The sequence below is a fragment of the Alligator mississippiensis genome, chromosome 8 (assembly GCF_030867095.1).
Source record: "Alligator mississippiensis isolate rAllMis1 chromosome 8, rAllMis1, whole genome shotgun sequence".
NCBI lineage: Eukaryota > Metazoa > Chordata > Crocodylia > Alligatoridae > Alligator > Alligator mississippiensis.
The window spans coordinates 26,205,162-26,276,848 of record NC_081831.1 but is presented as its reverse complement, the minus strand read 5'-3'; the positions used below and the strand labels follow the sequence as shown (position 1 = coordinate 26,276,848).

The 71,687-nt window shown below is 50.9% G+C and overlaps 2 pseudogenes; both read right to left on the bottom strand.

The window, feature by feature from the left end:
* Positions 1–18,811: 18,811 nt before the first annotated feature.
* LOC132252120 (olfactory receptor 10T2-like) lies at positions 18,812–33,789 on the bottom strand (annotated as a pseudogene).
* A 9,066-nt stretch (positions 33,790–42,855) lies between these two features.
* LOC102559693 (olfactory receptor 10R2-like) lies at positions 42,856–59,526 on the bottom strand (annotated as a pseudogene).
* Between the last annotated feature and the right edge of the window lie 12,161 nt (positions 59,527–71,687).

The window sequence follows — 71,687 nt, the reverse complement described above, 5'->3', positions numbered from 1 at the left end:
TTACTCCAGCCCCACTGACCTCAGCCCTACAAGTACATCTCACTCCCCAAAAGCAGTACCCTGCTCCCACCCTCCCTGCTGGTGCCCCTTACTCCCAGCCCACAGCCCCCTGGTGCTGCCAGTGCCCCGCACACCCAACCCACAGTCACTCCCCCGCCCCCGCCCTCAATCCTGATCTGCAGCCCCTTCCCCCACTCCCAGCCCTGCTGGTGCCCTTACTCCTGACCCACAGCGCCCTGCCCCCAGCCCTGCAAGTCCCCTCACCCCCAACCCTCTGTGCCCCGCTCCCCACCGCCTCCGACTGCCCTCCCCTTGCTCCCACCAGCAAACGCAGCTCTCGATCACGCATGCGCCGTGCTAGGCATTCTGGGACCTATAGCTTCGCCTAGCAGCGGCCATGTTCAAAACGGACGGGGGAGGAAATCCCGGACGTTTGGACTGCATTTGAAAAACCTGCCCAGCTGCGGCACTGGGGGCCAAAAAAGAGGACATGGCCAGGAAAACCTGGACGTATGGTAACACTACTTAAGAGGCCCCACGACAGGCGGGTTCAGACTGCCCTTCCTGCAGGTGGCTCGTATCATGGCTGTGTTTCAGGCCTTGCAGCCCCCTGCGCCCATTCTCTCCTAATCCCACAAACCTCTGGTCTGGCCAAGCCCTCACAATTCCTGAGCCCAGCAACCGTGGGGAGCTCTGGAGTGAGCTGAATGGGCCAGGGCCCCCGGTCAGATCAGCACGGGTGCAGGGGGTGTTCTTTGCTGGGGGGGGGGTCTGTCTTCTATCTGCCTGGGGGCTGCTGAGCACATTTGAACCAGTTCCTCCTGCGCCTTGGCTGGGGGGTTCAGACAGGACTGATCCTGACCTGGGCAGGGGCTGGACTAGACGAGCCCTCCTGAGGGCCCTGCCAGCCCGGCTCTGCTAGGACTGTCTGATCTGCATGGCATCCCGCCCCAGCCTGCTGCAGACCCTGAAACGCCATGCCCATGGCTCCTTGTGCCCATCCAAGCCTTCAGCCAGTGACTGTCCATGGAGAGGAGAAGGACCCGCTTGGTGTTAATCGTTTGGGGCAGAATCAGATCGTGCTTGGACACCTGAGGCCCAGTGAGAGGCCTTTTGTAGTCGGGGGAGGAGGAAGGGGAGGCAGGATGTGGCCCAGGGTCCCTGCCCGACTGCCATGTACAGGGCCTGGCACAAGCTGCTTTGTGATGTAGCTCCCATGTCACTCCATCGCCACAGAGACCAGGGATGGGCAGGGAATAAATCCTAGCCCCCAGTGCTTTCTGGTCAGTCTCAGCGCAACCCGAGAGACTCAGCTAAGGTATAGGGAGAAGTTTGTTTGAGAGAGTTTAGAGTTAGGTGATTAGATTAGATTAGATTAGATTAGATTAGTAGCCAGTAGAGAGTAATAGAATAGGTAATAGATCTTAGTGATGGTAGGTAGGGAAGAGCTCGGGTCCCCATGGCCTCGGGGTCTCAGCACTTGGGAACTCACTCCCATCACTCTCCCATTTCCAACCAGCTGCTCTGGCCCAGGCGGCAGGGAGAGACGGCCAAGGGACTGCCCAGTGCGGGTAAGGAGCCAGCAACACCTTGGGAGTTTGCAAGGAGGTGTGAGGCCGGCATGGGCCCTCTGCATACCCAGGCACGGGTTGAGCAGAGCTCTCCTGCTAGCAGTGATGCCGCTGGCTCTTGCCAGGTGTGCTGGGGCTGCCTCTTGGTGATGGGGTGGGTGGGAGCTCTGGGAATAGGGCGCTGGGTCAGCACAAGCTTGGAAGGGCCTGAAAGGTTCCCCGTGGGTGCAGGGAGTGGCTTGCAGGCTGGTGGGGGGAAGAGATGCCAAGGGGGCTTCTGCTGAGCAGCTCTTCTCCTCCGCCAGCTGCCCCGACTGCAGATACCAGAAGCTTCTGGGGTGCAGCTGACCCCACAGCCTCCTCTTGGCACACTGAGGCCAACAAACAGACCGGTCTGGGTGCAGGCCCCCCTGCTGGTGCATCCACCGTGCCAACGGGAAGAGGGGGAAGACGTGGGGACCAGTGATGTGCGCAGGGGCAAGACCCAGGTGAGTGACTATGAGGTACTGGTAGAGCCATACCTTGCACCTTGGACAGGGTGGTGGTCATTTGCTGGGCCCTTCCTGCCCCCACCTGCTCCCTGACCACGGCCCAGCCACAGCTTCGGTCTGCAGTCCTGGGAGGAGACAGCACCCTGCACCGTGCCACGTGCAAACACCTGCCCTGGCCATGGGGACCAAACCAGTCCTGGCCCAGCCTTGCCTGTGCCCTGCCCTGGTTGAGCAGTCTGAAATCCTCTCCCCAAAGAGCCCTGCATGCCCAGGTGCCCTGAGAGGCCAGGCTGGGGGTCCTCTGGCTCCTGCCTCTGAGAATCTCCTAGTACGACCTCTGGTATCTGTCTGATAGAGAAGGGGAAATGGAGGCACAGACTATGGAGGGCTTTGCCTACAGGCCCAGGGTTTGCACAGATGTGTGTGCTTGCAGGGTGGCAGCATGGGCATGTCCATGTGCCCTGGGGAGGCGTCTAGAGGTGCCGAGGTGTCCATCAGGTGGGATGTGTGTGTCTTGTGGGGTGGAGTGAGTACATGTACGTGTGAGCTCATGCTGGTGGCTGGCCTGTGTGTGTGCATGCATATGAGGCCGTGTACCTAGCAGGCACTCGCTGCTCCTCACAATAACTCTCCCATTCCTCCCTTAGACAGCTGCTGCGCCCTGAGACCCTGCGGCACAGACAGAAGCTGCCCACACTGGCTGTGCAGGGAGTGGTAGGTCCCCCGACTGGCAGTGCCCCAGGGCAGGGGTGGGCCAAATCCAGGGGCTGGGGCTCCAGGTGGGTCCCCTGCCAGGCTCCCTCCATTAGGGGGCCCACCGATGTGAGGGGCTTGGACCCTCAGTGTCAGTGGAGGGCACTGCTGCACAGTGACTGTCTCCTCTCCTTCTCTCCTAGGGCCTGGACAGAAGCCCTAAGAGCAGGGTCACGGTGGATGTGCCACAGAAGAGAGCTGTGGCCCAGAGTGACCCAGCGCCCTGTGCACCCCAGCAAGGAATGCGAAGACGGACACATTGGCCACCTGCTCCATCCTAGTGTTACCAGATTTGCCCATTACTTTGGGGCGTGCTCATTTATATGGGGTACATTTCTAGGGTCTTGGTAAATCTATCAATGTGCTGCTTGTGTTACTTGTGTTTCTATACGGAGCTGTATATCTCCCTGCTACAAATCCTTACCCCCAATGGAGCTATTTTGCAGGACTCAGTTCTAATGGGGCTCGGTTCCTCCAGTCACCAAATCAGTCATACACACAAACACACAGATTAACGTGACACACCTGGCCCGGCCGGGTTAATCAGCATGGACAGGCTGACACCCTCATACACCAAGAATCAGTTCATCAGAGCAACAATACACTGCAGTCAGACACAAGCACACAGGTAAACAGAATCCCTCTGAATCCGGCTGGGTGTCCAGCTGACACCCTCATGGGTCAGCATTCAGTTTATTAGGGCACGTCTGAGCCAAACTGGGTCAATCAGCCTGCACAAGCTGATCCCCTTATGTGTTTCAAACTCAGCACGTCTCAATCTTTAGCCTCTTGATGAGCAGACCCCACAGTATTTTGGGGCTTCACAGGGATCTTTAGCTTAGGTAAAAGAAGCGTTGCTGCAGAGCAAGTGGGGAAGGAGAAGTAGAGAAGGAAATATATACCCAGTTACTGCCAGTTTGACTATAAAAGTTATTTATTGCTAAGTATATGAAATCTATAATGGTACTAGTAGTAATAGACATGCAAAGGAAAACAAACACAAACAATTACACTACTACCCTGGTTTTACTAAGTATTTGGGGAAACTTAGCTCAAGCTTAACTAATACAGTTCAGGTTCAGAAATCTATGCCTAGAGAAAAAAGAGAGAGAGCGGGAGCTGGGATCTCTCCAGTCCAAGGCACTCGGGTTGCAATGCTGACAGGTAGAGTTCTTAGCACAATCCTTGAAGGGAGACGATCTGTTTCTTCCAGCCTCTCGAGAACAACAGCGGATGGTGTCAGAGAGACTTCTCTTCTTGAAGCACACACACACTTTGCTGCTTTTTTTTTTTTTTTTACAGATTTTTATACCCTCAGTTCAGCATCTCCAAAGCATTTTTAATAGTGTAAATAATTGCCTTTTCTATTGACAAGGGGTTATCTGGTTTGGAGGATCTCAAGAAACTGATTGATAATCAGGAAAACATAAGGTTAAGGAGTAACCAGACACTTAGGAGCCAGCTTGAAATTCCTATGGATAGCAGATATACTGATGGGATATCTCATGGTTTCTTCACAAACAATAGATAGCTTGCAGCATCAGGGTTTGGGATTTTTACTTGTTGTGAACAAGCCTCAGCTTAGCATGACTTTTCCAGATCTTACTATAGTCTTTTAACAGACTTAAGGCAATTATTGGAGTGTTTATAACCTTTGGTGGGGAGGACTTCCACCAGTCATCCCGGGAAAAGTATGACAACACTTGTGGTCAGGGCGCCAACGGTCTGGACGCTGTGATGAACCCTTTACCTTTGTTCAAGTGTTGCCCATACCCCCTCTGACTTGGTCTCTTTGCCTCAGCATTCCCTAACCCGGCAACCGAGTTTTTGTCAATCAAGTTTAAATAGACCTGCCATAGTGGGACTGGGGAGTGTACGGCCCGAGATGCCTATTAAACTTTACTTCTGCTTAGAGGGGTATGTGTGTGTTGGGAGGGAAAGTTCTTTGTACATCCAGATTAGAATTGGTCTGATAAATGCTGAGCTGGGTGTGTGTAAATGTGGGTTGATTAGCATTTGGAGCACAGATTCCCCATCATGCAGTGCTCCTCTGCTTCTCTGATCCCAGAATTCACTGCAGTTTCTGCTTTGGGCTTTCTGTTCTCCATCTCCCATGTAAATGAATGGTCATCTGGTTTCATCTCAGATGCAAATGAGACCTAGGGCAGTTGGTCCCTTAACTGGAGGGCTTTAGGTATGTCTCCCACTGCATCTTAATCAGTTTTGTTTAGGTAGAAGAGGGTGGGGGGGAATTCTTTGTGAGTCAGACAAGCGGCGTCCTGTGCCAAGGCCCCCCAACAACATGGAGCTGAGAGGTAACACTAGAGCCTGTCATAAAATCCTGCATGGCCAGCAGATGATGGGGTCAAGGGACTGGGGAGCATTGTGGCGGCACCATGGAGGTCCTGCTGGCCTCTCTCCTCCCAGGCCTGGAGCACTCTGCTCAGCCTGGAGCGCTGCCCCTGCCAGCGCCAAGCAGGAGACACGGGAAGGAAGAGTTGCGAGTTCAGCCCCAAGCCACCTGTGATGCAGCTGAGGGACAAGTGGAGGAAATACCCGAATCACCTGCCCCTCCATGTCCAGCACACGACGCCAGAACTGGAAGGAGTCGATGACAAGAGCAATCGCCGGCTCCTTCCTGCCGCAAGCAATGGCCCCAGCTCCTGGTACTTGTCAGGCTCTGCCCCATCCCCTGCCCTCCACAGAGCGGTGCCACATCCACCCTGCCCACATGGGAGCCATGTTGGCCTCTCATCCCGTTGCTGGTTCACGGTTAATCTGCACTGTGGGAACAGCAACATCACCTTCCACTTCCACCTGCGCTGTGATGAGAACGGCCCGTGGTCACGTGAGACACGGAGCAGGGTGGGAGCTGCTGGAAGAGGAGGAGCGGGACGACCCCGTGCCCTTCCAGCCGGGCGCCTGCCTCATGATGATGGCGGGCGTCCAGAGTCAGTGCTACAAGTTCCAGGTGCAGGGGAGCCTGCCTGTCCCTTCCTGGACAGAGCGCAACCCTGCCAGGCCATTTCCCACCACAGCCCGATGAACGGTCGGACTTGCTCTTCAAGGACACGGCCCTGCTCTGCCAGAAACTGTCTTCACCACGGCCCTGGCGAACTGCATCTGTCCTCACACGCACTAACTCTGCTGTTCCAGGACGTTCCCTCACCACGGCCACGACAGACAACCCCTGCGTCCCCCTCATTGACATAGCCCCGCTCGGCCAGGCTCATCCCCCCATGGCCTTCACTGAGTGCCCATCGGTCCTTCAACAGACACAGCTGTGCTGGGAGACCCTGCCCCAACACGGCCCTGACCAACTGCCGGCTGTCCCGCCTGTTCCCGCACAGCTCAGTAATCGATCGATCGATCGATCAATCAAATCAAATTGGCACTGTCCTTTCTTTTCAGAGCATGGTGTATGTGTCTATGAATTCTGTTATGGCCGCCGAATCCCATGCACGAGTGACAGTCCTGCCCACAGGTAGGGCGCAGCCATGCACTGGAAATGCTCTGAATCTGAGCAGCAGATTTTTTTCCTCCTCTGACACTGGTCATCACAAAATTCGATCCAGTCCACCTTGCATCACCTCACTGCATCTGCAAGCTGACTCTGCCAACCAGAGCGGCCATCCATACTCCTTTCTCAATCCTCCACAGCAATTTCAAAGGATGCTAAGTCATCTTTGCAAGCTTCCCGATATCTACATAGCTATTTGCCTCTCTTTCGAGACCCTTCGTGAGCTTCAGAGGACAGCATATTCTTTGGGATCCTGTTGTTGTCCCCAAAAGACAGTGAGTTCGTGCCCGGTGCGCTTGTGCCAATAAACACACAGGGGTGAAGGATCCAACTTAAACTTTATTTCTGCGCAGAAAGCAGTGCTTGGCAATTGTTCGCAAAGCAAGCACACCCACCCAAGTGGGCATCAGCCTTATATAGCCTCTTCTAGTCTTACACGCTGTACAGTTACTATAGGTTGCCCCTTTTGGTCCATGCACACTTCGCCCTAGCTACAGACTACCCCCCAGCCAGCTTGAACCTGTCTTCGTGACAGTTAATTTGCTGATGTGGTACCTGTTATTCAGCAAGCTCAGCAAGTAACCCCCCTTTCCAACTCCACCCGGGACCTCGCTGATATAGCCTTTCCTTCTAGCAAGGCCAGCAATTAAGCAACTAGGCAACAAGCGATCTCCCCCAGCCTAAACAACATACTCTATGCCCTTGGTTAGATAAAATACTTTTTCAAAACATACAAAGCTGTTCCCAAAGTATAAAAAAACATAAAAGTTTCAAGGGTACTCATCACTATGATCTGAAATTTACTTGACATGACCTGTGTCTTTTCTTACTAATCCATGTTCCCATGGATGACATACCAGCAGTATTTAAAATGTCCTCATTTGTCACCCTGTCTTGCCTTCTCATTTGAAGAATTTTGCACAGGCATCCGATACGAAAGCTGTTTAGTCTTTTGGTATGTTTGGTGTACATCATCCATGTTTTTGAGCCATATAGAAGAGTGGATACAACACTTGCCTCATATATATGTGTTTTCATTATAGTTCAGGGTTTGTTAATGGTCCAGGCTCAGTCTCACAAAAATCTAAAGTTCCTGGCTGCTTTGCCGATTCTACTAGTGAGCTCAGCATCAAGATCTACATTGCTGGGAACAGTCGAGTCAAGGTAGAAAAACTGGTCAATGACATCCAGACGAGTACCATCTAGGATGACATCTGGAACTGGTTCTTCAGAGACTTGGTGCATTACAGCAGTCTTCTTCAAACTTATTGCTAGCCCAAAGGTTTTGCATGAGACAGAGGACTTGGTAATGAGATGTTGTAAGGCATCAACAGTGTTAGCCACAAGCACTGCAACATCTGCAAACAACAGGTCCCTTCTGATGATCGATCTCCTTCACCTCCATCTAGCTCTGAACCTTGCAATGTTAAACAGTCCTCCATCACGTCTAGTGTTGAGATAGACACCCTCTCAAGCATCACAGAACACATGTGAAGCAGGAATAAGAAGCAAATGTTAAACAATGTGGGGGCCAGTGCACAGCCCCGCTTTACTCCATTGTTGCTGTTGAATGAGTCAGACTCTTAGTTTTCATACATTACAGTTGCCCTTATGCCATCATGTAAGGATTTCACAAGGTTTAGCACTACAGGTAGACAACCAAGCTTCTTCAGAACAGTGTAAAGCTCTGAACAACTAACCATGTCAAAGGCTTTTCTTAAATCTATAGAAGCCATGTATAGTGGTATATGCTTCTCTTTTCACTTTCCCTGCAGTTGTCTTACAGAGAAGACCATATCTCTGGTGGACCTTTCACAGCAGAAGCCACAGTGGGTCTCAGCTAATGTATGGCAGCAGTGCTTCCAAATGGTCTGCAAACTAGCCAACAGTTTTTAGTACAATTTTCAAAACTCTTGATTGCCACATTGTACATGCCTGTCTTCAGGACTTTCCATGCATCTGATGCAGTCCCATTCATTTTGACTGACTTTGCTACTTCTTCAATGAAAAACCATTTCTTGATAGAATCATTGATTTGATACAACTCAATACAAGGTTGTCCAACAGTTTTATTGTGGTGGATCTTCTTAGCTTGAAATTACACTTTGCAGCAGATAAGGGAGCAGTCTGTACTGCAGTCTGTGCTTTGACAGGATGATGTATACAGAATATCTTTCAAGTGTGCATGTCATGTCAGTAACAAGTCCAGCTGATGCTAGTGCTTGGACCTCGGATGTCTCCACAGTGTTCTTCTTCTGATGTTAATAGCAAAGAAGGTGTTGGTCACTGATAAGCCTCAACTGGCACAGAGCTCAAGAAATCTCTGACCATTGTCATTCATATGTCCAATGCCATGCCTACCCAGAATTCCAGGTCAGATCTCAGAGTTGGACCCAATCTTGCATTGGAGTCTCCAAGTACTAGGATGCGTTCCTTTGGTGGCATCCTGCTGATCAGTTCTTCCAGCTGTTGATAGAAGCTGTTCTTCTCGTTGCTAGCCTGCAGAGTGGGAGCATAGACACTGACGATGTTGATGAATCCCTTCTGTCATTTAATGAAAAGTGTCATGGTACATAATGGACTCTGAAATCAATGTATGAACACTTCACATGATGACCTAAGTTCATTTCTGATCCCAAACCTACACCATGTTTTCCCCTTACTCCATCAGATTTGCCATGCCAGGAAATGGTGTAGTCCTTCTCCTTTATGAAGCCTGGTCTCAGAGCCAAGTTTCCAAAAGAGCTGTAATATAAATTCTGAAACGTGCCAGCTCATTACTCCAGACAGCCACTTTCCTCAGATCTGAATCCAGATCCAGTTCATATCCAGGAGTCAGAGTCCAAATATTCCAACAAGCAATTCTGTTTATAAAATCAGCTGAGCCAGTATATAAGCGGTGAGTCAAGCCTTGTTTGACCCACCTTTTGGAAGGCCACCCTCATGCAAGGCAAGCAGGCCATCCCTAACCAGGGCTGCTTGGAAACCTTGGTAGCTGCTTCAAGGCCCTCATGCCTCTCTCCAGTCCCTATGACCATCTTGCCAAGACCTTCAGCACATAGGCCGAGGCAGAGTTATGGACCTGTCATCCCCACTTTAGATTACAGCCCAAATCCAAAGGCCAGAACGAGTCTAGACATTCAGTGTCAGAAGTGGTAGCTGTTGCCAGAGAGCAATCTGAATAGAGTTGCTAAATGCCTGTTGCTTCAGCACGAGCACCTTCTCTGTTGGGGTGAGGTCCCTTCTCCTTTCTTCATCAAGAATTGCCCACAAGGCAGCAGAGGATGCAGTTCAACGTCATGCCCAGGACAAATGGCATGTCAGGGCAGAGGGCCACCAGGCCACAGACAAACTGCCAGGGAGTCAGAGAAGGGCCCTGTCTGTGTGGGCAGAAATGGCAGTCAGGGCTGCACCGGTTTGTATATCTGGTGTTGTACTGTCCTGGGAACCGCTGATTGTCTCTGTCATGGTTTACAAGCAACAGGTCTATACGACCATCACACCAAGACCATCAGCGCATGCACCTAGGGAAGAGGATGGAGGAGTGAAGGCTGCCGTAGACCTACCATCCTGGCTTTAGATCATCGAGACCGAGTCCAAAGGCCAGACCGAGTCCAGACATTCAGTGCCTCCATGGTTGTAGCTTCTGCCAGAGAGCAACAGATAGAGCTGCTGCTGACTGCTAGACACCTCTGCGAGGGCGCATTTCTCTCAGGATGATGTCCCTTAGTCTGTGTCCAGCCAAGGAGTACCCATAAAGAGGCAGGGGTTTTTTTTGTTCTGTATATCTGTATAGAATAGAAACCTTTAATATTTAAAAGGAAATATACGGCAGACTGTTAATGATATCACCTGAGTCATTACTGCTGTCATGTGATTAAATGTTGTCACCTGTCCCTACAAGAGCTATAAACACCTGCCAGTAACACATATCTCAGGACAGGAGGGTCCCGTTGTAAGGGCTCTCCCATACAAAACATGGCTTTTCTTGCTGTCTCCTCACTGTTTCTTGGGGAGAGGGGTGGCACGGGGATGGGCTGGTTCGGAGGGTGGGGAATAGGGCAGGGCTGTCCCTTCTAGAGGGCACCAGCAATGATCTGCCTCAGGCAGGGGCACTGGGTGACTGCAGGGCAAGGAAAGGGCCGAGGGGCCTTTCCACACCCAGAGCTATTGATGGAGCAGCTCCCCATCCTGTAGATACAAAGTTCCCTTTCCTCTCTCCCCCACAGCAAGTTCAGGTTTTGTTCCATTTGCAGGGAATGAGCTGCTTTCCCATTGAGCTGAGCTGCCGGGAAGGGCCTGATTGTCATGAGTGTAAGATGCAGGAACCTAGCCTGAGAACTCCAACATTGAAAGACCTGAAATCTCGGTGTAACCTACCTGCACTATATATGGGGGTGTGTTAACTCCTCTAGCTTGAAGAGGGTTCAGTGAGACTTTTGTGGGCATGTTGGGAAGGGAAATAGACTGGTAAGACGGCTGGCAGCCCTTTTCGGGGAAGGGGTAAACTCTGTCCTAGCAGCCCGGTTTGAGAGCATGCAGCAGCTGGGCACAGAGGGGATTGTCATGAGGAAAGTCTCTGTGAAGAGGCAAAGCCTGGTTGACCGTTATGGACTGTCCTTTTGCAAACACTGACTGAGTAGGGCTGGGTGAGCCCTGGCTTTTGCTGGCAGGGAGGTAGTTAATCTGTCCAGTGTCCCAGGAACTGAAGCAGGTTGAGGAGAAATTTCAATGACTTCTCTCGCAGCCAGAGAAATGTGCGTCCTGTTCTGAGTGCCTGCTGGGAAAAGAGGCAACACGAGTACGTTGGATCCACCCAGAAGCTCCAGAAAGCATGGATTCATTCTAGGCTAAACTGACCCAGAACATAAGGAGCTTAAAGGATGGTGAAGCTGGTTAGCAGCTTACTTATCATTGAGAAGCAATTGGGGTGTATGTGAGTATGTAGTGGCTTGTAATTGTAGTAAAAAGCTGGCTCATGTGAGTGACAGTGATGGACACAGCCAGCTCCAAAAATAGGTCTCTTAATAAACACTCTCAACTAACAAAATAGACAATGTAGGCTGGGGCCGTGGGGAGGGGGGGCACATGCAACCCCTCGAGGTCTGGGGCATCCTGGGCAGTATGTGGAGACCCTCAGAGCCTCAGGGCTGGCTTCACAAAGGCCTTACACTCCTCCAACTGCACACAGAATTTCTCAGGGAGGCCACTGGCTCTGAAAATAGAAAAAAAAATGGTAAGTGCCTTGGACCACTACCGTGGAGTAGGACAGGGTACAGCTTCGTTCTGGCTCGGTGATGTAGCCAAAGGGCATCACATTTGCTACTGCAAATGAAGTACCCTTTCAGAAAACAGCTAAATAGGGAGAGCTCTTAGGTTTGCCAGGGTAACCCTTCTGCCAGGCACTGAATGGCAGCAGTACGGGCCAAGCTTGAATGTAGACATTTAACAAAAGCTCGAGCCCCCACCCAAAAATCTGGGAAAACAAATGCTGCCGGGTGGTTCCAGTGTGAAGACACCTCCTGCTCGCAAGCAATAGCAAACTGTAACAGGGTCTTGTAAAGGTGGAGCTCAGAAGCAATCAGTAATGGAGTTAGTCAGTAGCATCGCCAAATGGCTTTTTCATGACACTGACTGTACAGCAGCTCATTACTACTGCACAGTAGCATCACATCATGCTTCCTGCCACAGGACAGTACTGTGCAGTAGTAACAAGTGAATGCACCATCAGTATCTTGTGTAGATGTGGCCACAGGTATCCCAGTTGGCAGGACCAGATTTCTCCCCTAGTCCCATGCAGGAAGCACTTGGTAGCCAGTGGAAACAAGGGAGCTGCTGGCCCCAGCCTTTCCCCTCTCCTTTCTGCTTAGTGTAACTGGAAGTCTGACACAGGACACTGCTCAGCTCTTGCTACTGCCACTCCTCACCACAGCTCAGGGGCTCTGCTCCCCTGGGGCTGCTCCTGGCACCGCTCCTTGTCACCAGTGGGGATGGCCGCTCCTCTCCCTGTTGCTGATACCACACAGCTCTTTTACTCCTTGGGCAAGCTGGTGGATTTCCCCTCTTCTAGGATCTAGTACGTACAGGCCTCACCAAGATCCAGCCTGGGGAAATGTACCCAGAGATTCTTCAAGGACTTCAGCTCTTTTCAAAACCAAGTGGAGAACAAGTCTCAGAGTCCTGCTGTAGGGCTTTGCACAGCACAAGTCTTCTTCCCAGTGAAGCTTGGTGGCAAACTGGAGTGCCATCCTGGGGGCAGCTCCATGCAGGGTTCCCCCTAAGCCTCTTCTGTCACTATGAACAAACAGTGAACACAGAGCAAAACAAATGACTGAGAAAAGAAGAGCAGGGCCCTGGCAGGACAGTGTCCATGGGGAGTGTGAAGGACAGGGACAGTCTAGAAAGGGGCCCAGGCTTCCCCAACTCAGGTCTATTGACAGAACCCACGTGCTGCGCTGGGCTAAAATCCACATTCCTCTGGCTCCTCTCTTCTGTCGTTCAGCTTTTCATCTATGTCTCAGGTCAGCTGCACTGAGTGACACAGCATGAAGAGAGGAGGCCCATTCAGCTTGGCTCAGGTCAGCAATGGAGGGGGCCTGACCAGACCAGACCAGACCTGCTAGGAAACAACCTGGACCCAGAAATATGCCAGAGTTCAGAGCAGCTGCTGCTGTGGGCACCTGCCAGTCACACGCTGCTGCCTGGGACCACCCCACCACCCCACACCCTTCTAACAGCCCAAGCTGAGCTACCCCAAACCCTTCTACCAGCCTGAGTTGAGATACCCTGGAATCTACACCTGTTCCCCCAACCTGTTTGTCTGAGGCAGGGAGAGTGTGGTGGATTCACAGTTCAGCGTCAAGCTGCAGGAGCCATCCCTCCCTCCCCAGCAACAGTAGTCGCAATTGGGAAGCTCCAGCCATTCTCCACAGGGGCCTGGAGAAGCTTTGGTTGTTTGTCCCCATGTCATCACCTGGTGTTGTTCATGGTGCTCCGTGTCACGTCACTCCAGCCCAGCACCTCCTAACCAGGCCCCTTGGCATCGCAGTCTGGGTATCAGGCGGGCTGGCGTTGCATGTTCACCCTAGCTCTCCAGGCCCATTTCTGTGTGGGCAGGCAGGACAAGGGCCAAGGTCTTCCTGGTCACCCTGCTTGCACTGCACATAGCTGACAGAGTGGGGCAAATAACAGGACTGCTGGGGACTGGCTGTGCTTAGGGCAGCAGTGGCACTGTTCCTGTGGGCAGCATTGATCTGTGAGGTCCTGGCTTCCTTTTCCTGGACCCTGCCAGCTCACCCGCTCTGTGCAGCCTGTGGCCTGCCTGGCACAGGTGATGGACGCTGGTCGCAGGTTGCCCTGGAATGCTGCAAGATGATCCTTTACTGCGACATTTTCTGCGCAGCCTCACCTCCCCCCTACCTGCCACTGCCCCCCCTCCACTGCCATCCCTGTGCTCTCCCACTACACAGGTATTACCTGTTGCCCCAGGCACCTCCTGCCAGCCGGGCTCTGCAAATCACTCTGCATCAAGTCCCAGATGGGCACAATGAGCAGGATCAGGAAGAGCCGGGCCCCCAGGACGGAGCCCAACATGATTCCCACCCATGTGGCACCTGCAGGCAAGAAGCACACATCACCCTTTCCCACAGGCCATGTAGGGAGCACATGGCTGCCGCCCATGCACTCTGCAGTGCCCTGTCTGCTGAGTCCATACACACCCAGGCACAGGGCAGGACTCACATCACCCAACCCAGAGCCCCCCTGCTCCAGGTGGAGCGGTCCCTCCTGGGTAGCCCATGATCCTGACCCCTCTGGTGTAACCCTGGGACTAGCTTTGGCTATGGCCTTCCAGCACAGGACAGAGCATGCAGGGAGCCCAGGCCTGTCTGCGGCTGGGGGGATGTGGACTTTGTGACAGCTGGTCATGGGACTCAGGCCCCACGTTGGGGTGGCAGGGAGGAGGCGTCTTCCTTGTCCTCAGTGAGAAATGCTGTGCTGAGCTCAGGGTCTGGCCCCTCTGCCCCTTGCTCAGGTGCTGCTGGGTTATCACATGCCCTTAGGGCTCAGTGGCACCTGGTCCCTCCTGCTTCCAGCACAGTCTGGAATCAGCTCTCATGCAAAGGGCTCCCACCACATGCTTGGCACAGGTGCAAATGCAGTCCCATCCTGGCTCTGAGTCCTCAGTACAGCCCCCCCCAACCCTGGCACCCCCACACCCTACCCAAATCAATGGACATAGTCATGTGGCACTGGGAATAGCCTGCCCTGTTTGCCATGTGGCATTGGTAGGTCCTGGCTTGCTGCTGTGACTGGTCTGGATGTACAGGTCCCCAAGGGAATGCCAGGTGAGGAGAGACATGGCCTGAGTGCAAGTCTGAGGATCTCTCTTGCCTGGGGCTGCAGCTTCCCTGTCTCCTGGGAAACCCCTGAGCACTTCAGGCCAATGTCGCTACCCACAGCCTGCTCCCGCCCTGTCCAGCACTATGGGGCGGCCGGCTTCTGTGCAAAGCACAAACAGACCACATCAGCCCAGGAAGTCCAGCTGGGCTCACAGATGGACAGACCTGGGCTTGCAGACACACAGACAAAGCATGTTCTGGGAGGCAGTGTTCCCTCAAAAGTCCGGCAGGGGTCAGGCATTGTAGGGTCGCCCCTCACTGCCTCTCAGATGGGGCTGGGTCTGCACTAGGTCTGTGCTTCCAACATTAGGTAGCAATGGATGTTGAAGTCATTATACTGAGAATTTAGCTCATCTGCTGTGGACCAGAACCCCAGCTGACTTAGCTCTGACACAGCTTGTGCACCAGATGCACAGCTAAGGCACAGCTAATGCACACCAGCCCCAGAGCAGTCACCAGGGTCAAATATCCAGATGGTGCAAGTGCACTAGCCAAGGGTCTAGCCTCTAGGATCTTTGAAATAATCTGCTGCTCCTATTGTAGGTAATAATGGAAACAAATGCTGCCCTCTGACACTCTGAGCTTCCCCCTTCCCCCCAGCTTCCCAGATAAACAGCTCTGGAAGGATAAGAGAATGGGAAACAGAACTCGTGTGCCTTAGTTTCATAGATTTCATAGACATTAGGGCTGGAAGGGACCTCGGAAGATCATCGAGTCCAGCCCCCTGCCCAAAGGGCAGGAAGTCAGCTGGGGTCATAGGATCCCAGCAAGATAAGCATCCAGTTTCATCTTGAAGGTGTTCAAAGTAGGCGCTTGAACCACCTCCGGTGGCAGGCTGTTCCAGATCTTGGGGGCTCGGACAGTAAAGAAATTCTTCCTTATGTCCAGCCTGAAACGATCTTGTAGTAGTTTGTGACCATTCAACCTCGTCATCCCTTGGGGTGCTCTGGTGAACAAACGTTCCCCCAGATACTGGTGGTCACCCCTGATAAACTTATAGGTGACCATCAGATCACCCCTGAGCCTGTGCTTTTCCAGGCTAAAGAGCCCCAGGGCTCTCAGCCTGTCATTGTAGGGTCTGCTTCCCTGACCTCTGATCATGCGCGTGGCTCTTCTCTGGACTCTCTCAAGCTTCTCCACATCCTTTTTGAATTGTGGAGCCCAAAACTGGACGCAGTACTCCAGCTGCGGCCTCACTAAGGCCGAGTACAGGGGGAGAATGACGTCCCGGGATTTGCTTGAGAAGCATCTATGGATGCAAGCCAGCGTTTTGGTCGCTTTACTAGCCGCAGCATCGCACTGCAGGCTCATGTTCATCTTGTGGTCAATCATGACACCCAAGTCTCTTTCTTCCATAGTGCTAGCCAACATAGCACTGCCGAGCCTATAAGGATGCTGCGGGTTTTTTTCCCCAAGGTGGAGAACCTTGCATTTATCGGCGTTGAACACCATCAGATTCTCGTCCGCCCACTTGCTGAGCCTGTCCAGGTCAGCCTGGATCACCCGCCTGTCTTCTGGTGTGGATGCTTTGCCCCTAAGTTTGGTGTCATCGGTGAACTTGGCCAGTCCACTTCTGACTCCAGTGTCCACATCATTAATGAAGATGTTAAACAGTATGGGTCCAAGGACAGAGCCTTGGGGGACCCCACTGGTCACAGGACACCACGATGAGTGACTTCCATCAATCACTACCCTCTGGGTCCGACCCCGGAGCCAATTTTCCAGCCAGTGGATCGTGGAGGACCCAAGGTGACAATTGGCCAGTTTCTCCAAGAGGCGATCATGGGACACCAGATTGAAGGCTTTTTTGAAGTCAAGATATATGACATCAATCTCTTCTCCCTTGTCCAGGTGATAGGTCACCTGGTCATAGAAGGAAATGAGATTGGTCAAGCAAGACCTACCCGCAACAAACCCGTGCTGGCTATCCCTTAAGATGTTGGCGTCGGCCAGTCCATTTAGGATGGCCTCTTTAATAAACTTTTCTAAGATCTTCCCCAGGATAGAAGTCAGGCTGATGGGCCTATAGTTAGCCGGATCCACTTTCCTCCCTTTCTTGAAGATAGGCACCACATTGGCCTTCTTCCAGTCTTCGGGCACTACGCCAGAGCGCCAAGAGTTTTCAAAGATCCGCGCTAGAGGCTGGGCTATGATGCTCGCCAGCTCCTTGAGTACCCTGGGGTGAAGATTATCAGGGCCGGCTGACTTAAAGGTATCCAGCTTCTCAAGATGTTCCTTCACGAGGTCAGCATTAATGGAGGGCAGGGGATCACCCTCACCCGGACTTCCCGGCCCTGTAACGGGCATGGGCGTCCCATGGGGCTGATGAAAGACTGACGCAAAGTACCCATTTAATAGGTTGGCTTTTTCCTGGGCGTCAGTTGTCAGTTGCCCCATCTGGTTCAGCAGGGGTCCAATGTTGCCCCTGCTTTTCCTCCGGCTCCCCACATATCTGAAAAAGGACTTTTTATTGTCCTTGATGCTCAAAGATAGCTGGAGTTCAGTTGCAGCCTTGGCTTTCCTGGTCTGCTCCCTACAGGACCGGACCAGTGCAGAAGTTTATTGTTCTGAAATTCACTCATCACCCTGAACTGGAGATACACTTCCTCATTCTCTTCCTGCCAATTGTCCACTCACCTGGTGGGCAACCTTGGCTTGACTGTGTGGATCAATACACATTTTGTCCTGCAGGCCCCCAGGCACCTCTTTCTCAGTGATCTCTCCCTCAATCATGTTTGTACATCCTTTGTTGTCATCCCAGAATGCTGCCCGGTTTCCTTGTGGAAGTTAAGGTGATTTCTCACACTGCGCATGCCACACAGATGTGGTTCTTTACCTTCTACAGTACTGTCAAGTGTTACATCCTGGTAGTGATGACATATGATCACTGTTACCATCTTCAACCCCCACCTCTATACAGTCATCATGACCAAGAAATGCTGTGTGCAGCTTGTGGCTGGCTCCTGTCTCCTGGCCTTCATGAATGCCCTTGCCCAAAGTGGCTCCACTTCTAGACTGTCATCCTGTGGTCCCCAGAGAAGTCAGCTTGTACTGTGACATCCCTCAGTTGCTGCATCTCTCTTGCTCAGATTCCTTCCTTGCTTAAGCGGTGGTTGTTGTCCTCTTCTCCTGTGCTGTGGTAGGAACTGATGTAACAGTTCCCATCCTGTGGTGGACTTACCGATGCAGCCGAGCTCGAACAGGCTCAGAAAATCTTTTCCATTGGTAGAGCCTGTCCACCAATCAGGTAAGGGCTGGGTGGGGCCAGGCCCTCACACAGAGGTGGGGCAAAGAGCCTCCCGGACCTGATTGAAGCCTGCGTTCTGCGGGTCCAGCACGCCTTTGGAGGTAAAACCTCCGGAGTGAATAAAAGGAGCTGCGTGCCCAGCATGTAACAGATGCATCGAGGGACAAAGAAGCAGGCAGGTCTAAGAAGAGCTAGGGAGAGCTGCCCAGCGGGCAGAAACGGAAGCCCAGAAGAACCCTGAAAGACCCCCTCGGTGGGACCAGAGCAGCAAGCAGCTTCAGCTACAGCCCCAGTGGTGCACAGAGTAGTGCATGAGACAGACCCTGGGAGCAGCAGGAGGCAGCTTGGGTTCCTGGACACCCAGTGCACATGGTGGTGCATGGAGCCACCAGACCCTGGCAGTCGCATGTGGTAGCTTGGGTCTGCTACCCTCGGTGTGAGGCCAAGGACTCGGTGCACACAGTGGTGCACAGTGTCCCAAATCTTGGGAGCGGCACCAGGATGCTCATCTTTGCAACCCCTCCCCGGCATAAGGTTGTGGCTCTGGGAGGCACCAGCAGGGTAGTGGTCCAGGTTTCAGGGCTCATGTGAGGCAGCCCCAGCCCCAACGGAAAGCAGAAGGCAAGGCCTGAGTGTCGGGACCTGCATGAGGCAGCCTGAGCCCCAACGGAGGACAGAAGGCAGGGCCCTGGGCGGCCTCGACAAGGCACCCATGGCTCTGGGAGCCTTCCCAGCCTGCTCCCCAGATCAGTGAAACCCGGAAAATGGGTCCCCACAGTGGAGGAAGCCCTGAAAGGGGGTCCCGAGGGATTAGGGAACAGGTGGGCTCATCTGGGGCTGAGGGGGTACTGGGATCCTTCTCCCCCTAGGAGGGTGAATGCCCAATAATCTCAGCCACGTGGGTACCTGGAGGGGGGGAAAGACTTGCGCCTCCCATTTCATAAATAGTTATATCTATCTATCTAAATGAAGCTGCCATTGGCACTGACCATTATGGTGACCAAGAACAAGATAGGAGGGCCACTGAGATCCTCACAACCCCTGCTCTGCTGCTGCCACACTTGCTCAAGCCTGAATCTTCAGACACATTTCTATTGGTTGGCCCCTTAATCCTGGTGCTGCCAAAATGCCTGGAGCCCTTGGCTACACTGGTGTCCCGCATTGGCAATTCCCAACCTCTCACCTGTCTGATAGATGCACTAAATACATGGATAGCCCTTCTGCCTGAAACCGGATGGCAGTAACAAGGCTCAGGCTCAAATTTAGGGGTTTAATGCCAACTTTCCCAATCTGGCTCAAGCCCCGACCCAGAAACCTGAGAAAGTATGTTTTAACTGGTGCTGTGACATGAACAAACTTCCCCACTAGTACACAACTCAGCTGGAACAGGCTTTGGTACTGGGAAGAGAGGACAGATACATAAACTTAAAGATGACTTTAACTATTGAACATGAATTAAAACCCAAAATAGTTATCAGTCTCTGATCACCATCAGCTGCATCAGCTGAGTCTCTGTCACCAGCCCATGAAAGCCACCACCTAGCCCCCTCATCTGGGAAGGGAGACATGCCCAGGGCTGCTCTCTGTGGGCTCTACCACTACACCAGTCAAAGCTGCAAGTGTTGGGTAAGGAAATCCCTGCTGGAGGATCCTGCTGCTTCTCACTGCCAGGATCCATCACGCTGCTTGGGGGACTCTGTAGCCTACACCAGTCAAAGAACGAAGTGCTGAGTAGAGAGGCTCTCACCAGAGTTGCTGCCACTCTGCTGCTGAGGAGTGCTGCTCTGGTTGCTGCCTCCAGCAGACACCACCACTCTTCCACGCTGCCTGGGGTCACTGCCACTCTTCCGCTGGCCCTCCTCCAGTTGTCTATGCAACCCCAATTCTCTTAGACCTTACCCTTCTTCAACAGCAGTCTCAGGGTTGTTTGGTCTTTTAACTATAGCAAAAGTTCCGACTTCCAGCATATCTCTCTGCCCCTCACAATTGCACAGTTTAATTCCAAACAGTAAAATCCAGGCCTACAAACTGTAATGACAGGTGCGAGTAGTTCTCAAGCCTCTGAATACACAATACTAATGAGGGTATGGTGATGAAGAATACAGAAAGTTACCCTTATAGAACATAACCATAGCCAAACACCCATAGCGTAAGCAGGGCTACACATGCATGAAAAACAATGGGAGCAAGAGTTTTGTAGAGTGGGCAGCCAACATACATACTGACTTGCATGCTCACCTAGCAGTGGGAGACCTGTTTCCTAATTCCTTCCTCTACCTGATTTTGAACTGGGACTTGAACCCTGGCCAACAAGGCTCTGGGCACTTCGGAGAAGAGCTCCCTCAGTCTCCCCTGCTTCAGCCATTCCACTTGATAAAGCCAATTCAAAATTCATGGATACAGAGGGAGAGCAAGTGTGCACACTGTCCCTAATCCCAGCAGTAAAGCACTTCTGTCAGTAGCAGAGAGATCTATCCTGACTCATACTGCCCCCATGCATTGTGTTTCTTGCACTCTTCCTCAAAATCACTTGTTATGGGCACTGTTGCCCACAGGTTATTGAGTTGGATGGACCTTGAACCATTCTTATTTTTTTTATCTGGGATGTGGGAGGCCCTGTTACAACTACTGTAAAGGTGGCATCTAAAACAGGTCCCTGGAAGCAAGCAGCTGGTTGGGGCAGTGGTGGATGGGACTGTATGTAGATGCATCTCTATCTCTTTCTCTCACTCTTTTATTTTGAGCTATTTTTGCCGTGCTTAGGCATCTGACTTCAGGAGAGGGTCCATGGCTGAGAATCCCATGTGGAATTTGGTGTCTAGTTACCTTTGCAGGGCAGAATTTAGGCCTCACCCCTCTCCCTGCCATTTCCTAGGAGACGACTCAGCCAAACGATATTCAGCATGTGGGATTTCTGTGGCTTCCATCCTTAGGCACCTCTCTCTCCCCATGAAAAGTATAGCAGTGATCTATTCTATGGACCACCTGGTGCCTGGGAGTTTAGTGCTAAGTGGAGTGTGGCCTATTGTTATCCCCCTCCATGAGGTAAATATCTCCATCTGAAAATTGAAGTAAGGTGTCAGTGCCCGGTGTCTGCTCCATTCTGATAACAAGTATGGCTTTTTGACCACATCAGTGCGCAGGGCCTTGCAAGGCTGTTCCCCGTAGGATGAGAAGTGAATGCAATGAATCGGATGTTCCCTTTGTATGCCTTTGGTTCCTTATGTAGCAGACTTGCCTTTTGAGCTCCAGATGAGTCCTGGGCTCCAGATTCTGCAATTCCGATTGGTAGAGCCCATCTGCCAGTCAGAAGCAAGCCAGGGTAAGCAAGGAGAGAGGGGGCAAGGAGCAGCCTGAACCTGGTTTGAGACTGCGCCCTGCCAGATCCAGAGAACCACTGGTGGAGCCCCTGAAGTGTATAAAAGGAGAGTGTGCTCAGCACACCGGAGGAGAGAAATGCAACAAGGGATGGCGAGGAGAGAGGAGCTCCGGAGACGACCATCCTCGGGACCCCGCCTGAGCCTTGATGGTGCGCAGGTTGGCACAGTGATCAGGCTCTAGAAGCTGCTCGAGGTGACTTGAGCCTGTGAGCCTGGGAAGCATCTGGGTAGGCGGTGCGTGGATCAGGGCATGGAGAGCCGGCCCTGGGAGCAGCTCGGGGTTGCTCAAGTTCCTTGGCTCTAGACTGAGTAACTGGAGCCCTGCAGTGTGGCTGGCTCGACGTTAAACTAAAAGAGCCCTGGTGCCCAGAGCAGGGCCTGGGGAAGGGAAGGACCCCCAGTATGAGTCTGGGGAACCAGAGCCAGTAAGGGCTTGGCTCCCATGGGAGTGCCCTGGGTGTCCAGTGTGGGGCACCAGGCCATCGAGAGGAGCCGGAGACGCTGCCAGAGAGAGACCCTCATGGGACTGGCCACCAGGGGATGAGCCTTGTCTGCTTCAGAGCAGGAGTGGAGTTGCTGGGGAAGCAGGTCCCGCAGGGGAGTTGGGGTTGGGAGAGGAGGGTCTGCAGCCTCCACCCTCCTCCATTGTGGGAGGGGGTGTGTCCATATCCCAGGGCCCCAAAGAGGAGGGGCTCCAGGGAACACCCCGTAGGGGGGTGAATGCACCCCATATTTTGTGATTGATGTTGCTTCATACTGTAGAGGTTAATATAGCTATGGGTACTCCTTAAGGGAGTTTATATGGATTTATCTGTCTTTGTTGTCTCTATGTGTTTATTGTCTATTATTGGAACTTACCTGTATTGTTGTCTGTGTATGTCTATGGTATTGGTACCTCAACTTACCTGGGTTTATTTAAGGTGATGCTCATATGTGTTTATTGTGTTGATGACTTAACTTACTTGTTCCAAAGTGTAAATGCTTATTCTGTGCAAGGGGCAGGGTTAATTATTTCATATGATGTGAATCACCTGAAGGATCGATTCGGAAGTTTCTGATTCAATTCAGAGAGATTAAAGGGTCCTCTGATACAATTCAGATTCAGATTCAGAGATTTGACCACCAAATCAGGCTGAATCTCCGCTGAATTGAATCAGGGACCAAAGATTCGCACAGCCCTAGTGATAAGCACTCAGGTGCGTTTGGCAGGGATCCTACTGCAGAAGCTCCCTTGCACTCTGAAGGGACTGACTTGCTCCCTGTATTTGCCCTAAAGGAAGCCAGCAGCTTTAACCAGGCCTGAAGGTGTGTACAGAACAAACATACTTAATAGCATCATTAACACCTTTCAGGAGAACTACAGTTTTGTCCTAAAATTCCCTTTGGGTCCTTGGCTAGAGATAGGATTTTCTAAGGCCTAGTGTGACTGAGAGTGGGACTCCAGTTGGTGTTATGTTTTCTGGGACCAGAATATCCTGGTCAATGTTCTTTGAAGGGCTGATCTCACTTCCTTGTTTCTTAGGCTGTACACTGTGGGGTTGAGCAGTGGGGTGAAGACTGTATAGGACACAGCAATAAGCTTGTCCTGTTCAAGGGAGTGGGTGGACTTCAGCCTCAGGTAGATGATGGCAGCACAGCCATAGCGCACAACCACCACAGTCAGGTGGGCAGCACAGGTGGAGAAAGTCTTCTGCCGGCCCTTAGCCAAGGAGATCTTGAAGATGGAAGTGAGGATAAAGCTGTAGGAGATCAGGATGAGTAACAGTGACATTATGATGAAGAGGATGCCAGTAAGGAGCACAACTCTTTCTGGGAGGCTGCTATCAGTGCAGGCCTACTGGAGCACTGGAGAGGCATCACAGAAGAAATGGTTGATTGTTTTGGGGCCACAGTATGGCAGGCAAAATATGAGATAAACCTCTAGGACTGGAAACAGGAAGCCACAGAAGTAGCAGACAGCCACCAGCTGGACACAGGCACGTGGGTTCATCAGCACTGGGTAGCGCAGCGGGTGGCAGATGGCCACATAGCGATCATAGCCCATCACTGCCAGCAGGGAGCAATTTGTTCCTGTCAAGGACAGGAATAAGTACATCTGCAGGGTACAACCAGCCAAGGAGATGGGCTTGCCCCTGGACAGCAGGGTGGCCAGCATGTTGGGGATAATGACAAAGGTGTAGCAGGTCTCAGAGAGCGAGAGGGTGAACAGGAAGAAGTACATGGGGTTGTGCAGGGCGCAGTCCAGTCAGATGGTCATCATGATGAGCATGTTGGCAATTAGTGTGATCACATAGATGAGGAGAAAGACTGTGAACAGCATGTAGCACAGCTGTGGGGGTAGGGAGAATCCAACCAGGATGAATTCAATCACCAAAGTGTCATTGCTATTTCTCATGTTGACCTGGGGTTGTCCCTGTGGAGAGAGAAATGTGAGTCACCGATGAATGCCAGCCCCAGCCCCTGACTACCTCTTCTCTCTCCCTGTGGATAAGATAGACTTGACAGAAGGGCCTGAAAAACTTTGTGTCTTCCTTCTTCCCCTGAGCTCCCACCTAGCATCATGCTGGAACCAAGAGGGGATGTGTATCCCAGGGCTCACTCCCACTAAGCCATCTTGTTCTTATACATGATTTGTACTTGTCTACCCCAGCCCAAGTCAGAAATACCAACCTCTCAGGTAACCTGACATTTATATATTACTGTAGCTTTGAGTAGTTGTAGGAAATGAATTGTCTTGGCTGGTCAGTGTTTGTATGTACTGGAGTACATAGTGCAAGCTCCACACTCAGCAAGATGGACATTTCTGCTGACACCTGTGCACTTTCTAAATTCATGAGCTAAAATGAAAAGCCAGAATTAAAGAACGGTGCTATAGCAGGAGTTTCAAGTGCACTGTTTGTCTGTTGGTCTGTGAGAGAGCTTTGAGTTCCAGTCAGAGCAGCAGTCGGTCAAAGAACACTTAACATGATCAATCACCAGCACAATGCATGAGGAATCTTCCCCTTAGTGGTCACTGCTTTCTTGTTCAGTGAGCCCTAATCCCCTCTAAAGAGTGAACTGATCTTGGACCCAGCTGCTATTCTACTCTGCTCTTTGTGGATAAAGGGTGGAGGTCTCCATGGTCCCTAACATCCATTCCCAACCCACACCGTCCATCCCTGTCCCAGGCACAGGGGTTGATGCTTACCCTGATGCCCTGCATAGTTGCTCTCCTGCATCAGCTGAGGTTCTGGAGAGGGAACCTCCCTGGCAGAAGGGAACTGTGACATCAAGCAAGAAACAGAAAGCAATTCCTATTGCCATTTGCTTTGTGTGGGGACAAGCATTCAACCAGTAGAATCAAAGTTCCAACAGGTTAAATGCTCAATGTACAAGGGCTCGTATATCTTCAACAAAATTAAAAATGGCTGAAAAGTGGAAATCTCCATGGGGTCAAATGAGGATTAATTTACCTCTGACTACAGTTTATCTGGATCAATGAACTCTTGCATACTTTTTCAACAGTGTGCAACTGCTGTGGTGTCTTTGGCATCCCAGCATGCATGGCTCTTGACTTCCCTCTCCCTTGTATGGAGATACTTTATGATTCAGGCTGCACTCCACTGCTTCAGCTCAAGACACAGCAAACCCCTCCCAGATGAGGTAACAGGAAAGCCCAGGACCTCTCCATAGCCTCGGGGCTGTGCAGCTGTCAGCCCTGCCAGTTTGAGCTGGTGGGGAAAGTGACCCACCAGCACCAGACCCCTGACTTGCTCCCTCTCCCAACATTCCCACAGTCACTTGGCCCCTGTAATAGGACTCAGTGTAACAGGACAAAACAGCTGTAATGTCCCCTGGTAGCCACCCAGCTCCTGCTCTGTTCTGGCTCCTTGGAGACCCTAGCACTTTTTTCCCTCCTGCCACATCTTGATGTGATTGGTTGACAGGTAATTAGAGAGACTGCCCTCAGGTCCCAGATCGAGCCTCTCTCTGTCTCTTGGCCAGTGGGTCTCCTCCAAACCCCACTGGTTGCAACCCTGCTCTCAGCCTCAGTGGGCCCTTCTGGCCCATTTGTGCCCCTAGGGCACTGGTTGCCTTGTGGGCTATTCATGATCTCTGACCTCCCCTGTAGCCATGACTATGCCTTACAGATGATACTGATTAATCATTTCAGTGTGCACGTGGTTCCAGTCCAATCTCAGGCTTCAATGCCCTTGTTGTGGTCTCGAGCTTCTCAGCCCCTACCCCTTTCCTCTGGCTGGACATTTAGCCCAGGCCCACAGTGCTGGACTTGGTTTCTGGGCTCTAGCCCTGCATCACCCCCTCAGGCTCCTGTCTCTGCACTTCTTGGGCTGTGGGCTCCTGGCCCTGGTCTCTGCCCCTCTCAGCTCTTGCCCTAGCCTTCTTGGTCTCAGGCTGCCTCTCTTGTTTCTCCCACTTAGGCTTTGGCTTTCTCAGCCTCAGCCTGCCTTTGCCGTGAGCTTGACACCTTCCAGGGGTCAAAACACCTTTGTGTCTCTCAAGCATCCTGCAATTTGAGCCGCTCCCCCAGGCAGGTTAAAGCTCTCTCATGCCCTCTGGCACTATGTGACCTCCTTCTTCCCTGATAGTCACAATCTGGTCTACCAGTAAAGCTCAAACAATAATATAAGCTGGCTATAACTCAATCTCTCAGCCCACTGGCTGAGTAGCAAAACTCTACTCGTCCTAGGTCCTACTCTCCTGTAAGCCCTCAGCTTCTTACTTGCAGTTCCTAGGTATGGCAGGATCTCTGTTAGTCACCCCTCTATAGCCAGCTCTCTGCAGAGCTCTTCCCCTGGCAGTGTAAGGCCAAACTGACTGCCTAGACTCAGGCACTGGCTTTATGCCTCCTAAGCCTTGCCTCTTTCATTCAGGTAACTCCACAGCCACACACAGGGGTTTTCATTCTGGGCCCAATGACCAGCAATGCTTTTCCTTGCTGCTGCTTACAGCTCAGCCCTGAATAGCCCAGATGTCTTCCATTGTGCATCTTGCAGTTGGCAGCTAGCTACAAGTTTGTCTGTTTACTAGCAGTTCACCTGCTTTCTGGCTGCCAACCCTCCTTTAACCAGATCAACCTGCTACAGTTTTCTCTAAAAGCAATAGGAGCCTTCTAGCTCCCTTTTACATCTCCAACAGATGCTTTCAGCTCCTGCCTCCACCATTCCCAAAGTCCCCTCACTGCAGACAGCTGAAGCTCTGGCTGTGGTGGCAGAGATGCAGCCCCAGCAGCACCATGGCCAAAACCCCATCCACTATGGCCAGAGCCACAACTGGTAATAATGACCCTCCTCCCTTTTGATAAGTCCTGATTTCTTAATAATCAAGCTCCTTTTCATCTGTTGTTTGTCTACTACCCCTAGAAATTTCTCTCCACCCTCTCCCCAGCCTGACAGTGCCATCGTCTGTTGTTGTCTGACAACTGCATCCACGCTTGCTTCCATTTTCCTACCTGACGAAGAATGCCTTGCATTGGAAGCTTTGTTAACTTTATTCATCTAACTATATTTCAACCATGAAGGTGGTCCAATAAAAGTCATGACCCAAGAAAATCTTTGCCTCGTTATAAGGTTGAGCATTTCTGTGCTATCAAGAATCAGATCAGGCAGAAGGCAGGGTAGAATTGCACCTTATAGACTAAATCAGAGATGTATACACTTCTCCTTACAGTTGCTTTAGGGAGGCAGCTACCTACCAGCATCTTGGATATGGCTCCAGGAGGTCTCTCTTTCCAGTTCATCAAGTTCCCCAACCAGAGACAGTTGTTGTGCCTGAGCTGCTCAGAGAGGATGGTGAACTAGAAGAGGAAACAATATGTGCATGATGGCTCTGCCTGCTGCTAGGCAGGTGCAGCTCTGGGCTGAGTGGCACTGCTTCTCTCTGTCCACAAAGACAGGAATCTCTCTCTATTATACACACGTGTGTCTCCTCTACCCCAGGCCCCAGAGGCTTAATGGCCTGGAGGGGCTTTTTTTTTTTTTTATGTTCTTGTTTGGGAGTTTCAAACACAACCGATCTCTCCAAAGCCCTACTAGTGCGACACACCTGAGAAATGCAGATGCCATTCTGCTCTGAGATACACAGGGACCTCAGCACACGGAGAATGCAGGGGACATGCCTCTGATCCCTTCGGAGTGGCTGGTGCTGGGAAGAATGTCCTTTGCGGCTGTACTGAGGTGCTCCACGCTAGAGTCTAAGTCTGCGCAATCTATTCCACCCAGGGCAAAGTATCCCTGTCACAGAGCACTCAGGTGCCCTGTGCCTGAAGAGGGGAAAACTGCTAGGGAAGGAGCCCTAGCAGTGACTAAGGAGCACAGCTGTAGGTTGCTGGGGCAACCAGGGAAGGTCAGCTGACCAGAGGGGGCAGGGCCTGGCCCTTATAAAGCCCAGGAGCTGAGGCCAGAGGCAGTTCCCTGCCAGCAGTCAGACAGAGAGGAGCTAAGGTGTGAGAACTGTAGGAACCGCTCTAGCAGAGTAAAGGATGGCAGCTTGAAGATGTTTGATCACCATGGTTTTAGTGGGGTGGCTTTAAGTTAAGTTGTAGCCTAGGGGCTTGTGTTTTGTTTTGTTTTGTTGTTGTATCACCGGTGGTTTGGGTGAGGCTATTAAGGGTTGGAGGAGGGCTCATAGGGGACCCACAGTAGTGTGGGGACCCCAGCGCAAGTAGGGGTGCAGCGTACAGGGTACATAGACCCTGGCCCCAGACTGGGCGTGGCAAGCCCCAGAGGGGGGCACGGTTGAGAAGCCCCGGAGCGGGCATGGCGAGCCCCGGGGGGGGGCGACACTTGAGAAAGCCCAAAGAGGAGCCTGATTGGGAAAAGGCCGAGGCATAACGGCTATCCCATCTGCGAGGCTTGGGCTGCGGTACTGGGGAGGATAGGAGCTGCAGATAGCACCCCCTGGCAACGGGGCAGTACAATGGCAGCCTCCCGCTAATTAACATCAACTAATTAATTAACATCAAGGCATAGCAGGCAAGAAGGCAGGTGGTTGCCTCAGGGACAGGTGTGCGGGTCACAGTTTAGCTCGGCCCAGAACAGTTACCTGTTACAATCCCCAACTGAACCTCATCCAGCACAGACACCCTGCAGGGAGCTCAGCCCCAGGTTCCTCATCCAGTGCTGACTTGCAGGGACCCAAATACCAGGGCATGGGCCTGGTGTGAAAGCCAAGCTAGGGATGGGGAAAGAGAGAGAAAATAGAAGTTAGATGCTCAGAGTTAAATTCAATGTTAACCAAAAAAGCTGCTGTGGCTGTCATGTGCCTGATGCAGCAGCTTATCTCTAGCCTGCAAAGCACTGAGCATGCCCTTCAACATTAGCCAGGTGCTTGCAAGCCCACTGAAACCCATGGAGCACAAGGGTCTGTACATCCAGTGTCATCTCCAGGGATCCTGGTTTTCCCTGATAAAAAAAGAATTTCCAATTTTGGGGTTAAAAAAAGGAACCCCAAATCCACATTGCTCCATGATTAAAATGAAGCACTACTAATATATAGACATCTGTATAATGGTGTTTCATTTTGATCATGGAAAAATGTGGCTTTAGGATTACTTTTTTAACCTGGAAATTAGAGATTTTTTTTTTTTTTTTAAGTGAGAGAGAACCAGGATCCATGGGACTCATCTCTCAGCATACAGCTTGATTATGATTTGTGAGTCGTTCTGCACTTTAGGAAATATTTGGTTATCCAACTGGGAAACTGCTTCATAGTTTAGGGGTGACAAACATGTGGCCTGTGGGATGCATCTGGTCCTCAGGACAGCTCTATTCAATCCCATAGGCTACCGCCAGGCAACAAAAAGTTAGGGGCATGGCCAGGATAGGAGTGGGTTGTTGCAGAACTTGGACCCCTTGGACTCTAGTTGACATGGCGAGTGGAGAAAGGAGGGCAAGTGATGGCTGATGCCACCCTGGTTGCCCCATGGCCACTTAGCTCATTGCTATGGCCACTGCCCGCAAACTTGCCCTATCTTCTCTGTTACTAGCCACATGGCATGTCCTGTGTCAGTGCCAGAGCTGCCACTACTGTGTACCCGGAGGTGGAGACCTCGCCAGTGCCAAATGGAGTGAAAGAATCACTTCCCTTGATTTGCAGGTGACACTCCTGTTCATACAACCCACAATGCTGTTGGCTTCTTGGCAATAAGAGCACACTGTTGTCTTACATTCAGCTTATTGTCCACTGTACTCCCGGGTCCATCTTTATAGTATTACAACCTAGCCAGTCATTCCCCAGTCTGTATTTTTACATGCAATTATTCTATCCCAAGTGCAGGACTTCTCACTTGTCCTTGTTGAATTTCATCTGATTGGTCCTATGCCATTTGTCCAGTTTATCCAAGTCATTCTGGATCATAGCCCTACCCTCCAGAGTGCCTGCAACTTCACCCAACTTGGTGTCATCTGCAAACTTTATAAGCATGCACACAATCCCATTGTCCAAATCACTACTGTACACAGAAAAGTGATCCAAAGGCTCTTGGTGGGACAGTTCTCCCTTGTGAAAAATGCACTGGCATGGAACTCAGCAGACCTATGCTATGACTCCAGCTGTCCTGTCACGAGGAAGAAAGTGTCCTGCATTTGTGCAGAGGTTAAACTAGGTGATTTTGGAGTCCTTTCCACCCCTGTGATTCCAGGACTGGCAAAAGCACATTCCTCAGAGCACCTAAGACAAAAGGAGACTTTATTAACTAGAGAATTGTGAGAGCCCCTACACCTGGACACAGGAGCTAATGATGGTGCCTAGGCCTGTGATACAACTTGCAACAGGGCCTTGCACCAGCCTAGGGGCTTGGGAAGTTCAGCACAGTGGGGAAGCAGTGATCATGTGTCCTAAGCTGTTCAGTGCAGAACTGGGTGGGAGGAGAGAACAGCTCCCTTAGCCATGGTTCTCACTATTTCTTCTCTACAAGCTGCTGGCTCAGTCCTATTCAGGCCCCAAGTAGCTGGCAGGGGTAGATTAATCTCCTAAGGCTTCATCCACACCCTGGAAGCACCCCCCAACCCTGGCAAATAAATTTCCCAACGAATTACAGAAGGCAGCTGCCTTATGTACCTGTGTGTCCCTGACCCTCAGCTTGCTGTCCTGAAACTGGGCTTTGACCTTGGCTTCCTTTTTGGTATACCTCTAATGTAGCAAGGGTCACTTGTATAGACTGTGTACACCCCAGACAACACTAATGCAGCCCGTGCTGGGTGAGGATCAAACAGATCTGTGACAGGATCAACTCACATGCATAGAGAGACCCAATTCCACCAACTCATCCTCAGTGCTCTGCAGATGCTGCATGAAGTGGGAGATGTTTGCTTTGTTGTGCAGATAGGCCCAGAAAGATGAAGATGAGAGTGAGGGAAGAACTGGATGGTCCAAATTCTGGGCTCCACATTTTTAAAACGACATAGAGAAGTTACAGAGGGTCCAGAGGAGAACAGCAAGCATGAAAAAGGGCTTGGAAAGCAAGTCATATGAGGAGAGGCTGAAGGACCTGTGCGTGTTCAGCTTGCAGAAAAGGCACTTAAGATGGGACATGATAGCAATCTTCAAATACTTGAAGGGCTGCCAGAAAGAAGAGGGAAAGCACCTTTTCTCTCTTGCTGCGGAGAGTAGGATACAGACTCATGGCTTGGAGTTGCATCAAAGTAAGTTTAGGTTGAATATCAGGAAAAATGTCTTTACTGTTAGAACAGTGAGGCAGTGGGAAAGACACCTATGGAAGTTGTGGACTCACCATCACTGGAGGTTTTCAAGGAAAGGTTGGACTGAAAAGGAATAGGAGTAGAGACCAATGGTCGGATGATCTACTGTTCAAGGATTATCTAGGCATAGCTATACCTATGTTCCACTATAAGTATTTCCTATGCTTCTGGGCTTTGCTGGTTGCCACATGGGCCTGGTAGGGAACATTTCCCCTCCTGCTGCTGCATATGCCAAGGTTTCTTTAAGCCTCCCTCAGAGGCATTGGGTGTTGGCTATAACCAAGCCTGGGGATTTTGACTGGGGTGTGTCAGTGCTTTGGCTAGGAGAAAAGCTGGAGGTTCCTGGCTGGAGGGCCTTGCTCCTCTGCTTATGGTCAGACTAATCACCAATATTTGGGTTCAAAAAATAATTTTACCCCATGGTCCAATTGGTATGGATTATGGGGATTTTTGCCTTCCTCTGAAGTGGGGGGCATGGCCTTCTACCTGTGATTTTTTCCTGAGTATACTAACAGCCTTTTTTAGAAGCAGGACATTGGTTGCCATGGTTCCCCTGCGGGGGGTTAGGTTATTATGTCTTGTGTTGTGTCAGGTTTGATGGTAGTTTTATGAAGAGTTTTTTGACAATTAATTTGTATAGGATGGTTTGGATAGTGATGGTCCTGCCTTAAGCAGAGGGTTGGACTACATGACTATGGAGGTCCTTTCCAGCTCTACTTCTCTATGGGGGGGGAAAAAAAAAAGAAAAAAAAAAAAAGTGAACAGCTGTTGTAGCTCTCACATGCAGGTTGAGAGACTGCTCCCTGTGCTGGGGACACACAAGCCCCTACATGGCTACCGAGCACACACTGTAGGCTGTGTGCAGCTCCGCACGCTCATACACTGCATGAGCACAAGTCAGGAAACTGCCCAGCAGAAATCTGTGATGAGCAGACACAGGAGCAGGAGAAAGGCAGCCCTCCTAAGGGTTAGCTGAAAGCACTAAGTGGTTGGGACACTCACCCAGGAGGTGGGAGACCCAGACTCTAGGCCCCAGTGCACCAAAGAATATTGGAACTGGTGTTTCCCACACTCTTGATTTTATCCATTTGCTGGATGTATGTGCTTTTCAGTACATAAAATCCCCTTACTCTTCCCTGTTTCTCCCTTAGTGCTCTTCCTTACTCCTTCAACCAAAATCCTGTCCGGTTCAAGAAATCAAGGGGCTTCAGAGATGAGAAGAGCCGTTGTGATGGAACAAGCCTTTTGTGCTCATCCTTCAAAGTATGTTTTTGTCCCTAAACATAGGAGACTGTGTCAGGTTTAGAGAATCAGCCTTTTACTTATTCCAAATGGTGCACCCAATACATCTACTGCATTCTGTACAGGAAACACTTTTCCACTTTGGCTCTGGGTCTCCAAATTGGTTCTGGGTCTTGTTTTGGATCAGAGATAATCAAAAGATGGAGAAAAAATGGTTCCATGAAAGTTTTTTATATTCAAAAATATATTTTTGAGGAGTTCTAAATGGGCTGTTAATTTTTCAGTTTAAAAAAATATGAAATATTTCCCTCCAAATGGTCTCTGATTTATAATAGATAATTCTCATTAATTTGTTATCCAAAAATAGTATTGAAATATTTTATATCATGAAAAAAGTCTGTAGAAGTGAGTGACTTTGATAATGGTTATTTTTACAAAAAATACTATTTTGCAGGAAAAATGCAATTATTCAATGAAAAATGCAATCCATTCAGGAAAAGTAGCCCAAACCCTAGTTTGGACCCCAAGAAAAATAATACGAAGACATTATTAAGAATCTCTTTTAGAAACAATATGAGCCCGAATCAGGGACAGTGATCTGAATCAATGAATCGAGTAGGGCCCACTTTACACACCCCTACTAGGCAGGGCCCAGCACAAGGCAGAGGTCCCCCTCTCCCTTCTCCCCTGGGAGAACCCAGCACTATGCCTAGAGCCCTCAAGCTGCCACCCTGGCTGCGGGCAGTGCAAGGCCCATTGGAGCTCTTTGAGCCTGTGGCAGGAGCGATGTCAGGGTCGCTGTGCTCTCCCCCGTCGCCTCCTTTACTGTGCCAAGCTTCGGACTTGCACCCTCCTATTCTCGCCCACCACAACTTTAATTGTATGCGAGTTCTTTATAGGGAGGCTACCTTTCTTTTGCTTGGCTACAGTTCCCCTGCTTCCAGTGTTCTGTGTACCCAAGCCTTGTGGACTATGCGTGTACAACACTGTCTTGGCCTACACCCCTCTGGCGCGCGGGCCCTCTGCGGCCCTCTCTCTCACAGGGCTCTTCTCCGCAACGCTGCCCTCTCGCCGGGCCCTTCTCTGCAATATTGCCCCCTCGCTGGGCCCTTCTCTGGAGCTGGGGTCTGTACACCCCGAACTCTGTGCCCTCACTGGGGCTGGGGTCCTCACTCTACCGCGAATCCTCCTCCATCCCCTTATAGCTTCACCCAAACCACCAGTGTAATCAATAGCCAATACAAACAACAACCTAAACACAAGCCTCTTGGCTACCACGTAAACACAAGCCGCCTGGCTATAACAACGCTCAGGCCTACCGGGTTTTCTCTCCTACTGCGGTGACCAATGCTGCTCTGGCATTCAAGTTTTTCTCACTTCTGGCAAGGAGCTCCTTCCTCCTTAACTGCTGGTCAGGGAATTGCCTCTGACTTCCTGCCTGTGCTTTATGTAGGGGCTAGGCCCTGCTCCTTCCTTCAGCTGGCTAGGCAGGTGTAAGCCATCAGCTCCCTTTGGTTGCCTTAGCAACCAGCACCTGAAGGGTTATCCCAGCACTTCGAGTAGCAGGCACCCTAGTGCCCTGCTACACCCCTCCCCACTCACGATTCCAACTCACCGGGCCAGGCCTTGGTTCTTATCTGCTGTTCCTCTTCCATCTCCGTTCTCTCATGTCCAGGCTCTTGTCCTTCGACCCCATCAGCACACAGAGGCAGAGGTTTTAAGGCGCCTCCTACCCGCTTTTTACCCAAGGCGCACCATGTGGGATTTTACGGGATGTGGCCCGCCACAGGCAGTCCCCCCACACTAGCCAGCCTTGGTCGAATACGCTCCCTGTTGGTCGAGCTTTGACCTGACTCTCGGGGTTTTTTCTCCCCCTCACCTCTGGCCCACCTACATTTGATTCCTGTACCCCCTAGTCTCTTCCCTAGGGCGAGTTGTGGGGTTCCTTGTCTCCTTAGGCCTTTTTGGAGCTCCTGAAGCTTCTCCCGTATCTCCCACTGCCTCCTCAACACCTTCTGGGCATCTTCCGCTTTCCCGAGCTCTATCTTGCCCCTGTCCGTGGACCTTCCTCCTGGTCCTGTATACACCCTGACATAAGCTGCATTTCCCACTTTTTCTTTGATGAGGTTCCTTAACATCCAGCATCTGACCTGTTTAGGGAGTCCATTTACATAAATCTGAGGTCTCTTCTCAGGTTTTGATCCCCCTTTTGGTGGTAGTTCTCTCCTCCTTGCCTGTTGGCATTTTGCCCCACTTTCTTTACCAGGTTCCACTGGTTTCCTTTTTCCAGGGTCCCTCTTTGATCCGCATGGCCCCAGGTCTCGGGCTGCCTGTGTACATTCTTGGCAGACAAAGCAGGAAGCTTACCTCCTTGGGGTCCTCTGTTCACCTTTCCCTGTTGTCCCAGCCTCTACCAGGCCTGCTTCCCTTGGCTGCTGCTTACTGAGATCTATGCTGTTTCTCTTGTCTCTCAATTGTAACAGTTCCTTCAGCTGATGTTTAAGCTGGCTCATCTCCTTTGCATGGTCACTCTGCCATTGTTCCCATCTCCGGTCCCAACATTCTGTAAGCGCCGGCAGGGCCCCCTTTTGTCGGGTCACGGGCTCTTTCTCTACAGCTCCCTCCTCCCTGGTACTTCCCCAGGCGGTCCTGGCTCAGCCTCCTCCCTAGGTTCTTCTGGGCCTAGGTCTCTGGGGAACTTCCCTAGCTCAATATGCTTTGGGTTCTTATACCGGGTGGTTTCTAGCTGAGCCTCTACTTCCTTCAGGGCCCTTTTTACTACTTCCACCTCTTGGTACTGTTCCTGGTGTTCCAACTTAGCCGTCATCACATATTCTGCTAATTGAGTTCCTAGTGCCTCCAACCTTTCCCGCACTGTGTCTGTGAACTCTCGGGTTTGTGATCCCGGTCTTTGTCTGACCTCTCAACCTCCCCCAGGGTCTGGATCTTTATAGCTATTTGTTCGTTGGCTTCTTGCCATCCTTTTCTCTCCGCCTCCAGGCTCTGGATTTCCTGCCTCATCTTTTGCACTTCCCCCTGTAGCTGCTCATTCTCTTCCCTTATTCCCTTTTCCTTTGTTAGGCTATCTTCTATAAGGGCTTTAAAGGACTGTATCTGTTGTTCCAGTTTTTCTTTTTCCCCTTCCATGCTCTTTAACTGGGTCTGTAGCTGCTCATTTTCTCTCTCCTTAGTTTTTAGTTCCTCTTCCAGAGACTGTATTTGCTTTCCCAACATCTCATAACTTGCGCCAAAGTTTTTCATTTGTTCCACCTGTTGCATGAGTACCTTGTCTGTCTCTGTGGCCTGGGTATGGCTGTTAGACAGCTGGTCTCACAACTCCTGTACAAGATCTTCTGCACACATACTTCTCTGTTGCCACCTTTTCAGCTCCTCTTGCAACTCTCCTATCCGGTCCTCCTGACTATGGGCTTCCTTCTGGAGAACTCCTATTAGGCCTCTGGCTACTTCCAATTCCCTTAGCACCTTCTTTTGTTCTTCTGCCTGTTTGGTGCCAGCTTCCTGAGACCTTGCCCCCTCTGCTATTTCCTCCTGCAGCTTTTTCAGTTTCTCTTCTCTCCCGGCCCCTCTGAGCCTCCTGGGCAATGAGCTGTTTGATTGCCCGCGTCTTCTCTGCTTCTATCGTCACTAGGCATCTAATCTCTTTTGATCCTCCCTCTTCCTTGCCAGACTACACCTGGAGCTCTAATGCAGCGGCTTGCGCTTCTGCTCTCTCCTTTTGGGCTTTTGCCATTCCTAGCTCCCACTGCAACTGGTCCACCTTCTCCTCCATCTCGTCCATCCTTAGTTGCCAGTTAAGCTTTTCCTGTCTCTGGTCTCCCATGCTTCCTAACTTTCTGGGTTGGGCCTCAGTCTTACTCTGTGAGACTCCTGGCAATAGGCTTACTCCTTCCGTCCCGCCTCACCTGCTGTGGCCCCCCCTACCTTTTTTATAAATCCTTTCCTGATTGTATTCTGGCCCACAGGTTCATTCTTCTTCCTTCTATGTGCACAGCTGAGCCTTTCCCAGCCAGTGCACCACTGTGGCAGGAGCGATGTCAGGGTCGCTGTGCTCTCCCCTGTCGCCTCCTTTACTGTGCCAAGCTTCGGACTTGCACCCTCCTATTTTTGCCCGCCACGACTTTGATTGTATGCGAGTTCTTTATAGGGAGGCTACCTTTCTTTTGCTTGGCTACAGTTCCCCTGCTTTCAGTGTTCTGTGTACCCAAGCCTTGTGGACTATGCGTGTACAACACTGTCTTGGCCTACACCCCTCTGGCGCTCGGGCCCTCCGTAGCCCTGTCTCTCACCAGGCTCTTCTCTGCAATACTGCCCCCTCACCGGGGTCTTCTCTGGAGCTGGGGTCTGTACACCCCGAACTCTGTGCCCCCACTGGGGCTGGGGTCCTCACTCTACCGTGAGTCCTCCTCCATCCCCTTATAGCCTCACCCAAACCACCAGTGTAATCAATAGCCAATACAAACAACAACCCAAACACAAGCCTCTTGGCTACCACGTAAACATAAGCCGCCTGGCTATAACAACGCTCAGGCCTTCTGGGTTTTCTCTCCTACCACGGTGACCAATGCTGCTCTGGCATTCAAGTTTTTCTCACTTCTGGCAAGGAGCTCCTTCCTCCTTAACTGCTGGTCAGGGAACTGCCTCTGACTTCCTGCCTGTGCTTTATGTAGGGGCTAGGCCCTGCTCCTTTCTTCAGCTGGCTAGGCAGGTGTAAGCCATCAGCTCCCTTTGGTTGCCTTAGCAACCAGCACCTGAAGGGTTATCCCAGCACTTCGAGTAGCAGGCACCCTAGTGCCCTGCTACAGAGCCAGTTCCTCACAGGGATGTAGGCACATCCTTTTGCATGCTTGATACTCACCTATTGGAATGAAAAGATTTATGAGGACATGGCAAGTGACCACACCACTCACTTGACCTATGCTCCCTGCCTCCCCAAGGCTTTCCACCCCCAGAGACAGCGACATAATAAGTTGTACCCCCATTCCCACCTAACTAGCCAAAAACTTATCTTTATAGATCAAGGACTCTCCACTAGAGAAACAAACTGTGCATTTGAAAGGCCATCCAAGTACCCAACAGCAATCAGCTACAGTACAAAAAGAAAACCCACCATGACTGTGTCCCCCTGGCAATCACCTACCACCCCACACTGGAACTGAGTAGAAGATTCACCAAACAATTACAGCCTCCACTCGACAAAGATCTGACCTTGAGAGAGAAATTCCCAGCCCCTCCATTTCTGGCTTTCAAATAGACCCCCCCAAGCTTGTCCAACTCATCATTAGAAGCAAACTGTCCACTGTCCAACAGATGTCAAGTGGAACACAGAAATGCTTAACCTGTCAGCACATCTCCACTGCCCTTACTGTCAGTATCTCCCATAAGAAACCATTATAGTTTCATAGTTGGTAGGGTTGGAAGGGACCTGAGCAGATCATCAAGTCTGATCCCCTGCAGTGGCAGGAGAGTACTGGGGTCAAATGACCCTGGCGAGGTGTTCATCCAGCCTCCTCTAAAAGACCCCCAGGGTAGGAGCCAGTACCACTTCTCCTGGAAGTTGGCTCCAGATCCTAGCCACCCTGACAGTGAAGGAGCGCCTCCTGATGTCTAGTCTGAATCTACCCTCTGCCATCTTGTGACCGTTATTTCTAGTCACTCCTGGGAGTGCTGGGGGGAACAGGGACTCCCCCAATGCCTGCTGGTCCCCCCTGACTAGTTTGTAACAGGCCACTAGATCCTCCCTCAGCCTTCTCTCGTGGAGGCTGAGCAGGTTCAGGTCCCGTAGCCTCTCCTCATAGGACCTGCCCTGCTCCCTGCTCATGCGAGTGGCCCTCCTCTGGACCCTCTCCATGTTGTCTACATCCCTCCTGAAGTGCGGCGCCCAGACCTGGACTCAGTACTCCAACTGTGGCCTGACCAGTTGCACAGAGGGGGAGGATCACCTCCTTGGACTTGCTTGAGATGCATCTGTGGATGCATGACAAGGTACGGTTGGCCTTCCTGACCGCATCCCCACACTGTTGACCCACATTCATATTGGCCTGAATAATGACTCCAAGATCCTTTTCTGACTCTGCACTGACGAGAAGGGAGTTCCCCACCTGTAGGTCTGCTGCTGGTTCTTCCTCCCCAGGTGCAGCACCTTGCACTTGTCCGTGTTGAAACCCATCCTGTTCTCATCCGCCCACCCCTGTAACCTGTCTAGATCCGCTTGCAGCCTATTCCTCTCTTCTAGCATGCCCACTTCTCCCCACATCTTAGTGTCGTCTGCGAATGTGAACAGGGTGCATTTTACCCTCTCGTCCAAGTCACTGATGAAGATGTTGAACAGTGTGGGCCCGAGGACCGAGCCCTGGGGGACCCCACTGCCCACGTCCCTCCAGGTCAAATAAGACCCGTCCACCAGCACTCTCTGGGTGCGGCCCTCCGGCCAACTAGTGACCCATTTGACTGTGTAGGTGTCGATGCTACAGTCTCCTAGTTTTTTAATGAGAATGGGGTGAGAAACCATGTCAAAGGCCTTCCTAAAGTCCAGAAAGACTACGTCCCCTGCTACCCCTGCATCTAAGGATTTTGTGACCTGGTCATAGAAGGCCACCAGGTTGGTCTGACAGGACCTGCCTCTAATGAACCCATGTTGGTTGCCCCTAAGCATAATCTCCCCTGCTGGCCCCTCGTGGACATGCGCCAGGATAATTCTCTCAAAAAGCTTACCCAGGATCGAGGTAAGACTAACTGGCCTACAGTTTCCTGGGTCCTCCTTCCTCCCTTTTTTGAAAATGGGAACCACATTGGCCCTTTTCCAGTCCTCTGGCACCATGCCAGAGCACCACAAGTGCTCGTAAAGCTGTGCCAGGAGTCCCACAATGACCTCTGCTAATTCCCTCAGCACTCTGGGGTGGAGATTGTCAGGACCAGCTGATTTAAATACGTCCAGTCCCTCCAGAAGTTCCCTGACTAGGTCCTCACTGACCCTAGGTCTGGGTACGCCTCCCCTGGGTCCTATGGGGGTCCCGGTGGGTTGGGGGGTGACCTGGTCCCTGCTCAGAAAAATGGAGGCAAAGAAATTGTTAAATAAGTTAGCTTTGCTGTCTGGTGTGATGACCAGATTTCCTAGCATGTCTTGCAGTGGCCCCACGTTACCCGGTACCTTCTTTTTACCCCCTATGTATTTAAAAAAGGACTTCTTGTTGTCCTTGATCCAGGTAGCTAGTCCCAGTTCCATCTCTGCCTTGCCCTTCCTGACCGACCCCCTAGAGCCCTGAGCAACTGAGGTATAGTCCTCCCTGGTGATGGCCACTCCCTTCCATTGGGTGTATACCTCCTTTTTAGCTAGGAGACATTCCTGTATGCTTTTGATGAGCCCTGGGAGCTTCTGCACCCTCTTGCCCCCTTTGATCCGTGTTGGGATTACCTCCCTTTGGGCATGGAGGATCATCTCCTTAAGGAACGACCACTCTTCTTGGATACCTGATCCCTCTCCCCTCTGGGACCTCAGTGCCTCCCCGACTAGTCTCCTTACCTCATTGAAATCCACCCTCCTGAAGTCCAGGGCTGCTGCCTTGCTGCAGGCCTTCACCATCTTGCGCTGGATGGTGAATTCCAGCACGCGATGATCACTGTCGCCCAGGTGGTCAAGCACCTGAAGCCCCCTCACCGGGTGATCGCCCGTGGCACGATGGTTAAAACCCATGGTTCCTACACATGCCTTTCCCAAAATGTGATATATCTGATCCAACGTACCAAGTGACCTCATGGCAACTACATAGGTGAAATTAAACAGAAACTATGCAAAGGAATGAACACTCACAGAAAAATACATAAAGGATGGAGACATACACTCACCTTTATAAGCACATTTCTCACACAATAACAACTTTGCCTCTGATCTCACTATCCTTCTGCTCAAATGTGGCAGGGCACCGTTGGTGCCTGCCACTTTAAGACTGGAGCCAAGCAGCCAGCAGGTGCTTGATTGTGGCAGCCATTTTAGATCTCTGGCTGCCCATATAAACAGGGCAGTTTGCTACTGGCAAGCCAGGCAGTGACAGTGCCTGGCTGCAAGGCTTTGTAGAACGTCCTGGAGGTAAGGGAAGGAGCTGTAGGGGATGGTTAGGAGGCTCCTGGTCCTGGGCGTGACCTAAAACTGCACCCTGCCAGGAGTGGGTGGCCTGGTGGGGCTGTCAGTGGCATGGGAGCCCCCAGGAAATGCCAGGCCAGTTATCACCCCAGTGAAAGGTGGGTAGGGGTGCCTTAACCCCTAGCACTCACCTTTGTGTGGGTCACATAACACCAGAGATAGTTGGGGCCAGGCACGGCTACGGCCTCCTGAGCCCACCGGGGAGGGAAGCCCCATTGCCCCAAGTAAGGGGGTGGGGCAGAGATAAGGAACCCCAGTGAAGGGGGGTGGGAACCAGAGGGCTGAAAGCCCAGTATATTTATATAGAGAGAGCACAATGACATGGTGCTCCGGCGGGGGAGTAAGAGGCCCTGTGAGACCCTGGAACACCAGTTGTGGTGTGAGTTACCTTAGTTCCCACAACTGGGTGGGTTAACCACTAGTAGGGCCAGAAGGCGGACCCAGGAGCTAGAGTGGGGTTAAAGGTTCAGAGGCCTGATGTAGAGTATCCTTGACTGGTCATTGCTGGGGCCAGGACCAGAATGGTAAAAAGGGCCAGGCGCGCCCAGAGCTGAGGGCCTGGGGTCCCAACTGGCCTTCGAGGCGAGGCCAGGGCCTGTGTGGCCAAAGGTCCCGGGGGGACCATGCCCAAGAGGGGAAATAGTTTCAGGGAGCTAGGCAGCCCGAATGAAGGCGGAGCAGGCTGCCTGAATGGAGGGATCTAAGAGGGGTCCTGATTGGAGGATTCTGGGGCCCAGTGTGCGGCCACTGGAATTAACAGCTGGATGCCATCTGCGGGGCTTGGGCTGTGGTGTAGGGGAGGATCAGAGCTACAGATGGTGCCCCCTGGCATCAGGGCAAGAGTGGGCAGCCTCCTGCCTTAATTAACATCTTAATTAAGAACAAGGCATGGTAGGTGCGTCAGGTGGGGGGTGTGCCCAAAGGCAAGTGGGGCAACTAGCACTGTGGCTAGGTGGGGAGCCCCACTTTGCCACATCCAGGGAAATCTACCTAGCACCTTCAAAAGGCAAATTTGGGAATAAAAATTCTTTGCTGAATACTAGGAACCAAAGACTAAACACTGATATGGATTTTTTTTTTTTTTATCCAGTTCCTGAGTACCTTACACATAAGGAAGGTGAGATTGAGGCCTATCCAAGGTGGGATATGAGAGTCAATCTCCAAGTAATCGGATTCATTTTTTCTGCTGTGTGTCTGCTACCCCTGAAACTTTCAGCCCCTCCCCTATGTTCTGCTTCACTTGCTGTACCTGGCTTCCTAGAATCACAGACCTGCTGAAGAATGTCTTGCATTCAAAGCTTGTCTTACTTTATCCCAACTACATGGCTGAACCAATAAGAGATGCCACCTAAGAAACCCATGCCTTGCATCATTTCTGGACCATCACAGCTACAACTTCAGTCTTGCATTACCCTATACCATTAGCTCTTGGGACTTGGATGTGTGGGTGGGTATAAGTAAGCATCTCTAGATTTCTGTTCTGTTGTGAGAGTCCACACTAATTAGGTTCCAGTGCCAAGATAGAGTTGGTGGCTGAGCCTAGATTTGGTTAATTTAGAAGGGTAGGATTCAGGCCTTGCTGCTCTGTTTGTTACCAGTAGCTCAGGTAGTTCCCTGCTTACTGGGCTGTTCGGATGAGTAGAAGGAATGGAGACTGAGTCAAGTGTTATGTTGGTGCAATTGCACCATTGCAATTTATTTTTCAGCAATTGTACACACAGGCCCATTTCCCTGGACACAGCAGGGTCACACAGCAGCAGGCAGCTCCCTGCTCACACATGCCCAGCCTACTCTTCCAGCCAGTCCTGCAGCCCAAGAGCTCTGTCCTCTGCTTCCATTCACAGCCTGCCTCACAGTTTCCCAAACACACCCCCTCCCTGCCCTTGCATCTGGCAATCCTCAGATCATTTAGAACAGGCTAGGGAATCCATTGTCTTGGGCACAAGTTTCTACAACAGGAACTATCTCACTTCCCAGTGAAGTAGGATTTCTTCCACCCTCCCCACCCCCCCACTTGCCCTGAGGGCAGTGTACTTGGCCCACTAGTGTCTTTTACCAGGCCTATGAGTGCCTGCAGAATGAGGATGGCATTATGTCACCTTCCAGCAAAACTACGGACTTGTCATGAATTTCACTTTGGAGCCTTAAGCACTGTCAGGATTTGCCAAGGCCTGGTGTGACTGGGCACTTCTACATAAGATGCTACAGAGCCATAGCAATGATCTATGGTGACATAGCTCATCACTATGGTGATGTAGTGTCAGGAGGCACTAACCGTGACCCCACTGCTACTACACAGTGTGGTTGGAAATGACCCTTGCACGACTGGGACTGCACCAACTGTGCAGTGGGGTGCATATGTAGATGCACCCACTGAGAGTGGGACTCTGCTATTATAACCCCTGGAAGCAGATTATTCTGGCCATTGTTCTGTGAAGGGCGGATCTCACCCCCTTGTTTCTCAGGCTGTACACCATGGGGTTGAGCAGGGGTGAAAACCATGTAGGACACAGCAATGAGTTTGTCCTTCTCTTGTGAGTGGGTGGATTTGGGCCTTAGGTAGATGATGCCAGCACAGCCATAGTGCACAATTACCACAGTCGAGTGGGCAGCACAGGTGGAGAAGGCCTTGTGCCAGCTCTTTGCTGAGGAGATCTTAAGGATGACAGTGAGGATGAGGATGTAGGAGGTCAGGATCAGTAGTAGTGCCACAACGAGGAACAGCATGCCGGTGATGAACACTCCTTCTGGGAGGCTACTGTCAGTGCAGGCCAGCTTGAGCACCAGGGAGATGTCGCAGAAGAAATGGTCAATTATGTTGGTGTTGTAGTATGGCAGGTGAAATATGAGAGAAATTTCTACAGTTGAATACAGCAAGCTACCCAAGAAGCAGGTGGCCACCAGTCTAGCACAGACACGTGAGTTCATCAGCACTGGGTAGTGCAGGGGGTGGCAGATGACCACATAGCAATCATAGCCCATCACTGCCAGCAGGAAGCAGTTGGTACCTGCAAAAGCAGCAAAGAAGTACATCTGCAGAGCACAGCCAGGCAAGGAGACAGGTCTCCCCCCATACAGCAGGGTGGCCAGCATGTTGGGGATGATGACAAAGGTGTAGCAGGTCTCAGAAAGTGAGAGGGTGAATAGGAAGAAGTACATGGGAGTGTGCAGGGCACTGTCCAGCCAGATGACCATTAAGATGAGTACATTGGCCATCAGTGTGACAATGTAGATAAGAAAAAGACTGTGAATAGGATGAAGCCCAGCTGTGGGGGCAGGGAGAATTCAACCAGGAAGAACTCAGTCACAGACGTGCCATTGTCTCTTCTCAGGCTGGACTGGAGCTGGTGCTGAGAGGAAAGAAACAGAGATCTAAGGGACTGTCTCCAAGATAGGAGCTGTATGCCTTGCCACAACATTCCCGAGCACCCCCTTGCACACTCATAGACTCAGAGACATTAGGGCTGGAAGGGACCTCGGAAGATCATCGAGTCCAGCCCCCTGCCCCAGGGGCAGGAAATCAGCTGGGGTCATAGGAGCCCAGCAAGATAAGCATCCAAATTTCTCTTGAAGGCATTCAATGTAGGTGCATGAACCACCTCCGGTGGCAGGCTATTCCAGACCTTGGGGGCTCAGACAGTGAAAAAATTCTTCCTTATGTCCAGCCTGAAACGATCTTGCTGGAGTTTATAGCCATTCGACCTTGTCATCCCTTGGGGTGCTCTGGTGAACAATCATTCCCCCAGATACTGGTGAACACCACTGATAAACTTATAGGTGGTCACCAGATCACCCCTGAGCCTGTGCTTCTCCAGGCTAAAGAGCCCCATAGCTCTCAGCCCGTCATCATAAGGTCTGTTTTCCTGACCTCTGGTCATGCGCGTGGCTCTTCTCTGCACCCTCTCAAGCTTCTCCACATCCTTTTTGAATTGTGGAGCCCAAAACTGGATGCAGTCCTCCAGCTATGGCCTCACCAAGGCCGAGTACAACGGGAGAATGACGTCCTGGGATTTTCTTGAGAAGCATCTATGGATGCAAGCCATCACTTTGCTCACTCTACTAGCTGCAGCATCACATTGAAGAATCATATTCATCTTGTGGTCAATCATGACCCCCAAGTCCCTTTCATCCATAGTGCTAGCCAGCGTAGCACTGCCAAGCCTATAAGCATGCTGCAGGTTTTTCCTCCCAAGGTGGAGAACCTTGCATTTTTTGGTGTTGAACACCATCAGGTTCTCATTTGTCTATTTCCTGAGCCTGTCCAGGTCAGCCTGGATCATCCTCCTGTCCTCAGGTGTGGACGCTTTACCCCAGAATTTGATGTCATCGGTGAACTTGGCCAATCTGCTTCTGACACCAATGTCCATATTGTTAATGAAGATGTTGCACAATATAGGTCCAAGGACAGAGCCTTGAGGGACCTCACTGGTCGCAGGGCACCATGACGATTGACTTCCGTCAACTACCACCCTCTGGGTCCGACCACGGAGCCAGTTCCCCAGCCAGCGGATCATGGTGGATCCAAGGCCACAATTGGCCAGTTTCACCAAGAGATGATCATGGGATACCAAATCGGAGGCTTTTTTGAAGTCAGGATATATGACGTCAATCTCCTCTCCCTTGTCCAGGTGATAGGTCACCTGGTCATAAAAGGAGATAAGATTGGTCAAGCAAGACCTACCTGCAACACACCCAGCTATCCCTCAGGATGTTGTTGTCAGCTAGTCTGTTAAGAATGGCCTCTTTAATAATCTTTTCTAAGACCTTCCCCAGGATAGAGGTCAGGCTGATGGGCCTGTAGTTTGCCGGATCCACTTTCCTCCCTTTCCTGAAGATAGGCACCACATTGGCCTTCTTCCAATCTTCGGGCACTTCACCAGAGCACCAGGAGTTCTCAAAGATCTGTGCCAGGGGCTGGGCTATGATGCCTGCCAGCTCCTTGAGTACCCTGGGGTGTACAGTGTCAGGGCTGGCTGACTTGTGTCACAATCAAATTAAGTAGTGCCCATGTCACAAACAAATAAAACCATTCAAAACAGTTTTTTTCTGCACTAGGTTAACTAAGGGTTAACAATAATGATAATAACCGCTTTTTTGTTGCGCATGTCAAAAAAAAAATTATAACTGCGACACTAACATAAAATAAAACTTAGGCTTCTGTGCTGTACATAAATCATTATAATTGGTCGGAATGACAGGGGAGTGTCCGAGAGTGTCCCCATAATAACACCCTAACAAAGACCGCTAGATAATTGGCGATTCTAATTAAATTTATAACATAACAAAAAACAATTGACTATTATACAAATAAAACCTGTCTTCACTTCCGTAAAAAACGAGAGACCTCCGCACACACACCTAAAAACCCTCTAAACATATACATAAAAATAACTGACAAATTAATCACTTGTCAGTCTCCCCCGTCTCGACCTTATCAGACATAAATCGACAACCTGCCAGCCCAACCTTTTTCTCCATTTATCTACCCGACCGACAAACTTTTATACAGACCGACCTATAACCTACAAACTCTAAGCTATAACTAACCAAATATCTTTGACCTCCATCTTTTACCACCTTGACGACATAAATAAATAATCTTGCTTTACAACCGATAAGTGTCCGCCTAATTAATTCCACTCCAAGCGTCACAAATACCCACCTGACAGCCTTCTAAGGCCCCAGACCCTTATCTGCCCGGGTGAGAGTCAAAGAGAGCTGTTGGCCGGCTGCCCTGAGTCCCGACAACTTGAAGGTATCCCGCCTCACAAGGTGTTCCTTCACGAGGTCAGCATTGATGGAGGGCAGGGAATCTCCCTCACCCGGGCCTCCCTGTCCCGTAGTGGGCAGGGGCGTCCTGTGGGACTGATGAAAGACCAACGCAAAGTACCCATTTAATAGGTTGGCTTTTTCCTGGCTGTCTGTTGTCAGTTGTCCCATCTGGTTTAGCAGGGGTCCAGTGTTGCCCTTGCTTTTCCTCCAGCTCCCCGCATATCTGAAAAAGGACTTTTTATTGTCCTTGATACTTGTAGCTAGTTGGAGTTGTGTTGCAGCCTTGGCTTTCCTAGTTTGCTCCCTGCAGGACTGGACCAGAGCAGAGTATTCCTCCTTGGTGGATCCCATCCTCCATCCTTTGTAGGCTTTTCTTTTTAGCTGCAGGAGGTCCACTAGTTCCCTGGAGAGCCAGGGGGGGCTGCTGTGCCCTTTTGCTGCCTTTCCTCCGAGACAGGATGGACTTTGCTTGAGCATCCAGGATTGCTCCCTTGAGGAGCAACCACTCGTCCTGAACTCCACTCTCCATTGGGTTGTGGCCTTTTAGGGCCTCACTGACAAGCCGCCTGAGTTTGTCAAAGTCAGCTTTCCTGAAGTCAAGGACTTCTATGTTGCTGACTGACTTGCCAGCTTTACGGCAGATGGTGAAGGTGATCAGCTCGTGGTTGCTGTCACCCAGCTTCCCTTTGATCATTAGGTTGCTGACTAGGCTATCCCCAGTTGCCAGTACCAGGTCGAGCAGGGCTTTACCTCTTGTTGGCCTACAGAGGGGCCAGATAGAGGTCATCCACGCAAGAGAGAAAGCTTTGCGACCGCTCGGATGTAGCTGAGCGCTCTTCCCACGAGATGTCTAAGTAGCTGAAGTCTCCCATGACAACCATGGACCTGGAGCATGCGGCCTCAGCCAATTCCCTGGCAAACTCCTGGTCAAGCTCTTGACTTTGGGTGGGAGGTCTGAAGCAGACTCCCACCATTGTAGTAGACTCCCCTGTGCCGTGTTCCCCGTCAGATTTTAACCCAGAGGGTCTCCAGCCATCCACCCTGGGTGCCAATGTTGGCTTGCAGGGACGCATTGCTCCCTAGAATTCCACACGAGTCTCCTTGCACACTCCGCATCCAGACTTCTACTCAGGGGCATCTTTCTGTGTCCTCTCACAGATCTCAGTCTCTGCTGTGCTTGAGAGCACCATAAGGAGTGACTCCAGTGTGACCTACCTGACCCTGCTGCCAGGCTAGAGGCATATGCTAATTGAGCCAAAGCAAATTCCAAGCATTGCCCTGACTACCTCTTCTGTTCATTTAAGAGAGGAGCATGATAATGTTGTGCTTTGCCCCCTCCAGCTGCAGCACACCGGAAGCAGGAGAGGATGAAGCCCTGCTCACTGATAGCTGTGGGAGCCCTGGTCGCAGAGCTGGGCATTGATGGTAGATCACCTAGGAACCTACCTAGGGATCCTCACGCTCCCAAGAGCACTAGGGCATTTGTACACAACACGAGATTTCCTGTTTACGCCGCCTCAACTGCATTTGTATTTGCACAAGCGGAGTTCCCTGCCACTTTAAAAGTCTTTTCGGCACCCTAAACTAAAACTGCTCTGATATAGTTTAGTTTGTGTTGCTGCTGATAACGTCATCGTATCTATGGATTCATGGCGTGTTAACACAAAGACATGTAATGAGCCTCTTTGTCCACCAGCTGGCGCTGTGGCTGCTTTGTAGTTCACCCCTTTGTCCACCAGATGGCGCTTTAAATTGGTAAGACCCCGCAGCCCCATTCCATTGGGGGCCACAAACCTCTCCTCCTCTTCCCTCCAGCCTGTGCTGGTGTTGAGCTGACGCTAGGGTATTAATCTTTTAATTAGGTGTATTATTATCTAGTTTTATTAGACTTTATTGTTATGCAATGCAAGGCTTGGACTCCACTTTGTATTGCTTAGTATAAATAAGAATAGCTATTTTATGTCAAGTTCACAAGTTATTATTTCTCTATGCTCTGATTATTATATATAAATATTTATTTTATATGATTTTATAACATTTGGATGCATGGATGAATGAATGTAGAATGAATGGTAAAAGCAGAGCAAGCTATGAATGTGTGGCAATAAGTAAGTTACCAAATGGCGGATCACGCTGAAGAAGGCTGAAGAACCAGTTGATTCTAGACAAGGAAAACCTAAGCATCAGAGACCAGCTTAAAACAAGGCCTGGACAGCATCCCAAGGCTAAAGGACTCTCTTTGCGAAGGACACGGCCTTAGGACTGTGCGAGGCTTTGGACAGTGCTTCAGATCCAGAGAAGCTTGGGAGGCTCAGGGGTGGGAAGCAGCACGTGCGTGTCGCAGCGCTGCCTCGTTCGGCGTCCCGAAGCGGTTCGGAGCCGCCTCAGAGATCCGGCCTTAGGGGATCATGGGGAAACAATAACATATCTATAACTTTGTTGTTTTTTGCCTGATTATGATGACATTTTCAGGGATGATAGACGCTGCAGAGAGAATGAAGCCTGCCAAGTTTCAAGAATATAGGTGCAGGGCTTTGGGGGAAAAAGCACCCCAAATTCTTGAAAGCAAAACTCATGTCACATTTAGGCATTACAACATAGCAGGGTGAAAACTGTGGGGGTGGTAGCTCTTACTGAGGCCACAAAGCTGCCAAGTTTCAAGGAGATCGGTGCAGGGGTTTTGGGCAACTGTACCCCAAATACTTGAAAGCAAAGCTCCTGTCACATCTATGTGTTACAACACAGGGGGGTCAAAACTGCAGGGCTGGTAGCTCTTACCGAGGCCACAAAGCCTGCCAAGTTTCAAGAAGATCGGTGCAGGGGTTTGGGGGGAACTGGCCCTCAAGCTGTGAACAAGCCAAACTGGTGCCATGGGTGCTGTGGGACTGACTGTCTGTCTTGGGCGGGGAGGGGAGACACTGCTGCAGGCCTGGCTGCTAAGCTGCTGTGTTCCCAGTTACCGATCAATCAGATTCACTCAGGGCCCAGCTCAATACACAGGACCTAGCTACTACATAGGGACTTAACGAGCATCAATTAGCACCTGCAAAACCAGGCTAAGGAGAGGAAAGAATCAACACAGACAATCAACTGCCCCAAGAGAGACGCAGTCTTGGCAAGAGTTTTGTCTGTCAGCAGCTAAGGGTGCAGGGCCCCACAACTCCCCCGCACCAATCTCCTCCACAGCTGGCAGGTGTCACAGCAGGGGCCACCATCCCTGCAGTTGTCACCCCTCTGCGCCTGAACACACGCAGTGTCACCCATGGCACGAGTTTTGCTTGTCTGCAGCTTGAGGTGCAGTTCCCCCAAACCACTGCACCGATCTCCTTGAAACTTGGCAGGCTTTGTGGCCTCAGTAAGAGCTACCACCCCTGCAGTTGTGGACCCTCCCGTGTTGTAACACACAGCAGTGACATGAGTTTGGCTTTCAAGAATTTGGGGTACAGTTCCCCCCAAACCCCTGCACCAATCTTCCTGAAACTTGTAAGGTTTCATGCTCTCAGCAGAGGCTACCATTCCTGCAAGTTTCATCCAAATTGGACAAAAAACAACAAAGTTATAGATATTTCATAGATTCCCCACTATACCCTATGGCCGGATCTCCGAGGCCACTCCGAAGCTTTGGAGCCACTTCGGCCGGATCAAGGCAGAAACCCGGTCCGGAGCTCCAGCTTGGATCGCAGCCATCTGAAGCAGCTGGATCTGAAGCCGGATTGAATCGCTGCCAACTCTCACAGGCCTACACGGCCTATGCTGTGATAACAGAGGCATGTTGATTGATACTAGCACTTGGGGCAATGATGCATGAGCTTGACCTCATGGCACGATGGAAAAGTACCCTAGTCTCAAACAAAGACTTGCAATCCCTGTAAAAGAAGAGACTTAACAGCATAAAGGTGGGAACTCACTCCACAAACTTCACAGAAGCACAGGCGCGTCTGTACACCCCACTTCCAATGGGGGTCTCAATATGCCTAGGCTGGCCACCTAGAACAAATATTGAGCAACTGACTTTGATAACTATAACATCTGCAGAGAGAAGGAGAATGAATGTGCATATGTGTGTGTTGATGTGTGTATTGTTTTAATGTTGTTCTATTCTCAATAAATGTGGCAAATTGCCTTGTCCCTCCTGGCAGAGGTCCTGCTTGTTTTTTAATATAATATACACTTCATGCATATTACACTGGGGCCAGGCACATGCTGCCGCCTGCATGAGATGGAGCCATCACACTTCAGGCCAGTCAAGACGGGGACAGCTGGGGCTCCTCTGATAGGGCTGGGGGGCCAGGAGGCTGCGGGTCAGGAGTGAGAGCACTGGGGGGGGGGGGGGGGGCAGCAGCTGCAGATCAGGAATGAGGGGCACTGGGGGGCAGGGGGATGTGGTTTGGGAGTGCAGGGCACTGGCAGGGCTGGGGTCAGTGGGTCAGGAGTGAGGAGCAGCAGCAGGACTGGGGGCGGGCTGTGGCTTGGCATTGAGGGGCAACAGAATGGGCAAAGGCAGGGCACCCGCATATCGCTGCCCTCCCCTGCATGACAAGACTACATTTCCCAGCATCCCCCAGCTGTCTGGGCTTGGTACGGTTTCCATGGGGACCCCTGACTGACCCACGGATCACTGTCTCATCTCAGGGATTCCAGGTCCTTTCTCTGTCAAGCCAGAGTTTCTTCCAAGGGGAGAGTTTCTTAACACTTGTATGTATGCTTCTTACCAATTGCTCAGGTGCAATAAAATTGCATATTCCCAGGTCTGTCTGTCTGCCTGCCTTCTTTTTCAGTGAAGGAGCAAAAATGCCTTTCTTGGTGGGGCAAAAACCCCTCAGTTTCTCTGAAGAAACAGAGCTTGGCCTCAGAAGGTGCTAATTGCCCTCTTTGAAATGTAAAACCTTTTCACAAAAAGGAAAACAAAACCTGTTCAGTCAGAGGCAGTGGTGACATGTAGGGGGTGCACAGGGGTGCATATGCACCCCCTGACAGCCAGCGTTCCCCAGTTAGGTGATGGGTGGGGGGGGCAGGTGGGAGCACTGGTGCCTCCCCTGAGAGCTCTGTCTGGGGAGTGAGGTGCCAGGAGAAGCATCACTGACACTTCTGGGCATGCCACTAGCAGTTCCCGGTTGGTGCGATCAGCCAAGGGGACCCCCCGCCCCTCAGTCACTGACTGGCCGCTGCAGGTGGCAAATGCCCCCCTGACTCAGGAGGCACCAGTGCCCATAGTCAGGGGGAGGGGAAGAAGGGGTATGTCAGGGGTTGGGTGTGCAGGGCACTGGCAGCGCCAGGGGGCTGAGGATCAGGAGTGAGGGGCACCAACAAGGGTGTTCAGTCTGAAGACAACTGATGGTGAAGGGCTATTAAAATAACACAAGAAATAGTCTTTGCCTATGCTGAGTTGATACTTTTCTTCTTAGCCTTTTGTTGTTCTTGGTTTTGAGAAAGGTAGGTTTCAGTGTAGCTACATCACAAATTCTCAGGACAATCATTTGGTTGTCCGGTACTATTTGGAGGGGAGGCATGCATCAGCATTATGTATGTAGTGATGGCACAAGGTTTGATTGCCACTCATGGAGTAAGCCCCTTACAGCCTGAAGCCATCCCAGCAGAGAAAACAAGGAAGGGCGGTTCTCTGGACAACAGAGAAAGGAGCAGAGACACAAACAGAATGAACAGGCTGGCAGAAAAAGCAACAACAAATACACAAGCCCAGTGACTCACTAGCCCTCTCATTACAAAACAATTCGAAAGAAAGAATAACTGAGGAACAATATGCTGGGGGGGAAAGCAAGCTCAGAGCAAACCCATCCAAGCCAAGCATGTAAACAGTTAGCTCAACAATGTCAGAGCCTGACAATAAGGAGGATTTAAAAACACAATTGTTACCACAAGGAGATTAGCTTCTCATTTTGCCTTTAGACTGAACAGGAGCAAGGAAAATTATTTGAAGTATTAAAGTCACCAAAAAGCAATCTAGCCAAGAATGGCTTTGAGTCACTGACCCTTGGGTTATGCCCCCAGCACACTTCTGCTGCCATACTGTGCTGAGGAGCTCACTTATCAGTGCACCTTGACTGATTTCTTTAAAACAAATAGAGCTTTCACTCATGATCATGGCTCAGCTTTTCAGATGAGTCTTACAAAAAGTGACTAACAAACTTCTACAGAACAGAGGTAAATTTAGAACTCAACTATGGAAGCCCCTGGCATAAGCTACCATATTTCCGGGTCCAAAAAAGGAGAGCTGGCCTCAGTGGGGTAGAGGGAATATGATGGGTGGCGGGGGGGGGGGGGGGGGGGGGAGGAAGGAGGGCAGTGATATGCCAGTGCCCTGCCCCTGCCCATTTTGTGCCCTGCTGATCCCACTCCTGCCCCCGGATCCCATCCAAAGACAGGCATTTTTTCTCCTTTGCAAAAAAAGAAGCACAGACAGTCAGACGGGAACATGCAGTTTTATTGCACCTAAGAGACTGGTAAGAAGCACACATAATGTTAAGAAACTCTCCCCTTGGAAGAAACTCTGGCTTGATGGAGAAAGGACACTATCCCCTCTGAAAGGACTATCTCCTCTGAATGGTGGATGCTGAGAGAAGTGCCCTTTGATGGAGGGTGGCACCTCAGCTAGCACTTTCTCCCAAAGCTCAGCAGCAGCAGAAGCATGTGTCCCTTCTCCTGCTGCTGACTCAGGACCTGGGGCACTGCTGCAGCCTCTTGGAGCCCAGGCCTCCAAGCCCTCTTTGTTCCTAACAGGACACAAGCCCATAACTCCTATAAGAATTCCCGGCCCACCCAGGGCTCTCAGTTTCCCTGTTGCTCTGCATGCATCCTTCCCAGTAATGATCCTTGGGGCAAAGGGCAGACAGCTCATGCCTTTTAGCATCATGGAAGGGGCATTCCCTCAGGAGGGGGCACTGGGCTCCATTTCCAATCCATGAATGTGCCACAAAAAGATTTCCTGCTGCAGAGCCTGGAGGCTCCCCTTCCCCCTTGGCAGGCGTGTGCCTTGCTGGCTGGATAGTACTTGATCTTCTATTGGTCGAGCTAACTTTCTTCTGCAATTGTGCTGTCTGTTAGTCATTCCTGGTAATGTCTCTCTCCTGTTTCACAGCACTCTAGGCTGTTTTAGCTCTAGCTTAAAACCTTATCTCAGGTGTGGTAATATTAACTCAGATGTAGAAATGACTGATGCTGAAGTATTGGAGGCACTGCCAAGATACGAATCTGAATGAAATGTACATTTAACTATAATGATTACAGGATAGTGACACAAGACTGCCTGACTATTTTTGCTTAGTTTGTTATTTTTTTAAATTAATATATATTCTAGCAAATTAGTGCACATTCCAATAGTTATATTTATTTTTCCTTTGATCTTAAACTGAATAATATAGTCATAGCCTCCACCCTCCCAGCATATTAGTAAAGCTTCTAGTTTCTCCTTAACTGAAGAAAAATATGAGTTGTGTTATACCACACCATCTGCACCCCCATTTTCAAAATCCGAGCGTTCCCCTGCTTGGGCTGCTGTAAACACTCAGTGGCTTCAGCCAGTAGGTTTTACAGCAAAGCGACTGCAGGGGCTGGGGCCTAAATTCACTGGTGCTGTGTTGTTTTCAGTTGACAGTTTGTCAATTGTGACTGCTTGCAGACGTGGAAAGAAGAAAAACAGCACTTTACTTTAAACTCAGTGCACTCCTGTGCTGAGCCCTGCACATGCCTTGAGGAGGGCTACACAAGGGTACACAAAGGGTCTGGCTGCCTCCCCACCTCCTTCCCCCCCCCCCCCCCCCATCCGCCTCCCTGTCTGTTGGCATCTGAGTATCATGTACTCAGGCTAAACCCTGAATGGAAACATTACTACATTAATTTTTATGTAAAACAGAAAGAATCCTGTGTCTCCTGTCATTTGTATCCTCACATCAAAAAGCAGGAATTTTCCAAAGCTGGGAACCAGCATTGGGTTGGCCTGGGGTTCTTATCAAGGTTGATTAAGATGTCTTGGCTACCAGGAATCCCCATGCCCAGGATAGCTTCTCCCAAAGTGTGTGTGCATGGGGGGGGGGGGGGGAGGGGGAGGGGGAGGGGAGGCATGATCAGCAGGGATCCTGGTTTTCCCTGATAAAAAGTCACAAATTATCTGATTAAAAAATTGCATACTCTCTGATAAAAAAAACAAAAATACGTGATCAAAATGAAAGGCCCCTCACGCCCCCCCCCCCGCAGCCCTGCTAGTGCCCCTCACTCCCCCACACAGCCTCCCTAGTCCTGCTCGAGCCCCTTACTCCCCCCACAACAGCCCCCCAGTGCCACACATGCAGGCACAGGCACAGACACACAGACAAACACACACACACACAGACATATACACCCCCCACCCCCAGCAGGTAGGTGTGTGTGGGGGGACAGGGGAAAGGAAGGGTGTAACTTGCTGTGCCTGTCCAGAACTCCCCACTTAGACTTTTCTAGTTGCCCCGAGCCAACTGTGTCCTGTAGGCTGACACTTTGCCCTGGCACCAGTTACCTAATCCACTGAAGCTTCTTACCTGCCATGTCTTTGATGGAAATCTTTTATCTTAGGGACAGCTGTCACTCCCCATTCAGTGATGACTAGCTACAGTCGCTTGGTAGCACAAGGATCTTGGGGTTCCACCTCCCCTACACCCCACCTAGCACCAACCTGTTGTTACTTTGGTGTTGCATGGACATAGTGTGCATCAGTCATGGTCCTCATTCTTCCTTGTATTCCTATTGTTGTCCTTCCCAGCCCTCTCCACAGTAGGGCTCCCAGGTCTCCTCTTCTAGCATGTCAATTGACTCTGCTAAGTCAGTATGCAGTTCTGCATACTGGCAGTTCCCCACATGGGGGTCACCACCACCAGTCTTTCTCTGACTCTGCGCTTGTACCACAGCCTGCCCTCAGCTGCAGGGGACTTCCTTCCAGTCCTGTTGTTGGACCGTTGCACGGGGCTTTTATTGGTGCCTCGCTGCCCTGCACTTACAAAGTGCATCCACTCTGGCACCAGCTTTTTTTCTTCGTCCCATCTCTGGGCTCCTGCTGACTGCAGCGTGGGATGCTGCCAGGTGGATGGTAAGTTTTGCGGTGTGGTGAACCTGCCACCACTGTCCTGCTCCTGGGTCCTAGGGGGCCAGGCTGTTGCCAGTGTGGCCATTCCTCTCCTGCCACCTCCTTCCCATGGCCCCACGTGCTGCAGGGTCACTGGCATTGCTGGTGGCACAATGATCCCACTGCTGCTGCCATGCTCCCGCAGCTTGGTGTCCAGTGGTACTGCTGGCAGGTTCGGTGGTGTGGGACTTTTGCCATTGCCACTGGATCCCCATGGCTCAGTGTTTCCCTTGCCCCTGCCACAACGGGGTTGAGGGGGAGCAGATTGAGAATGGGGGAAGAGGAGTGCATCTCTGTGCCTGTTCTTGGGGGGTAGGGGGGGGCAAGGGCAGCAGTGCCCCTCTGTGGGCCCCACACACACCACCTGGCCGAGGAGGAGGGAAGCTCGCACACAGTGGCCACCACCACACCATCCCCGCTGGGGAGGGGGAAGTTGACTGGGGGCTGAGGGAGTGAGGATGTGTTGAGGGAAAACATGGAGTGCCTGCTGGCTGGCAGGCACTCCTGGTGGGGCTTTCCTCAACACCTTCCCTTCTCTCAGCCTGGGTGGGTGAACAGGTGTTGAGGGGAACAGAGTGCAATCTGAGGAGTGGCAGCGGAGGGGCAAGAGGCACTGCTGGCCCCATGTGATACACCATGGTGCCCCCCTGCCTCCCACCTTGGCTCATTCTTGTCACAACCCAGTGATTTTGGTGCCTCGGCACGGTGGAATTTTCCCGCCACATGAGAGCCTCTTGCAAAAGTAAAGGCTTTCTGTTGCTGCAGAAAACCCCCGGTGCAAGAGAGTTCCCGCCATTCGGATGTAAATTTGTGTCCCGCTATTGGCCAGTTCTAAATTATGCACACGTGGCAGCTAGTAATTGGCTTGCTGGCCGTTTAAAAATTAGTGTGACTTCCGCCCAAGTCGGAGAACTTTGAGCACGCTGCAGAGTGCTTCTGAAGAGATCTGACTCGTGGCTGAGCTAATCGATAGCCTGATCACCTATTGATTCTTCTCCCCGTCGCCGAGCGCAATCCCAGACGTATCCCTTTCCCTGCCGGCCCGATTTGTAGACGGACGTGCTGGCCTGAGCCCTGCCAGCTGGAACAACTAATGTATTTGTTCAGACGACCGGACCATTTTTCGTCGCAACAGCAAGCGACGTAAGTAAAGTTTTACAACCATAAAGCTTTCTCGGCCTCTCTATTCACCAGCCCGCCCCAATGAACGAGTAATTATTGAATCACCTCGAGTCAGCTTTGGCTGTCTGAGACATGGCGACGAGGATGGGATTAAAGGGCACGATGATGGAGAAGAACCTAATCAGGTGCTGCCCCTGGCGCACCAGGACCCGCCACGTACAGAATGCCAACGATCTATGGGCGCATATCGCTTACCACCAGGCGGTAGAAGGGGATGAAAGAAATATTGATGGTTACTTCTCCATAAAGAGAGAAGAAGCCGTAGTGAAGGAATGGAGAACTAAGCTATCCCTTGGGGAGTTTGGATGTATAATGGGGAGCGACCGGGTCTATTATCGACCCCTGGAGGAAACCTCGACCGTATCCTTAGCTGGGGTAAAAGCACGGAAGGCAGAGAAGCTGACCCCCGCTCAAGAGTTCGCTCAATGCATTCGATACTTAAGGGAAGGAGGGGAATCCACCCCCAAGGACTGGTTTAACTGTCCGGAGTTGGTGCCGGAATCGGGGGTCATGAGCTCCTCGTTCAGCCCTGGGAGGATTTGGAAACTAAGGGCCGTCATGTGCCGAGATGGGGTCTAACCAAATGGAAGAAGGGAAAAATGATGAATGTGCTGTTCCGTACAGTAGTGAGTCTACTAAGGGAATACGCAAATTTAGAGGCACAGATGCATATGGCGGGTAAAGAGTCCCTGGAGCGGGCAGCAAAAGGCTCCGGAGCGGTGCTTATTAATAGCACCGGCCACATGATACCGCTAGCAGAAAATGGCGCTGAAAGAAGCGCGAGCCATCCGGGGAACCCAGCAAAGAGGGGCGGAGCTTCAGAAGACCCGGCGGGGATCCGCCTAGCGCCTCCGCCCCCTGAGGTGACGTCGTCCCCGGCGGCCCCGCCTCCTTGCCAAGGGGAGGGGGCAATGGGAGGAGAGATATACCCAACGCTCCCAGACGAAGAATTTAACTCTTTCTCTACTGCAGCTCACCTGGTAGCTGTGACGAAGCATGCTGCAGATGAAGATGGTGCTACATGTACCACCATTATCTCACGCACACGCACCAGACCAGAAATTCAAGAACTTTGCAAGGAATCTAAGATAAGATCAGGAGAGACCTTAGTAATGTGGTTAGGGCGGTTAATAGTGGAATTCAGATCTGACACCTTGGATAAACAAGAAGCAAGTGCCTTGACCTGACAGGCGGCATGGAGTGGTGGGCATGCTACCGATTTGAATGTGGTCACAGACAGTGCCCACTGGCCCATCCTGATCCTGGCGCTCATAGTGGGACAGGTAACCCACAAATTTCACACCTGGCACGAAGGTCGTCCACAGAAGGCTACTGCGGAGCAACTCCTCCTAGCTATAGTTGGGGTGTCATATCTTTCATGGAGTCCGAGAACAAATCCCATGGGACTAACTGCTGTGCAACGAAAAGAGAGATGGGCTCATCGCCACCTATCAGACCCTGGGGTGATCCCAACGCCCTTGGAAGCTATAGAGGCCTGCGTGGAGGTATACGGAGGAGCAAATGCCGTTACACTCCTACTCTTCTTGAACTCAATGGCAGGTCAACCGGTGGGAAATCTCTTGGGCCACCTCCCACGTCTACAAGCACTTATGCAACAAAGTGAAGAAGCTTCTGATACTATAAGGGACTGATCTTCGGTATACCCAGCCGGAACACTGAGACCCAGACGGCAAGAATTTATTCCCCGACGAGAGCAAGGGTGGTCACCTCCAGGAACCCTGAAGGAGAGAACCCTGAGGGAAAGAACCATGTTTGATTTTCTTCTCTCCCGCACCAGACTTACAAAGGCACAGCTACGAATTTTGGGAGAAAAGGGCCAGTCTCGTCTGGCTGAAGCATTGGGATTCAAATTCGAGGACTCATCAAAAAATGAGTGATGGCCGGCGGCTCTGCCGGCGGCCTTCTCCAGTTCAGACCTGACCCTACGGATTCTCGACCATACGCCGAACTCACTGTTTGCAACCCTACTGATCTGGATGACCAACAACAAGTATTCTTCCTTCTCGATACTGGAGCTCAGACCAATGTGGTTACCTCAATGATACCTCATCAAAAGACCACCAAAACGATCAAGGTACAAGGGCTTAACACTATCGCTGTCACAACGAAGGTCAAATTTTGGGTCCAAGGCTACCGATATCCCCTAGAGGCTGTCCTAGGGGGCATCAACATTTTAGGGATCCCGGGGATAAAAGCGCTTGACCTTAAAGAACAAGTGCTACAGGCATTACCCGTCATTATCCCAGAACAGGATTGGCATCGGCCAACGCTTCATAACAACTCCACCTGGCGATATCAACCAATCCCGACTAAGGGTTCGCTAAAACAGTCCCTTACTGACCTCCTGCGGCGACTCGAGCGATGAGGCTGTATTAAGACGGTAACAGCCAGCACCTACCTGTCATCAGGATGGGGGGTAGCGAAACCTGGAAAGCCTAATGAAGCCCGGTTGGTTGTAGATTATTGAGAAGTGAACAAAAGGTGTCAGGTACTTCGACAACCTAATCCGTCTACTCTGCCACAGTGTATGTTTGAGATGGCACAGTTCCAACGAAGTAAGTGGGTCGGAGTCACATTGGATCTAAAAAATATGTTCTTTTCCATCCCGATAACTGACCCGGAAGGAATACTAAACACGTGTATTGATGGCATCATGTATAGGTGGACGGTCTGTCCACAAGGATATCGTAACGCTCCATCACTAGCCACAGGTGCCATGAATAACACCCTGAAGAATTTTCGAGCTTCATATTCTCTTCCTCAAGAGAAGGAACTAAAGATTTGGAGTTACGTGGATGATATCGCCATCATGGGTCGTGATAGTTCCGTAGTTACTAGTATAGTCAGTCAACTAGTCACTCACCTTCAAAGTGAAGGATGGACAAACAACGAGGACAAGTCGTGTTTGCATCCTGTAGATGACATTACGTTCCTTGGTACTCGATACATTGGTTCCATTCGCCACGGAATTTCTCATGAGGGTCCTGACGTCGATCCATTGAAAACGCTCTTCCCTACAACTAAAAGGCACTTTCAACAGCTGTTGGGTCATTTGAATTGGTATCGACATTATGTTGAACCTGGTGATTTGGCACTCCTCACCAAATTACAGTGACAGATCCGTAACAAATCCCAAAAGTCCACGCCCTGGACAAAAAGAGATCAGCAGAACCTGCTTCGCCTGCTAGCTACGGTTAAAGATACACAACTCCATGCCATCGATCTGGGTGAGTCACTAACCGTAACCCTTGGGTTCACCACCAACCATGTGTGGGCTGTCGCACATAATTCTCATGATAAGCTAGTATATACAGCCCATAAAACACTTCAAGAGGCACAACATCGATATGGAGCTATAGGAAAAATCCTCCTAGCCGAACAATTGGTGGAGCCTTTAGCAAGGGGGCATGGGACGTTACGTGCTCCTGGTGCCACATTGTTACCCTTGCTGGATGCAGATAGAGCTGACCCACATTTTCAGGGAGAATCTAAGACATGGAATACGCTAGTACTTACCCACCATTACAACTGGCATTGTTGGAGGTTGGAAGACACGGTACCTGATCCAAGCCCAGAAGATGAGGAGAAGGTCCCTACATTGTATGGAACTTCTGCCCCAGCATGGATGGCCTCAGATGGAACCTCCCGACATGGCGGAGGCTATGGATATTATTGCAAAGCTTGTAACGATAAGGAAATCTTTCAAGCTGACCCAGATGATAATTCGGCCCAAAGATGTGAATTATTAGGATTCCTTAAGGTACTGGAACATTGTTTAACACATCATAACGATACACTCCCAGTTCCGATCATCGCAATTGATTCGCAATACATTTATAAAATTCTTACGGGCACAGCTTTTCCTTCTGAACATTTGAATGATTGGCAAGATATTTGGGAAACGTTAACTAAATTCGTGCACCCTCCGTTAATTAGGCACACTAAGTCCCATCGTCCAGATACCAATCCAGTGCATGAGGTAATTGATAAGTTCTTAGAAGATCCACTCCGAACCGACATAGTCCTGCCTGTCACATCTACCACCGATCCTGAAGCAAATCCATTCCTCGCATGGCTTCATGAGAATTGGGGTCACCCGGGACCACGAGCTTGCCATCAACGTTGGTGCCGAACCCTTACAGAGCCAACTTCATACGGAGCTCGGCATGATTGGGAAAAGGTAGCTCAGGCCTGTGAGATATGTGCTAAAGAAAAGTGTCATAGAACCAAGCACCAACTAGGAGCTTTCGATTCTTCACAGTTTCAAGCAGGAAAAGTTTGGCAGGTGGATTTACTGGGACCCCTCCCAGGGTCTAAGCCGCCAAATAAAGGACTAGTTGTTGTCAATTTGGGAACAAGACAGTTACAGGTTATCCCCCTCCAGAAAAGTAATGCCACTGCTGTCATTTCGGCTTTGACTGCTATATTTGCTACCTGGCAACCTCCTCATGAGATTCAGTCTGATGGAGGACCCCCGTTTAACTCTAACGCTCTGGATAAATTCGCTCGTCTTCATAATGTAGCCTGGCATCTTCATTTGCCATACCATCCGCAGTCCAACGGTGTTGTGGAGAGACACATAGGTCTGTATAAGGAGCAGCTTCGCCTTAGAGGAGGAGGGACGTTTAAAAACTGGACTAAATTTAATCACGATGTCCTTATTTCACTAAACACCACTAAACCGTTATGGGACGAAGCTAATGTCCAGAAACCTCCACCTTGGGAGCCCAAGTTCCAACCTGACGAGTTAGTATGGATTTCAATACCGCACCCCCATCAGTCTCTTCCACAAGTTCACAAAGGGACAGTTCAACGGTCGGGACAATATCCCAATACCTATTCTGTCCAATTGGAAGAGAAGTCCTATCGTCCTCCTATTATCGTTCATCACAACTGGATGACACGCCGTTCCAACGTTCACCCAGTATTCCTTACAGTAAATCCAATTATGAGTCTTTTGTCTTGTGTTGTTGTTGTTTTCTCTCTTCACAGGACTAACCCCAGAAAAGTGGTAATTCACAAATGTCCGAGTGTGAGATTCATCAAGCACCAGATGGCAGTTCGTTCGAGTTAGTAGAGTGATGGTTATGAAGGAGACACTGAGACAGGGAACGTTCATTAGCTCAGGACCTGCTATAATACTGTTTTCTCATTTTATTAAGTATTTTATTGACATTGTCTGTTAATAGGAGAGGACGGACTGACTAACAGATGAGGAGAGTCCGAAGCAGATGTTCTCCAATCAGACGATGATCAACAGTTGTTATCATATGTTTAAAGTTATTGTATTTTGTAAATTGTAGAAAAGACCAGTCTATCAAGTTGTTTGTTTATATACATATATTACTGGTTGTTAAAGCTTTGCCAGGTCGGTGAGTCCCGAAACAAAGATGCTGGATGATAAGCTCATGTGTCTAAAATTCCAGTTGTGCTGTCGGCAAGGGGGCATGTCACAACCCAGTGATTTTGGTGCCTCGGCACAATGGAATTTTCCCGCCACATGAGAGCCTCTTGCAAAAGTAAAGGCTTTCTGTTGCTGCAGAAAACCCCCGGTGCAAGAGAGTTCCCGCCATTTGGATGTAAATTTGTGTCCCGCTATTGGCCAGTTCTAAATTATGCACACGTGGCGGCTAGTAATTGGCTTGCTGGCCATTTAAAAATTAGTGCGACTTCCGCCCAAGTCGGAGAACTTGGAGCACGCTGCAGAGTGCTTCTGAAGAGATCTGACTCGTGGCTGAGCTGATCGATAGCCTGATCACCTATTGATTCTTCTCCCCGTCGCCGAGCGCAATCCCAGACGTATCCCTTTCCCTGCCGGCCCGATTTGTAGATGGACGTGCTGGCCTGAGCCCTGCCAGCTGGAACAACTAATGTATTTGTTCAGACGACCGGACCGTTTTTCGTCGCAACAGCAAGCAACGTAAGTAAAGTTTTACAACCATAAAGCTTTCTCGGCCTCTCTATTCACCAGCCCGCCCCGACGAACGAGTAATTATTGAATCACCTCAAGTCGGCTTTGCCCGTCCAAGACAATTCTGTGCCCCCTCCCAGGAGAAGGGCTGAGGGGGTGAGGGCAGCAATGCCCCTCTGTGGGCCTCACATGCACTGCCCGGCCAGGAGAGAGGGGGGATGCACACAGCAGCCACCACCACTGCACCACCACCACCGCACCTCACTGCTTGCCCGCGGCTGGCAGCGGGAAAGCTGCATGGGACATGGTGGTTTGGTAGCAGCTGCCGCATGCGAGCCCCCACTTCCCCACAGCTGGGTGGACATGTGAAGCTTGCAGAGGGGCATGGTTGCCCTCACCCCCTGGCCCTGCTCCAGGCAAGCAGTGCAGGGCACAGCGGTGGCAGTGCAGTGGTGCTGGTACGTGGTGGCTGACACTGCCATCACACCACTGCTACTACTGGCAGCCACCACTGCACCACTGCCGGCAGCTGCATCCACACTCTACCTCCATTCACACACAGCGGTGGCCACCAGCACCACTGCACCACCGCCACCACGCTTTGCACTGCTTGCCCGGAGCAGGGGTGATGGCAGCAGTGCCCCTCTGCAGGAGGGTTCGCAAGTGGCAGTTGCCACCACACCACCACACCGTGCATCCTGTGTGGCTTTCCAACTGCTGGCCACAGGCTAGTGGCATGAAGTGCGGTGGTGGTGGTGCGGTGGTGGTGGTGGCTGCCATGTGCAAACTCCCCCTCCCTCGTGGCTGTGTGGCACGTGTGTGACCCTCAGAGCTGCGCTGCTGCTCTTGCCCCTTCCCCCCCCCCAACTCTGCAAGTGGATACAGAATGAGTTGAGGTGGGGGGCTGGCAGTGACCCTCGCCCCTCTGCCACTGCACCCAGGTGCCCCCCTCCCCACTTGCCTACCCACCTGCCTGGGTAGAGGGAGGAGAAGGTGTTGGGGAAAGCCCCACCAGGAGTGCCCGCTGGCCGGCAGACACTCCATGTCTTCCCCCAACACATCTTCGCTCCCTTAGTCCCCAGCCAGCTTCCCCCCCAGCCATGCACCACATCACCCGAGCCCCACTTACCTCCAGGAATGGAGAAGACTGATCCTGAGGCAGCCTCCGGTAAGTGAGAGCATAGAGTCCTGCCCTTTCCCCCTCTCCCTCCCCTTTTGGGCAGGGTTGGGGGTTTCCCACCCCTTTTGCAAATAGCTCTTGCAGGCTGGAACTCAGGCAGGGGCATGATATGGGTTGAGGTAAAGAAAAAAACAGCCCAGGCTCAGTGAGAGGAATTTTCTTATCACTTAGTCTATTTGCATGTCAAACTTTTAACTGTTAAATTGGCAGATTATCACCGCCTACAGTCATATCCCCCCAGACTACAACAAGATCCCTTCAATAATTGTTCCACTTCTTGTCCTCTACCCCTCAAGGTAACCCTATTTTTGTCCCCAGCAGCATGTCCCTGTCTTCCTTTGACCATCCTCTGCTTGCCATTGCTCTTCCTGACAGTCATACTGCTGCCTCTTTCTGGGAGTGCAGGGGGCTGGTCAGAAATGAGGGGGCAGGATGCTATGAGTCAGGAGTGAGGGGTACCAGCTGGGCTGAAGGGCCAGGGAGTTGTAGGTATGGAGTGAGATGCACCGGCAGGGTTTTTGGGGGAAGGGGGCTGGAAGGGCAAGGGGCTGCAGGTCAGGAGTGAAGGGCACCAGCCAGGATGGGGGGCTGCACAGGTTAGCTAGGAATGAGAGGTATTGGTGAGGCAGGGGGCTTCAGGTTTAGAGTGAGGGACACAGGCAGGGCTGGGGGGGCAAGGGCTGCCACCCATGCCAACCACCAGCCCCCCATGTGCTCATGCCACAACCCCCAGGCTACTGCAGGGAGAGGAGAGTCATGCACTCTTGGAGAGGCTTGGGTCCTACAATACACCCAGCTCTGGGTTGTAATGGCCACATATAACAGTCTATGGTGTGGGCCGTGCTAAACTGTTATATGTGGCCGTTGCACCCAGCTCTGAGTGTATCTCAGCTTTCCCCATACACTGTTATACGGAGCTGTTACACCCTAGAGCTGGGTGCATCTCTGCCCTCCCCATGCACTGTTATATGTGGTCATTACACCCCAGAGCTAGGGCCACCCCAGCAGGAGTGAGTGGGGTGAGGGGCACTGGCAAGGCTGGGGGGCAGTTGCTTGGCTGTAAACCATGATTATGTTTTCTGTGTAATTGTTGTATATTGTGCCTCCTATAGGACTGGAGTGGACCATTTTCCATCCCCCCTCAGACCATTAACTCTGAATCAGCATCGAATCTTCAGATTTGGATTCAGCTGAATTGAATCGAGGACAGAGATCCGAATCAATGAATCAAATCACCGTCCCTGATTCAGGCCGAATCTGAATCTGAATTGAATACGGCCCACTTCGCACTCCCCTACTATTTAGCTAGCTTAATGGTGATTTTTGTCATGTGGGCATGAAACGTGTATGGTGGTAACAGGAGAGGTGTAATGTGGACAAGCGCTCCTGGGTTCTATTCCTATCTCTTCCACTGACTCAGCAAATGGTCCTGGATGAGTCATTTCACCTTCCTCTTCTGTCAGTGGAGACATTGCTTGTCCTAGGAGGCTATAAGAATCTCCTGGAGGTGCCTCCAGGCACTGGGGTTTGTCCAGTGGATGAGAAGTGCTGAGAGCTGCAGTCCAATGAAGACTCCTGCCTGGAAAAAATGGCTGATGTTGGGTTGGGGGGGCAGGGAAGGGGATGGGACACAGGGCACCAGAGTATTCACAGACTGGCATGGAGGGAAACACTGTAGTCCCAGCAGGGTACTGCACTAGGGCCTTCCTGGGCTTTGCTCCTGCCTTTGGGGGAAGGGGTGTCTATCAGTTAGGGCAGGAGTCAGGACTCCTGGCTTTTCTTCATGGCTCCATTCCTGCCTCTCTGTGCCTCCCTTTTCTGCACCCCTGTCCCAGGGGGACAGAAATTCTCTTAGCTCCGAAGGATGATGGGGTTGTCACTGGGAATGAGAACCCTGACTGGTCCCTGTTGGTCACTATCCAGAGCCTGTAATGTACCTTTGGACTTGGAATCCAGATCCGGCAATTACCAGCAGCCTTCATCTCCTACTTCTTCTGAGCTATAGATGCTGGGATGCTGAGGGGACTGGAGGTCGGTGCTGGGTACCTGGCTGGAAGGTGCTGAGGGGACATGGCTCTTAGTCCGACCTTGAGGCCTGGAGTACCTGACTCACAAGGAAAGGCCTGTCAGTGCCTCAGCTTTGTCCTTGAATAGCCAACTGTAGCAGCACAAGCCAAGGGTGCAGCAGCCTATGTTCAAGGTTGAGCCTTGCTACCCAGACATTTCCCCTTCTAGGTCAGGGGTTTATATGGGAAGGGGTAGGAGGTCAGCTGACCTTGTCTGGCCACTCTGGTGCCAGGGAGTGGCTGTGTTGCTAGGCCCAGGTGGATGGTTCTGGCCACCTGTGTCTGCCTCTGTGTTCTGGTGGGGAGGTGGCAGACTGGAGTAAGCTGCCATGTTGGACAGGTCAAAGATTGGGGGTTTAAGGCCATGGCCTGACAGTTCCATTGGGGATGGTGAACAAAGTTCCAACACCAGAGGAAACAATTCACAGAGGGAAGGACTGGAAGAAGTAACTCCACTCTAGGAAAGAGCCCCAGGACAGCCACAAGCAGTGCAAAGGGAAATGAGCAAGTCAAAAGGTTTCCAATGCATGTATACAAATAGGAAAAGTATGAGGAATAAACAAGATAAGTTGCAGACTGTAAAAAGAACTGTCACTGATTGCTAGCACAGAGACCTGGTGAGACAGCTCCTATGACTGGAATGTCAACATGGAGGGTTATTTTCTGTTTTGGAAGGACAGGGTTGGGAGAAAGGGCAGTGGTGTTGCCTCGTACATCAAAAACACACATTTGCTCCCTGGTTCAGGAGGAAGAAGACAACAAAGCAGAATGCATTTAGGTGACTACTGACCAAAGGATGAATATAGTCATCAGTGTGGTGAAGTCGCCAGCCAGGCAAATAGAACTCTGGCGTGCATCAGCCGATGTGTTGCCAACAGATCCAGAGAGGTGTTCCTCCCCCTCTATTTGGCATTGGTGAGGCCACAGTTAGAGTATTATGTCTAGTTCTGGGCACTGCACTTCAAGAAGGATGTGGATAAGTTTGAAAGGCTACAAAGAAAGGGCTACCCACATGATCAGGGACCTGGGGGATAGGCCCTATGAGGAGACTCAGGGAACCGGGGCTGTTCAGTCTGAGTAAGAAGACTCAGAGGTGACTTGATAGCTGCCTACAAGTCAGGGGCAAACACCAAGATCTGGGGGAGCAACTCTTCAGAAAGACACCCCTCAGAAGGACGAGTTCTGATGGGCACAACCTAGTTGAGGGAAAGTTTAGGCTGGACATAAGGAAAAACTTCTTTGCCATAAGGGTAACTAGAATCTGGAACACACTCCCAGCAGTGGCGCTGCAGTAGGTTGGACAAGCACCTCGTGGAACTCGTTTGAGCCCAATTACCTCCTGCTCATGGCAGGGGACCAGAATCGATGATCTTACAGGTCCCTTCCGGTCTTTCTAGTCTATGATTCTAATGATTCTATGAAGATGAAAGGTGAAAGATGCAGCACCAATATAGCACTAGAGATTTATTATAGGCTAAGAAATCAAAAAGAGGAGGTAGAAGAGGCACTGTTCAAAGATATGGCAAATCTATCTAAAAGTTACAAGATGGTACTGATGGGAGGTAAAGGACACAACTAGGGGATCATCTAGTTTAGATCTTGTCTTGACCAATAGGGAAAAAATGGTGAAGTATGTGAAGGTGATGGGCAATTTAGGAGTAAGTTATCATGATACAACAAAATTCCAAAACCTGACGCAGGGAAAGCATGAGGTCAGCAAAAATTAGGATGATAGATTTCAAAAAGTCAGATTTCAACAGACTCAAAGAGTTAATAGGCATGGTGCCATGGGAAGACAGACTTAAGGATAAAGGTGCCCAAGAGGCTGGGAGATGTTCCAGCTCAACACAAGCACAAGAAGAATTGCAACAGACCAATGTGGCTTCACAAGGAGCCTCTACCATACCTCAAAAGCAGAAGGAAAGCATGCACACAATGACAAATGGGCAGGTCACCACAGACATACCAAGAAATAGCTAAAACCAGCAGGAACAAAATCAGGAAGGCAAAGATATAGAATGAGCTGCACTGATAAAGAAGGTTAAAGACAACAAAAGAAGAGGGTCTGTTAGTATTTTTGTCAGAAAAGACTGAGGAAGCTGTGGGTCCACTGTTAACTAGCTGGGTAGAGCTCTTAACAGAAGATGAAGAGGGCAGAGCTACTCAACAGATTCTTTGCCTTGGTATTCACAAAAAATGCAGCCAGACACCAATTAAGGATTATTTGGACAAGTAAAGAGACAAGATAACAGATGAGATAACAGAGGAGACAGAGACCTTTTGCTGGGTATGAATGAATTCAAGTCAGCAGGGCCTAATGAATTTCATCCCAGGGTCCTGAAGGACCTGTCAGAGGAGATCTAAGAGCCCTTTGTCAATGATCTTCAAGAAATTCTGGGAGACAGATCAGGTAGTAGAGGACTGGAAAAGGGTCATAATAGTGTCCCCTTTTTAAAAAAGGCAAAAAGAAGGACCTGGGAAACTACAGACCCTTTAGCCTCACCTCAGTACAGTATAGGGCTGTGTGAAATTTCACTGGCTGTTTTGTTTTGATACTGTTTTGACTCATTTTGAGCTCGAAACAGCAAAATCAAAATGAAACGAAGGGTTTTGAAACAGCCTCAAAATGAAACCCACATGAGAGGTGCAGTGTAGGGCTCCCAGCCTGAGCCAGCCCAGCCCCATATGCAGCCATAGGGACACAGCCTGGCAGCAGCTCCCTGCCAGTCAGTGCAACAGGGGCTGGGAGGGAGCGAGACAGAGCCATGGGTGGCTTGTGGAGGGGAGTGGGAAGGGGCTTCCTCTGAGTGATGAAGAGTGGGGGAGGTTCTGTGAGGGGAAGGTATGTGGCTCGGTGTGTGTGTGTGTGGGCATGTGCATCTCTGTGTGCATGTATGTGTCTGTGTATGCATGTGAGTATGTGTGTGCATCTGTGTGTGTGTGTGCATCTGTGTGTGCAACACATCTGTGTCCGTGTGCTCATCTGCGTGCATGTATATGCATCTGTGTGTACATGTGTGCATGCACATGTCTGTGTCTATCTGTGCAGTATGTGTCTATGTCTGTATGTGTATGCGTCTGTGTGTGCACATTTGTGTGCGTGCGTCTGTGTGTGTGTGTCTGTGTTCATGGCAAGTAGAGTGTATTTGTCTCTGTGTGTCCATGTACAGAGAATGAGTAGAGTGCACACCCATCTACATATGTGTGCATGCATGTCTGTGTTCATGGTAGGAGGGAGAGTGTGTTTGTCTCTGTGTGCCCAGGTGCATAGAGTGAGTGGAGTCTGCACCCGTCTGCAGGTGTGCGTGTGTCTGTGTGTGTGTGCACTTCTGTGTGTGCATGTTGTCACAACCAAATTAAGTAGTACCCATGTCACAAGCAAGTGAAACCATTCAAAGCAGTTTTGTTTTGCGCTAGGTTAACTAAGGGTTAACTAACAAGATGATAGTAACAGTTTTTGTTGCTGCGCATGTCAAAAAGAAATTTATAACTGCGACACCAATATGAAATAAAACTTAGCCTTCTGTGCTATACATAAATCATTATAATTGGTCAGAGAAAACAGGGAGTAACCCTAAAATAACACGCTAGCGAAGACCGCTAGATAATTGGCGATTCTAATTAAATTTATGACGTGGCGAAAACCAATTGGCTATTATACAAATAAAACCTGTCTTCACTTCCATGAAGAAGGGGAGACCTCCGTACACGCAACCTGGAGACCTCTGAACGTATGCGTCAGAGTAACTGACAATTTGATCACTTGTCAGTTCCCCGCGTCTCGACCCAATCTCAGACGTAAATCAACGAGCTGCCGGCCCGACCATTTTTCTGCCCGACCATTTCTATCTGACAACTTATGCAGACCGACCTACGAACTCTAATCTGTAACTAACCAAGTATTTCTAACCTCCGTCTTTCACCACCTTGACGGCGTGAGTAAATAATCTTGCTTTGCAACCGATAAGCGTCCGCCTAATTAATTCCACTCCAAGCGTCACAAGTACCCGCCTGACGGACCCTTAACTGCCCAGGTGGGAGTCAGGGAGAGCTGCTGGTCGGCTGCCCTGGGTCCCGACACGTCTGTGCATGTGTGCCTATGTGCATGTGTCTGTTCATGACAGGAAGAGTACGTTTGTGTCTGTGTGTCCATATGCAGAGTGAGAATAGGGTGCACGTCAGTCTGTGTGCACGCCTGTGTGTGTGTGCCTGTGTCTGTGTACATTTGGCCATAGCAGGGGATGGGGGGGAGGTAGCAGGGAGAAGAGGCGGGCATCTACCCCCCCACCCCCAGCCCAGCAGGGTCCACCCAGTCTCCCCCACCAGCACCAACACAGGGGAGTGGCAAGGGGCCCCTCTGCCACTCCCCTGTAGCCCAGCTCCCGTGGGGCAGGGGGTCTCCACTTTTGTGTTTGCCTAGGGCGCCAGTAAACATGAATCCACCTCTGGGGGGTGGGGCTGGACCTGGAGCAGGGCGGTGCGGGGTGGCACTTGGCCGGACGTGGGTCTCCATCCCTGCCCACCCGCCTCAGTCATTCTTGACAGGCAATTTGCTAGTTTACTCATAAGTATCATCCAGAGGCTGATTGATTTTCCTCTGAAGGCAGGTGCATCTTTGTGTGTGAGGGACTTCCAAAAAGTCTCTTCATCCCCAAAATGGAGGGACCCTTAAATACACTTTCTGACCTCACCTTCCCGGCCTAATCAGGGCAGGTGTTGTTTGAGGTTGATCAACCAATTTAAAAAGCATCATGGTCACCTAAGTGTGTGACATGGCTCTAGCCCCTGCCCCCATGCCATGAGGTCCGTGCTTGAAACCATACAGTGGTTAATCCACACCCTCTTACTAGGTGGTGAGCTGCTTGCTTAGCAACTCGAGTGATAGACACATGCGGGGAGGGGAACAGACTACTCCCAGGGAGAGGAGGAGGCTGGAACAGGATTTCTTCACAACCTTCTGTTAAATAAATTTGAGAAATGTGGGTTGAACAAAAGTGCTATGAGGGGGATAGATATCCTGCTCAATAATTGCAAGCAAAGGATAATTGCTAATGTATCCATGTCAGAATGGCAGGAGGTGTTGGGTGGAGTCCCATAGGGGTATGTCCTGGGCCTGGTGCTGTTCAGCAAGTTGGTTAATGATTTGGATGCCAGCATAGAAAGCTTCAGGAGCAAGTTTTCAGACAATACAAAACTGGGAAGGACTGTACACATTGGAGCATGGGAGCGCAATTCAGTAGGATCTCTACAGACTGGAAATCTGGGTTGGAGCTAATAGGGTGAAGTTCAATGTGGAGAAATGGAAGGTGCTACACCTCAGAAGGAATAATCAAAAATACAAATACAAAGTGGGTGACACCTGGCTGAAAGACAGCACTACATAGAAGGGTCTGGGAGTCTTGGTAGATCACACACTCAATAGGAGTCTGCAGTGTGACAGAGCCAAACAGAAGGCACGTACGGTTTCGGGCTGCCTCAATAGAAGCATTAGGTGCAAGACACGGGAGGAGATAGCGCCTTTCTACTGGGCACTTGTTAGGCCTCATCTAGAGCACTGCATGCAGTTCTGGGCTTCACATTTCAAAATAGGACATGGAAAAGTTGGAGAAGGTCCAGGGGTGACCAGAATGATCAAGGCCTTGGAAAGCTAGTCATATGAGGAGAGGCTGAAGGAGCTAGGCATGCTCGGCTTGTGGACCAGGCACTTAAGAGGGGTCACGATAACAGTCTTCAATTACTTGACAGGCTGCCATGGAAAAGAGGAAAAACACCTTTTCTCTTGCTGCAGAGAGGAGGACATGGACCAATGGCTTTAAGTTTCACAGTGTAAATTTAGATGGGATATATGGAAAAAATTTCACTGTTAGAATAGTGAGGCAGTGGAACAGACTGCCTAAGGAAGCTGTGGAGGTGTTCAAGAAGAGGCTGGAAAGCCACTGGTAAGGGATGTTCTGAGCACAGCAATGCCTTTGTTCTCCTAT